The sequence below is a fragment of the Lepus europaeus genome, chromosome 7, assembly GCF_033115175.1.
Source record: "Lepus europaeus isolate LE1 chromosome 7, mLepTim1.pri, whole genome shotgun sequence".
NCBI classification, from domain to species: domain Eukaryota; kingdom Metazoa; phylum Chordata; class Mammalia; order Lagomorpha; family Leporidae; genus Lepus; species Lepus europaeus.
This window is the reverse complement of record NC_084833.1, coordinates 7,658,218-7,725,606: the sequence shown is the minus strand read 5'-3', so window position 1 is coordinate 7,725,606 and position 67,389 is coordinate 7,658,218. Positions and strand designations below refer to the sequence as shown.

The 67,389-nt window shown below is 49.6% G+C and overlaps 2 protein-coding genes across 4 annotated transcripts; one reads left to right on the top strand and one right to left on the bottom strand.

The window, feature by feature from the left end:
- Positions 1-23,291: 23,291 nt before the first annotated feature.
- Positions 23,292-41,923, bottom strand: PLAAT5 (phospholipase A and acyltransferase 5). The gene is made up of 6 exons (XM_062197812.1): positions 41,776-41,923; positions 41,216-41,303; positions 39,597-39,705; positions 28,440-28,548; positions 25,234-25,496; positions 23,292-23,384 (listed from the first exon to the last, which is right to left on the bottom strand). Exons 1-6 carry the CDS (start codon positions 41,921-41,923, stop codon positions 23,292-23,294), a joined length of 810 nt encoding a protein of 269 aa, XP_062053796.1.
- A 14,566-nt stretch (positions 41,924-56,489) lies between these two features.
- Positions 56,490-63,001, top strand: LGALS12 (galectin 12). Of its 3 annotated transcripts, none has more exons than XM_062197808.1 (9): positions 56,490-56,882; positions 58,171-58,259; positions 58,350-58,563; positions 59,142-59,261; positions 59,673-59,711; positions 60,373-60,399; positions 60,890-60,978; positions 62,286-62,436; positions 62,823-63,001. In XM_062197808.1, exons 1-9 carry the CDS (start codon positions 56,814-56,816, stop codon positions 62,967-62,969), a joined length of 945 nt encoding a protein of 314 aa, XP_062053792.1. In that variant the 5' UTR covers positions 56,490-56,813; the 3' UTR covers positions 62,970-63,001. The 3 variants fall into 3 exon arrangements, with proteins under 3 accessions (XP_062053792.1, XP_062053793.1, XP_062053795.1); XM_062197811.1 differs by having other exon boundaries at positions 56,613-56,685; XM_062197809.1 differs by lacking the exon at positions 59,673-59,711.
- The last annotated feature ends 4,388 nt before the right edge of the window (positions 63,002-67,389 follow it).

The following is a 67,389-nucleotide window of genomic DNA, read 5'->3' as shown; positions in this document are numbered from 1 at the left end:
GGTGCCAGCATCCCATATGGACACTGGGTTCTAGTCCCGGTTGCTCCTCTTCCAGTCCAGCTCTCTGCTGTGGCCCGGGAGTGCAGTGGAGGATGGCCCAGGTGCTTGGGCCCCTGCACCCGCATGGGAAACCAGGAGGAAACACCTGGCTCCTGGTTTTGGATCGGTGCGATGCCAGCCGTAGCAGCCATTTGGGGAGTGAATCAACGGAAGGAAGATCTCTGTCTCTCTCTCTCTCTCTCTCATTGTCTATGACTCTAACTGTCAAATAAAAAAAAAAAAAAAGCTAGGATTGGAAGCAGAGCAGAGACTCAAACCCAGGCATTCCTATAGGAAATGTGGGCATCCCAAGCAATGTCTCAGCCACTGTGACAAATACCCACCCCAACAGGCCCATTCTTTATTGATTATAATTGGGCCAGAGATTCACTTTTCTGGTTCTTGGATACAGTTGTATAAAAGTTTAGAACAAATGAGAGAGAGACAGAGACAGAGAATGAGAATAAAATGAGGACTAATGAACAAGATATTGTTTATTTTGTTCACACACAAATGCTAAATGAATTCTGATTAGCATTATGGTGGAGTAATGGGGATGGTATTAGTAGCTGACTGATTTTGTTAAATGGGCATTCCAAATATATTTATAGTGCTCTTAAATTTAAAAAGACTCTAATTACTTATTTTCTCCTTTAAGATTGTCGTTTGGACTTCAGCTTGATCCATGAGGTAATGGACTGAGCCATTTTATGATCTCAGTATTCCTGGTAACAGCAGCTAAGCCAGAAAGCAAATGAAAACCTCATGTAGCCAGACTTTCACCTCCAACCTGAATCTCAACACCAAACTGAGTACTTCCAAGCTATTTCAAATTTTTACCTTAAGAATAAAAGAAGCATTTACTGTCTCATAGTTTTTGCAGGTTTGAAAACTGGGCACACTTAGCTGAGTGCTTCTTGCTCAAGGTCTTTCATGAGGTCACAGGAGAGTTGTCACCCGGAGCCACTACAGTCCCACCTGAAGGCTCACCTGAGCAAGGATAATCCCTTTCTAATGTTGGGCGTGGGGAGCTTGGCAAGACGAGGTCTCTTTCCAGGTGATTGTCTCCTCGGGGCTGCATCGGAACATTTGTCTTTTACAGATAATCACAGAAATGAAATCCCATATGGAGTGCTTTTCATCCTCTTCAAGAGGTTTTTTTTTATAAAACCAAATGCAAAAAAAAAAGTTTTCCCTGTTAATGTTTCCTTCAAGGTGTTTAAGAGCTTTAGATCTTTCACATAGGTACCTGATTCAGTTTAAGTTTTGCATACAGTGTGACGTAAGAGTCAAAGATACCCAGTTGTTCTAACACCACTTATTGATAGAACAATAGCTCTTCCTTGAATGCCTCTGTCAACCTCATTTTTAAAAGAATGTCACTTGGTCATGTGGGTATGAGTCTCTTTCAGGATGATCTATTTTGTTCAATCAGTCTACACATGTCTTCTAATGCCCATACCACTCACTCGTAATTCCTGTACCTTTATCTGTCTGAGGTGGTAAGTCACCATATTTGTTTTTCTTTTTCAAAATTGCTTGATCAGTTCTACTTATTTTTTTTTTATTTTTTTTGACAGGCAGAGTGGACAGTGAGAGAGAGACAGAGAGAAAGGTCTTCCTTTTGCCATTGGTTCACCCTTCAATGGCCGCTGCGGCCGGCATATCGCGCTGATCCGAAGCCAGGAGCCAGGTGCTTCTCCCGGTCTCCCATGTGGGTGCAGGGCCCAAGCACTTGGGCCATCCTCCACTGCACTCCTGGGCCACAGCAGAGAGCTGGACTGGAAGAGGAGCAACCAAGACAGAATCCGGCGCCCAGACCGGGACTAGAACCCGGGGTGCCAGCGCCGCAGGCAGAGGATTAGCCTACTGAGCTGCAGTGCCAGCCAATCAGTTCTACTTATTCCAAGTAAAATTTATTTTCAGCTTGTCATTTTCAGTAAAACATATCATGTTTGTGATTGAGGTTGCAATGAAACTCTAAGTCAATTGAGAGAAGCTTCCCATCGTAATGATTGAATTGTGTGATTCATAAACCTGCTATAATTGCTTCACGTTATTTGTGTTTTATCTGCTGTAGAAATTTTTTCATCTTCTTCATTTATAAATGACAATCCGGCCGGTGCTGTGGCTCAATAGGCTAATCCTCCACCTGCGGCGCCGGCACACCAGGTTCTAGTCCCGTTCGGGGCGCCGGATTCTGTCCTGGTTGCCCCTCTTCCAGGCCAGCTCTCTGCTGTGGCCCGGGAAGGTAGTGGAGGATGGTCCAAGTCCTTGGGCCCTGTACCCCATGGGAGACCAGGAGAAGCACCTGGCTTCTGCCTTCGGATCAGCATGGTGTGCCGGCTCAGCATGCCAGCCGCAGCGGCCATTGAAGGGTGAGCCAATGGCAAAGGAAGACCTTTCTCTCTGTCTCTCTCTCACTCTCACTGTCCACTCTGCCTGTCAAAAAAAAAAAAAGACAATCCAATCATATCTTCATTATGTTTACTCCTGAGTATTTTAGTTTTCTGATGCTACTGTGAATGCAGTAGTTCCTTTTTATGTCTAATGATTCCTTACTAGCGCATAGAAATACAGTCTTCTTTTTATATTTGCCTTATGCCAGGTAACATTACCAAATTATTTTTCTGTCTACTAATATTAATATAGATTCCTTAGGCTTTCCTACCATGTGAATTTGACAACTGCAGGTGAGAAGCATTTGAATAACTGCTTTCCAAGCTTTTCGCCTATTTATTTTTCCTGCAGAGATAGGAAATCAAAAGTGGGGCACTTTATGTTTATTCTGTGGAAAGAATAGAAAGCAATAATTTAGTCTGTTTAGTACTGATTTTTATTCCAAATTTTAATCTGAACAATCCTACTTGTAATTAAGGCAGAGTAGAAAGTGGCACGATCACTGTGTTTTGTTTCCTGATGATCCACTCTGGTTCAGATAATACCAGGAACTCACAGCGATTTTCAGTTCTCAGAAGTGGGAGGATCCAGACAGAGACCGATGATCAGTCTGGATGTCAGTGATGTCATCCTTAGAAATGAGCCTTCGAGGAGGCAGAGGTTGTGCCACAACCACAGGCCTTCTTCCACAAAGCCCCACCAAGCACGTAAATCATCCCAGAACAGAGAGTTAAAATTACCCAAGTAACACACGAAGAGAATAGGAATGACTGTTCTTTGTAGGAAACCATAACACAACACACTTTACAAGAAGGAGAAACGATGTGGAGCTACAGAGGAAACACCATCAACGACGCAGTAAAGACAGTGAGCACTGATGTGCTCAGGAGCTGAGCTAGGATCCTTAGACACCACTTGCTTGCCCTGTGCTGCTCCCAACAACGCTATGGTGTAGGTAATGTTTGTTCTCCATTTTGTAGGAAAGATGCAGTGTTCACAGGCAGACAGGGCCAGTGAGCTATAAGCTATGTGGACAGTGTGAAATGCAAAGGTGCTTAGGCAGTGGAAGATAAGGCAGTAGGCAAGGGTAGATAAAGAAGTCGAGACTGAATCTGCTTCTTAAACACCCACCTGTACAACTAATTATGGAAGAAAAAAATGTACAAGTAGTTCCAATGACACGAACAGGATGCAAGAACTCCCTCTCTCAGTCCAGGAGAGTAGATGGAGCAGATATTTGCTTTCTCATCGTGACTAATTTCCTGCCAGGTTCTGGTGCCCCAATCTCTCTAGATTCTAGGAATGTTGGCTCCAGTTCTGATCCGGTAATCAGCTTTCTTCACGCTCCATCTAACATTACTGGCTGTTTCTGCAGCTTGGTTGAGGGTTCAGTAACCAGTGTTTTGTTTGGATTTATTGGCAGAGCCCGAACTTCCCTTTGCTCCCATTGATAGCCTTTACTAACGAGAGGGATAAAGCTGAGTTTCCAACAGAGACTGATCAGTAATGACAGCGTCTGGGCCCTGAACGACACCAAAAAGCTCCTTCAAGTTCAAGTCTGGCCTGGAAAACCGAGGCCCCGAGCCAGCACTCTGGTAAGGCGCCTAATTCTTCAGTCCCACAAGCCTTCCCCAGTCTCAATGCGTGCATGCACCATTTCAACACTTGGACAAGAAGGAAACCCGAGCAGAGGCACAAGGGATCTGTCACAGAAATAAGCTCTATCCCAGAAGCATCAAACATCAGAATGCACAAAAAAGTCTCCCACGTCGAAACAAAAACCTCGGATCATCCAATCTTCTTGGGTGCTGCCCCTCTACCCGCCACCCTCCTGGCGAACGACGTATCTCACCTCTGGATTCTTTTTTTTTTTTTTTTTTTTTTGACAGGCAGAGTGGACAGTGAGAGAGAGAGACAGAGAGAAAGGTCTTCCTTTTGCCGTTGGTTCACCCTCCAATGGCCGCCGCAGCCAGCGCGCTGCGGCCGGCGCACCACGCTGATCCGATGGCAGGAGCCAGGTGCTTCTCCTGGTCTCCCATGGGGTGCAGCGCCCAAGCACTTGGGCCATCCTCCACTGCACTCCCTGGCCACAGCAGAGAGCTGGCCTGGAAGAGGGGCAACCGGGACTAGAACCCGGTGTGCCGGTGCCGCTAGGCGGAGGATTAGCCTATTGAGCCAAGGCACTGGCTCAATACAATGTGGTTTTTTTGATACAGACTTTCTTAGCATAATGTTTTGGAATTTCATCCATATTATATCATTCCCTTTTTATTTCCAAATGCCATTCCCATGTTTGCATAAGCCACATTTTGTTTATCCATTCATCTGCTGATGGACAGTTAAGTCTGCCTTTGGCTGCTATGGATGTTTGTGATTTTCCTGTGAAGTCAACCTGTCAGTTCTCTTGGACATAAACCTACAAGTAGAGTGGCCAGACCGTACGCTAACTGTGTGTGGAACTTTTTAGGGAATTGTCGAACAGTTTGTCCTGGTAGCTGTTGCATTGCAATCCCACCAGGAACATATGTGGCAGAATTGGGCTTCTGTCCTCCAAACACATGCTATCTGTGTTTGGATTGTAGTCACGCTAGGATGGGGGAGGTGTTACCAATTGTGTTTGGATTTGCATTTCTCTAATAACTAATGATATGGAGCATTTGGTTCATGTGCACCATGCCCATTTGTATGTCATCTTTGAAGCAAAGTACATTCAAATCCTTTGACCATTGTTTACATGCTGATATTTGTCTTTTAATTGTTGTGTTACAAGGACTCTTTATAGGTCCTGGGCACAAGACCCTTAAGAAAGATATGATCTGGAAATATTTTCTCCCATTCTCTAGGTTGCCATTTCACTATTTTTATTAACTATTTTTAAGCACAGCATTTTAAAATTTGAAGAAATTAATCTTTTCTGCTTATGGTTTTGATGCTTGCCTTTTGGGGAACATATCCAAGAACCCACTTCTGAACCTTGGATCAAAAAGTTTTATCGGGCTGGCGCCATGGCTCAACAGGCTAATCCTCCGCCTAGCGGTGCTGGCACACCGGGTTCTAGTCCCGGTTGGGGCGCCGGATTCTGTCCTGGTTGCCCCTCTTCCAGGCCAGCTCTCTGCTATGGCCTGGGAGTGCAGTGGAGGATGGCCCAAGTGCTTGGGCCCTGCACCCCATGGGAGACCAGGAGAAGCACCTGGCTTCTGCCTTCGGATCAGCGCAGTGCGCAGGCCGCAACGGCCATTGGAGAGTGAACCAACGGCAAAGGAAGACCTTTCTCTCTGTCTCTCTCTCTCACTGTCCACTCTGCCTGTCAAAAATTACAAAAAAAAAAGTTTTATCACAACTTTTCTTTGAGGAATTGTATGACTTCATGCTTATTCAGATCTGTTTTTCATTTTATGATGGCCCCTCTAAAAGTTCATGGAAAATGAAGATTATGAAAAAATGCATGAATTTCAAAAGCTTTTGGCACCAAAATAAATACATCTTTCAGTTCCATTTATCCATGAACTTTTTGAAGTACCCTTGCAAGTTAATTATCATCCATGGTGTGAGGCACAGTTTAAGTTGGTTCTTTTATATGTGAATATTCTCTTGCCCCTGGATCACTTGGGGAAAAGACCATTCTTTGCCCCCAGTGAACTGTCTTGATCTCCTTGTTAAAATCAACACACCATAAAAGTATGAATTTATTTTTGGACTTTCAGTTTTATTTCAAAAACTCCTATGATCCTACATCCTCTAACAGTTACTGTCTTAAATTCCCAATCCACTACCAAGGGCTGTCCCTCTCCAGTTTCTAAGAGTCTGTCCCACACCATGAGGCATTCAAATTCACCAAAATTGTTCTTTTCAAGGTCACCAATGGCTTACACATCATCAGGTCAGGTTTTTTATCTGACCTGTGCCTTCTCCTAGAAACACTACCTGCAATTCCTCCCTCCTGGTCCCAGGCTATTCTCTCTCCTGCTTCCACACAAGTTCATCTTCCTGGTGCTTTTCTGACACCTTCTCAAATACTGTGAAGGCTCCAGGGCTCAATACTCAAACCTCCTCTTTTTCTATCTACTCTTACCTCCTAGGAGATCTTATCCAACTCCACAAACTTTAAATATAATGTCTTCCATAAGAAATTATAGAGGCTGGCATTGTGACACAGCAGGTTAAGCCACCACCTAGGACGCCAGCATCCCATGAGCACTGGTTCGAGTCCCAGTAGTTCCACTTCTGATCCAGCTCCCTGTTAATGCACCTGGAAAAGCAGCTGAGGATGACTCAAGAACCTAGGTCCCCAACACCCACATGGGAGACCGGGACGATGGAATTCCTGGTTCCTTTGTCCTGGCCCAGCCCTTCTCCAACCACTGCAGTCATCTGGGGAGTGAACCAGCAGATGGAAGATTCTCTCTCTCTCTCTCTCTCTCTCTCTCTCTCCCATGCCTCCCTCCCTCTGTCCTTTTCTGTGACTCTACCTTCCAAATAAATCTCTTTTAAAAAACAAAGCATTATATATAGCAATTTCCAGACCAAAGTTTTCAAATCTAGAGTTTCATATTCAACTGCTTAAAATGTCCACTCATCTGGAGACAGCTTCTCATGTTGTTCTCTGACTACCTCTTCATCTCATGAGGGTGGCCTGGACTTGTGAATTGGCTTCTAAGATATACAACAAAGCACAAAATATGCTATAACACGTCTGGGATAACATTATAAAAACTAGCATTTATCTTATGACTCTCTCTCTCTCTCCCTCCCTCCCTCCCCAGTTTCTACCTCTACCTCTTATACCGTTCACTGTGGGAGAAGCTAGCTGCTGTGTCATCAAGCAGTCCTCTGAGAGATGTCTCTGGCCAAAGACCGAAGCCAGTCAAAAGATCACGTGTGTGATGACTGAAACGACCACGACCTCACAGATCAGCAATAAGATGACTCTGCAGATCTGGTGGCCACTTGACTGAAACCTGAGGAAGACCTTGAGCCATAAGCAACCGGTTAAGTCATGGGCTGTTTCCCGAATGATGGAGGCAGTGTAATAAATATTTAGTGTTTCTAGCTGCTGTGTCAGAGCAGCAATGTAGTCAATGTAGTAATGGATAACTAACACAGATTTTAAAACCTGGACTTTGAGTGCTTTCGTAACAAGGGCCTAAAATGTGTGAGTGATTTGGCAACCATGCATGGGGCATGAGAACACATTTTTTTTTTTTTGTACCTTTTTTTTTTTTTTTGACAGGCAGAGTGGACAGTGAGAGAGAGAGAGACAGAGAGAAAGGTCTTCCTTTGCCGTTGGTTCACCCTCCAATGGCCGCCGCGGTTGGCACGCTGCGGCCGGCGCACCGCGCTGATCCGATGGCAGGAGCCAGGTGCTTAACCTGGTCTCCCATGAACACATTTTAAATGCTAAAAGGCCTCGGACACACTCTCAGTAGCGTTTTGATTTTGTGGAGATTGCCAGGGATGACCTCAAGGAGACTGAGAATATTGTATTTGCAAACAGGAAGGGAAACTCTTGTTATGCAAGGCATAATTTCGACAGCACTGTTTCTTGTGGTTATGTAGAAATTAGAAAATGTGACTAAAGGGGCTGGCACTGTGGCTCACTTGGTTAATCCTCTGCCTGCAGTGCTGGCATCCCATATAGGCGCCGGGTTCTAGTCCCAGTTGCTCCTCTTCCAGTCCAGCTCTCTGCTGTGGCCCGGGAGGGCAGTGGAGGATGGCCCAAGTCCTTGGGCCCTGCACCCGCATGGGAGTCCAGGAAGAAGCACCTGGCTCCTGGCTTCAGATCGGCGCAGCACAGTGCCGGCCATAGCAGCCATCTGGGGAGTGAACCAACGGAAGGAAGACCTTTCTCTCTGTCTCTCTCTCTCTACCTGTCAAAAAAAGAAAAAAGAAAATGTGACTAAACAACATGGTGTTGTGGCCAAAGATATTTCTAAGAAATACGAAGTGGCCACATTGTGGTGCAGTGAATTAAGTTGCTGCTTACAACACTGGTATACCATATTGGAGCACCCGTTCGAGGCCTGGCTGCTCCACTTCTGATCCAGCTCCCTGCTAATGCACCTGGGAAAGCAGTGGAAGATGGCCCAAGTGCTTAGGTCCCTGCATCCATGTGTGAGACCCGGAAGTAGCTACTGGTTTCTGGCTTTGGTCTGGCCAAACCCTGGCCATTGTGGCCACTGGGGGAGTGAACCAGCAAATGGAAGAGTCTCTCTCTCTCTCTCTCTCTCTCTCTCTCCCTCTCTCTCTCTCTTTCTCTCTCTTTCTCACTCTCGCTCTCGCTCTCGCTCTCGCTCTTGCTCTCTCTCACTCTCACTCTTGCTCTCGCTCTCTAACTCTGCTTTTCAAATAAATAAAATAAAATTTTTTAAAAAATTGTTGTCCATGCAGAAACATCATTACTTTCTACTGAGAAGATAGCTAAGAGTCTAGAAAGAGTCTGGAGTGAGGAAATGCCCAAAAATCTAGAATCAGGAAGCAGGATGAGAGGTTTTTCAGATAAAAACACATGCTAACTCTCATGCAGAAAATATGATTTGGAGTGAAAAACACCTCCAACCAAACATTCAAAAACTAAGAACAGAAGAGGCGAGAAATAAAAGCGTGAAAACTAAAGTGAGAGTAGCCAATCGACAATCTAAGGAAAGAAATTTTTTAAAAAACAAACAATTTTATAATAAAAATCTGAATTTAAAGTTTCCATGGAAGAATATACTCACATGAAACATAATACGGGACATCTGTAAAGAGCAGTGAAACATCGAAGGGAATGAGAACCGGACAAAGAAAGAAGTTCAAGCAAGCCAAGGGAAAGTGGCTGAAATGGAAGAGCGTCAAATGGGATCCAATTTATATGTAACTGGGTCAGGAATAATGTTTATAAACTTACCAGAGGCAGGCATTTGGCACAGCAGTTAAGACACCACTTGGGGGGCCGACGCTGTGATATAGTAAGTTTAACCTCTGCCTGTGGGGCTGGCATCCCATATGGGTGCAAGTTCTAGTCCCAGCTGCTCCACTTCCGAGCCAGCTCCCTGCTAATGCACCTGGAAAAGCAGTGGAAGATGGCCCCAAGTGCTTGGGCCCCTGCACCCACATAGGAGACACAAAAGAAGCTCCTGGTTCCTGGCTTTGGTCTAGCCCAGCCCTATCTGTTGTGGCTATTTGAGGAGTGAACCAGTGGATGGAAGAACTCTCTCTCTCTCTCTCTGTCTCTCCCTCTCTCTGTCTGTAACTCAGCCTCTCAAATAATAAAATAAAAATAAATCTTTTTTTTTTTAAAGTACCACTTGGGAGGCCTACATCCCATTTTGGAATGCCTGGGTTCAAGTCTGGCTCTGCTAATAATTTCATTTTCCTGCTAATATGCACTACAGGAAGCAGCAGAAGATGGCATAAGGATTTGGGTACCAGTCACCCACAACAGAGATCTTTTTGAGTTCCCAAATCCTGGCTTTGGGTTGGCTCACCGTGGCTGTTAGGGGCATTTGGAATGGCAACCAGAGGATGGGAGATTGATCTCTTCCCCTCCTCTTTTAAATAAATTGTAATTATTAGAAATAAGTTTAAAATTATAACTCAGATAAACTTTCTAGAAGCATCCCTAAGTCATGAGCCTACATATGAAAGGACCCCTTGAATATCAGGGTAAAGCAACTTTGAATGGTTGATTCATGATTGTGTTAGTGATCGGCTCCAGAATAAAGCACCCACAACTAACCAGCTTCCAACAGCACATTTATTATCACAGAGTTTGTGAATATCAGAAATCTTTGCATGGCTTGGTTGGTCCTCTGGCTCAGTACTCAAGAAGTTGGCCAGGGCAGCCTGTTGGCTGTTCTTATGCCATAACAAATCACTATCCTCTTAGCAGATTGGAACAGCGAACATTAATTATGTCACACTTTCTGCGGACCAGGAATCCAGCATGGCTGCGTTCTGTGTTTCTAGGTCTCTCCTGAGGCTGCAGACAAAGTGCTGGTGTGGGCTGGCGTCTCCTCGGGAATCCTGACTGGGTGAAGGTCTGCTTCCAGGCTTGCAGGGTGTAGGCAACATCTCACCGCCGGTGGCTGCTGTGTTGAAGGCCTTGGGATCCCTGCTGGCTGAGGCCACTCTCGGTCATTGCCGTTCAGTGCTTTAGTTCATCGAAGTCTGCCAGAAAGAGATTTTCCTGCCAAAATGGAAGTCCAATCTTATCAGGAAAGACAAATCCATTACACTGACCCGTCGTCTGTCCATTAAAAAGAAATCATACGTCCCATTAGCACTCAGATCCTCAAGGATTTGTAACCTCCCACATGCAAAATGCACTCTCCTCCTCCCAAGCCCTCCAGTCCCATCTCCCCATCATGGCGTCCTCTCAGAACCCGAATCTCGTCATCTAAATCAGGAGGTGGACAAGGCTGCTCTCCTAATCCCTAACGTGCTGCTGGAGCACAGCTCCTCCAGTCTCTAAACCTGTGACCCTACAGAGGGACACATTTGCATTTCAAATACACAACACATATTGGTGACACAGAATGCAACAACTGATACAGAAATTCCTGACCCCGAAGGGAAAAATGTGAGAGGCACCACAGACTCAGGGGATGCCATCAGTTCTGAAAAACAAGCTGCAAACGTTGGAAGCTCATTAAGTCCAACTTCTTGGAGGCTTTTTGCTCTGCCCTCTGGGATCTTGTTTCTAGCCTTGGCCAATCTCCCTTAGTCATGAAATTTAGCCAGTGTTTGGCAGCTGAGGGAATATCCTCTTCCGAATTCCTGCCCCTAGGAATCCGGACATCAGCCTTTATCACTGTACCGTCTGCGTCACTTTCAGTCTGAGTTTGAAGGGGTTTTGAGATTTTGAATTCTATCAAATTTTGTGGGCCTGCCGTGAGTTACCTTGTGTTACATTCCATTTGGAAAAAAAAAAAAAAAAACCCACCCTCATGAAACGCTTCAAGATTATTATGGTGCTACTAAGACGGCCGGACACAACGCCCCGATCTTTATTGTGTAGGAGCATCTGTGGGATACAATACTAATCTCTTTAAAATTTCCTTTGGGCCATTGAATAACATTTCGAGGTGCCACCGCTGACCTTCCTGTACTGTGAACTGCTACTTGACAACCCCACTTCCCACTTTGTCTTTACAGCACATTACCTAGGCAATGCCCTCCATTATTAATCGGCAGCCATTTTCTAACTTTTTCATCTTTTATCACTTGGAGAGGCTTCTAACCTTCCAAGACACTGAACTTTCGCTTTATCAGTCCTTCTCATTTTACCACGAGAGGCAAGAAGAAAGCAAGTGACACCCTTAGGAATCTCCCTGGCTGGATCACCAAGTTCATTATGTACATTTGCTGCTTTCCACGTCACCACAGAAATCACTGTTGCTAAGTGTTCTGCAGCTGGGTGCCAAGGATCCCCTACCCTCCAATTTTCTATTTCATTTTCTGATTTCCTCGTGAGCCCTCATGGACAGAATCCTCAATGTCCAGATGCTCTTGGGAAGCTTGAAATTGACAAACGTTTAGCTATACTAACTAAGAAAGTGAGACAAAACAAAAATAAAACCAGAAGTGGATGTCTCAGAGATGTGAGACATGTCTCGGAAATGAGAAGGATCATAAGGAACTAGTAGGAGCAATTACTGGATATTGGATATATAGCCAACAAATTGGATAATATATAAGAAATGGATAAACTCTGGGAGCATACAGGCTCAAAAAATTGAATCAAGAAGAAATAGAGAGCCTGAGCTTACTTTTGGTTTCAATAATAGACAAGAAAATCAGATCAGTAATTCTTCCTAAACTCTCCAAGCCAGGATCCCAGAACTCCATCAGGGTCTCTGCCATGGGTGGCAGAGATCCGACTCCTTGGACAATCACCTGCTGCCTCCCAGAGTGCACACCAGTGAGGGAATGGGCATAGTGTAGCCAGCACTGATATTCCTATGCAAAGAGTTGATGCAAACCAAAGAGAAGTCGCTGATTGATAACAGTCCTGAAATCCAGCTGGGTAAGGTTCCGTGATTGCGACTAAACAATATCCTCCCCAGATGACTACACCCTCTGGGCTCTTTGTTCTGCCTCCTAAGTCATTCTTCCACTTTTAGGGACAGAGAGGTATGGTTTTCTCAGTCTGACCCTTACCTATAATATTTGGAGAGCCAATGAAGTGTCTCATTTGTTACTGTCTCTACCACCTTCTGTCCAAGCTTGTGGTGCTTCTGCTGGTACAATTCTATTAAAAAGTTTCTGAATCTCCTGTGAATCTTATTGGCATGCCACTGATTGGACAAAAGACAACCAAAAATCTCCTCAGGGAACCTCATCTCTTTCCTGTACTTCTATCAAGGGGAGAAAAATGTGTCCTTAAGCTTGTATCTGTAGGGGAATCTTTAAAAATCAAAATCACAGTGATAGGGCTCCCTCACTAGGAAATGGTTGTCTTTCTCCTGCCCCATCTTCCTGGTCCCTGGGCTTTTTGGGAGAAACCCCAAGGTTTGGGTGGGTTTGTGGTCATTTAAAAACCCGGCTCTGAGCCGGCGCCGCGGCTCACTAGGCTAATCCTCCGCCTTGCGGCGCCGGCACACCGGGTTCTAGTCCCGGTCGGGGCACCGATCCTGTCCCGGTTGCCCTTCTTCCAGGCCAGCTCTCTGCTGTGGCCAGGGAGTGCAGTGGAGGATGGCCCAAGTGCTTGGGCCCTGCACCCCATGGGAGACCAGGAGAAGCACCTGGCTCCTGCCATCGGAACAGCGCGGTGCGCTGGCCGCAGCGCGCTACCGCGGCGGCCATTGGAGGGTGAACCAACGGCAAAAGGAAGACCTTTCTCTCTGTCTCTCTCTCTCACTATCCACTCTGCCTGTCAAAAAAAAAAAAAAAAAAAAAAAAACCCGGCTCTGAAGAAGCCAACCTGGTGCACAACACTAAGATGTCTTCCCTTCATTTATCTCATGGTAATTGAGACTGTTCAGTGAGATCATACAATGGCCCTGCATTTGGTTTTAAGCCACCAGCTCATGTCAAGTTTGCCCCTGTTGCTCTCTTATTTTAAATTGCGAAGAGCAAAGCCGGCGCCGTGGCTCAACAGGCTAATCCTCCACCTTGTGGCGCCGGCACACCAGGTTCTAGTCCCGGTAGGGGCGCCAGATTCTGTCCCGGTTACCCCCTTCCAGGTCAGCTCTCTGCTGTGGTCCAGGAGTGCAGAGGAGAATGGCCCAAGTCCTTGGGCCCTGCACCCCATGGGAGACCAGGATAAACACCTGGCTCCTGCCTTCAGATCAGCGAGATGCGCCGGCCGCGGCGGCCATTGGAGGGTGAACCAAAGGAAGACCTTTCTCTCTGTCTCTCTCTCACTGTCCACTCTGCCTGTCAAAAATAAAAAAAAAAAAGTGCGAAGAGCAGTTGGAAGGCACTGACCTCCCCTTGAATCTCTTATGCTTCATTAGCTGTACCTTGGACAGCGACATCACCTGCTTTCTCTCTGAGGAAACAGGACAACCACAGACTGATTTGCTACATAATGAATGAGGAAGGGGAATCTCACTGATGGCTGAAACATCACAGCAAAAATAAACAATTCCTGAAAATCAAATAGGATCCAAAATTGTTTGGAATCTGCTGGCTGCAAACAGCAGAACCAGCTGGCTTGGGCACAAAAAGAAGTGTTTTGTGAGAAGAGATTGCAGAACCTTAGAACATCAGACGAGTACCTGATGGATTAGGTCTCGGGAAGTCAGGGATAAGAGCCTCCCTAGGTCCTGGACAGCAGGCATCTAGAACCTTCTCTCTGAAGCCATTAAAATGACTCAGCCACCATTTCTCCTTTTATGCATCTCTTCTGCTGAGATTTGGATTCTCAGGAAAAAAACCTATTTCTGTTTTGTGTTCAGAATGATTCTCTAATGACCGTATATGTGTTTCACATTCTTGCCTCCCTCACCATGAATGATTAATCCAGTGACAGATATTCTTCATTTAGGGCAGGTCAGCTTAGCTCGAGTTTATTTAGGCTCCACCAGGGGCAAATGGAGCATTTTTTTTTTTATGTAACTTACCCTTTGCTCACTTCCTACCTGTTGGAAGATTAATATATTCTAGGGTAGACATTATAATGCTACTTAGATGAGGGAAGGGAGCAGACTTGAGTTTCATTTATCTGAACCTTCATGTATTAGTTCACTGATGCCCCAAATCACCTTTTTCTAAAGATTTATTTATTCATTTGAAAGGCAGAGTTACAGAGAGAGAGAGAAGGAGAGACAAAGACAGATATTCCATCCACTAGTTCACTCCCCAAATGGCCACAACAACTAGGTTGGGTCAGACCGAAGCCAGAGCAAGGAGTTTCTTCCAGGTCCCCCGCATGGGTGCAGGGGCCCAAGGGCTTGGGCCATCCTCCACTGCCTTTCCAGGCACATCAGCAGGGATCTGTATTGGAAGTGAAACAGCCAGGACTCGAACCAGCACCCAGATAGGATGCAGGTACTGCAGAACATGGCTTTAACCCACTGCACTTCTGCACGACAGTGCCCACCACCCAACCACCCCCCCATATCACCTTTCACATGTTCATACATGAATGGATTCTTTGAGCTACCTGACAATTGTTAGACAAACACCAGACTAACAATTCCACTTTGGTGGCACCGCTTTTGACTAGACAATGAAGTTTGTGTACTTAGATTGTACATTTTTTATAGTTTACTCATATCTATTTAAATAACCATTACCTTCTCTCTGTATACTACAATATCACACAAAACTAATGGAGTGTGACTTGGGGGATGAACTGACCTAAAACATTAGGCCATTCATAGACATAAAAAATTTTTAAAGATTTATTTATTTATTTGAAAGGTAGTCAGAGTTACAGAGATTGGGGGAAGAATCAGAGACTTTGTTTCACTCCCCAAGTGACTGCAAGAACCAGGACTAGGCCAGGTCAAAGCCAGGAACCTGGAACTCCATCGTGATGTCCCACATGTGTAGCAGGAGACCAAGCACGTGGGCCATCTTCCACTGCTCTCTCAGGAGTATTTGCAGGGAGCTGGGCCAAAAGTGGAGCAATTGGAACTCAAACTAGCACCTATATGGAATGCCAGCGTCCCAGGTGGCAGCTTAACCCACTGCACCGCCACACTGGCCCCAGCCATAAAAATTCTTAGAAGTATCTCCAAGGCAAAGGTACTACTCTGTAGAACTGCAGGATCTGAAGCCCAAAAGGAAGCCAAAGACAGGTAAAGCATTGTGATTTAAAGATGTTAGGGTGCAGGGAAGGATTGGGATCCTTGGGTACACCATTACAGTTGAACCTTAGGAACAAGTTCTGATGTTCTATCCCGAGTAGGGTGACTGTTGTCAATAATAGCATATCATACATTCCAAAATGTCTGAAGAGAGAATTTTGAATGCTTCATCACAAAGAAATGATACATGTTGGAGCCCAAAGTTACACTTATGATTTGATCATTCCATAATGTATGCATGGATCAAAGCATCATATTGTACATCATAAATTTAAGCAATTATTACATTACATGTCAATTTAAAATACAAGTAAAAAGGGCCAGCACTGTGGCACAGTGGGTTAAGTCAACACTTGTGATGCCAGAGTCCCTTATCAGAACACTGGTTCAAATCCCAGGTGCTCTGCTTCTGATACAGATCCCTGCTGATACACCTGGGACGCAGAGGATGATAGCCCAAGTCCTTGGGCCCTTGCCACCCATGTGGGAGACTCAGATTGGATTAGCTCCTGGCTTCAGTCTGGCCCAGTCCCAGCTGTTGCAGCCATTTAAGGAATGAACCAGTGGATGGAAGATCTCACCATCTGTCTCTCTCTCCCTATGTGTCTATCACTCTGCCTTTCAAATAAATCAAGTAGTCTTTTTAAATAAATAAATAAACAAAAGTTTTTAAAAATGGGGAAAAGCATAACAAATCAAAGGGCTCAGAAACACTTGTTCTGAATGACAGGAGTTGGAATTCGGACTCCAGCTGCTTTTCCCAAGGGCAACTCTTTAGAACGTGTCTGGATTGGGGAGCAGACTTATTCAGCATGGATGATGAGTTCCCCGAGCAACATTCAGAAAGCCAGCAGATGACTCTACAAAAGTGAGTGAAAAACATAAAATTAAAAGTGCTGATGGAGGGGCTGGCACTGTGGCGTAGCAGGTAAAGCCACCCCTTGCAATGCCAGCATCCCATATGGGCGCCAGTTCAAGTCCAGGCTGCTCCACTTCCGATCCAGCTCTCTGCTATGGCCTGGGAAAACAGTAGAAGATGGCCCAAGTGCTTGGGCCCCTGCACCCGCGTGGGAGACCTGGAAGAAGCTCCCGGCTCCTGGTTTTGGATCTGCCCAACTCCAGTTATTGTGGCCATTTGGGGAGTGAACCAGTGGATGGAGGATCTTCTCTGTCTCTCCCTCTCTCTGTAACTCTGCCTTTCAAATAAATCTTAAAAAAAAAAAAAAAACTTCTGGTGAAACACAGGGTCTCAGGAAAGTGTTGCTGAGGAAATGAAGAAAATTATCCACCATTCATGAACACTAGAAATTAGGTGATATTTTGGCTTAGGCCAACAGATTCTGAATTTAATACAAAGAGAAAAAGCATAATTCAAAATGATATATAGCATGCTAGAACTATACCAAGAATGTGTCTAAAAGACATGAAGTAATTAGCAGTGTTGTATGTTCTAACTTTGTGCAGAACAAGATAATATTTTGGGGCCAGCACTGTGGCGTAGCAGGTAAAGCCGCCATCTTGCGGTGCCGGCATCCCATATGGGCCCCGGTTCAAGACCCAGCTGATCCACTTCTGATCCAGCTCTCTGCTATGGCCTGGGAAAGCACTAGAAGATGGCCCAAATCCATGGACTCCTGCACCCATGTGGGAGACCCAGAGGAGGCTCCTGGCTCCTGGCTTCGGATCAGCACAGCACCGGCCGTTGCAACCATTTGGGGAGTGAACCAGCGGATGGAAGACATCTCCCTCTCTCTCTCTGTCTCTCTCTGTCTCTCTCTCTCTCTCCCACTCCTCTCTCTGTGTAACTGTGACTTTCAAGTAAAATAAGTAAATCTTTTTAAAAAGATAATATTTTAAGCATTAACTTATATGTTTTTTTCTCCACCCTCAAACACACCACACAGACACATACACACACACACACACATCCCTCTTTATTTAATTTCTTCAGTTATGCACTCGGGAGATTATCCGGACATCCTGCTTGGGCCAGGATGGGCCCAGCTTACACCTGTTATCTAGGCATAATTATACTTTAACTATCAAAAATGTCTCCATTTAGTTTTAATGATGTTCCTACCAAAGCCTTTCTTTGCAGGCCAGGAAGCTAAAAGTGAATAATTAACCCGAGACTGGCATCAGACATCATAGGAGGGAAAGAATTGAAGTGAGACAAGCAAATATTTGACTCTGAGTTACAAAATATTTGCCCAAGGATCAGAAAGGTTTATTAAGACATTGCACATAGTCCATCTTCTGGGCTGAGGCAGGAGAGACAATGGAGGCTGGTGAAGAATCTGGGTGTGTGCCCCCACCTCCAAAATGGAGGGAAGGAACTCTTCCACTCCGTGGGAAACCAAGGGTGTGCGGGGTGTTTATGTGGAGAATGTAGAACTAAAAGTTGAGCTCCATTTTATTATCACCGTCCATCGGTAACTTTAATACTTCAAGGGGCAAAATCGTCCTACCAGAAAAAAATATTTTATCTAAATTCTAAACAATTGTGACCACCACTAACTGCAAACATTGCATGTGTGGGCTTCAAACTAGCACACTTTCATTAGCACTTAATAAATGTCACACTCCACTTGGATGCTGATTTCTAAAACTCCCAGTGACCCAGTTGGCCCCAGTTACCTCTACACTCAACACACTCATTTGTTCATGAAAAAGTTCACAGGATTCAGAATCGTATCAGCCTACTTCAAGCACTATTATGCTTTCAATCCCAGTGGTACCACGTGTTCTTGTCTTTGGTGGGTTCAAGAAACAATGCAAGCACAGTGATGGGAAAGATTTTTTTTAAAACATGAATTACTTGGCCGGCGCCGTGGCTTAACAGGCTAATCCTCCGCCTTGCGGTGCCGGCACACCAGGTTCTAGTCCCGGTTGGGGCGCCGGATTCTATCCCGGTTGCCCCTCTTCCAGGCCAGCTCTCTGCTATGGCCCGGGAAGGCAGTGGAGGATGGCCCAAGTGCTTGGGCCCTGCACCCGCATGGGGGACCAGGAGAAGCGCCTGGCTCCTGGCTTCAGATCAGCGAGGTGCGCCAGCCGCAGCGGCCATTGGAGGGTGAACCAATGGCAAAAAGGAAGACCTTTCTCTCTGTCTCTCTCTCTCACTATCCACTCTGCCTGTCAAAAAAAAAAAAAAAACATGAATTACTTTACTTATGTTATTTTGTGTGACCTCATGGAGTTTTATCCATATGTAAAATGAAAACCAGTACAACAGAATGCAAACTGTAAGCTGGATCATATTTGTATGGAAAGTGAAAAAAATATCTTGATGTATACAGGAAATAGTTTCCTGAATTTCAATAACATTAACTTGGAAATGTATTGTTTTTAAACTATTAGCTCTGGTCAGATCAAAGAATAAATTAAGGAAGCCAAATGCTGTATCCAGTTGCCTCTACTGGATTTTTGGCAGATATTCTTGTACCTGTAAATTCACTCACTAGACAATTATGCACATAAAATATTATTATGTCAAGCTGTTTGTTCCCAAATGACCAAAGTTCAAACTGTGAAGTAGAATAAAAACTATAAATAGTTGTGCCTTGTAACATTCCATTATGCCTCCTCCACTGCTCCCATAAACTTCCTACCCACAATCTCAGGCCCAGAATCCGTTTCCCAGTGAGCCTGAACTGCAACAGTAGCCTCTCTCCAATGCTGGATGGAACTGAAACCACAGAAACTGTACACCCCAAAACACATTCTTTCCTATGGAAGAACCCAAAGGGATAAGTGGTGTACAAGGGCTACGCATGTGCTTCGCCAACCAGGAAGCTGCTCCAGAGGAATCCCAGTCTTGAGCGTGGACAAAGGATCAACTTCTGTGCCATCAGAACATGTTCTGGATCTGCTGAGCTCAGGTGCATTCGAACCCACTCGACTCCTCCCCTTGCTTCTCCACAATGATCACGTGGCTCTGGAGAACTGAGCCCTCAGGTTGTTCGAAGCCAATGTCATGTGTTCTAAATCCCCTCTACCGTATTCTGCTGCAGGATTTGGCTGCCACTTAATCCAGTAAGTTCCTCACTGTTTACGGTGCTTAGTTCCGCTTTCTGTCCCTTGCAACTGAGAGTCCTAACACAGGTCTTCTTGTAGCTTGGGTATACCTAGAGAGATGAGACCGATGGAGTCTCCAATGGGTTCTTCTTCCATATTTAGAGACTGACAGGTCAACAATGCCATACACGCCTTTCCTTTCTACACTTCTCTTAATATTGTGTATCTGCCAGACTCCTTGTGCTTGGAGTCTGGGCATATGTTCACAATGATCACACACACACACACACACACACACACACCCTTCCTGAGCCCTGCCTGGCATAGTTGTGTTCCTGAGAGTGAGCGAGCCCCAAGGACTCCTTTGCCAGTGACCTATAGGCAGTTATTAGAGCATCGTTTGCCCATTGCCCCGTGAAGTCCCAGAGTTTGGGGGAAGGAGCTTCTGGGCTGCCCTGGATGCCCATCCCTGGGGTAAAAGACTTGGAGGAACCAAGCCCTCAGCATCTGCATTTGAGTGACACAGATACAAACTCTTAGCCACCTCCCCTGGAGATGACGCTTGCTCCTGCCACATCTGAGACAGACTGGTGTCCACTGGACACCAGAGCTGCCCTCCTGATAAGGCTTTGCGTCAATGCAAGCTCTGCCATGGTCACAAGGTGGTGGTCTCTGTGCTGATTAGCCCTGAAGAGGTCCTGAGGTTCCACAGCTCCCCTCCTCCTCTGTGGACTGAGTTCTGACCCCACCTCACCCTCAATACAGAGGTTACACATTGGCATAGGTATTTGGTGCAGTGGTTAAGATACCACATGCAATGTCCACATGCCATATTAGAGCGCCCAGGTTCAAGTCCAACTTCACTTCCCATTCCGTATCCCTGAGAAAGTGCACTCCAAAAGGCAGCAGGTGATGGCTCAAGTTCTTGGTTCTCTGCCACCACATAGCTCCCAGCTCCTGGCTTCAGCCTGGCCCAGCCCCAGCTGTTTCACACATTTGCTCTCTCTCATAAATACAATATAAATTTTGAAAAAAAAATTTAAAGAGGATACACCTTTTCAACATTTGTCTAATACCCACATTCAGTGTCTGTATCCTTTTTTCAACTCAGAATTCAGCACAGCCAGCCCATACCACACGCTGCTCACAGGTTCAGGCAAAAGCGAGGTAGCCACCTTTCATTTAAAAAAAGAAAACACACAGACACACACACACACACACAATTGGGAGTTCATGGCCTCCATGGACTTTTCTCAAGTCTTTTAAAGTGAAACTGTACGGCTGTACCAAAAATTAATCAACTACAAATCACTTCCCACATTGCTATAAACTCAGAAACGCCTTAACTTCAAGAGTTTTTTTTTAAAAGCAAATGTAAAAAATTTTTTGTGTTTAACCTAGCGAACTGGATCGTCTGATTCATCGAAAATATTTTTAGAGCAAATTCCACCATGATCAAACAAAAGAGCAAAACAAAAGTCACTTGCTCATTCCCTGGCAGCAACCTGGAGATCTTCAACACCTGGCTTCTCTCAACAGATTCTGCCTGGTTGAAAGTTGGCTTTGAAAGCACTGGGGACAGAAGTTTTGAGAGATCAGAACTTTGAGCATCTCACAAAGCCCTTTTAGAGTCTGTGTGGCTGCTCATTGTCCTGTTAAAGTGACGAAAGTTTTCACAGGAACAGTGTGGGCACCAAAAAGGTCTGTGAGCACCGGAAGGCTGTGTATCCAACTCCAACGCCCCCTGTGCTGTGCTTGTCTGCGTGTGATGTGAGCGTCCATGCCCTGCAGGTTCAGAAACGACCCTTCCTTTGTTGGCCAAGCTCTCCTCCTGCGTTACTGCAGGAAACCCTGTTCTCTCTCTGAGTATCCCATGCAGGCTGCTTCTGTCCTAAGCCATCGCGGAACCCCTGCGCTCCGCCCACATCAGGCAGCCCCTGAAACCCTTCTCTCCAGAAGAGCAACCTTCTCGGGTTCTAACAAACCCCGGACAATGGCTCCTCCCCTTACTCTCCAAGCACAGCTTACTCTCCAAGCAAAGCTTAAAGAGAACAAAAGGTGACTTTGAGACCAAAATTTAAAACTGGGAACCAGAGAGCAGCTTCTCTCTCCTGCTGGCTTCACAGGGGCTCCCCTCTGGCCCTTTCCCTGCAGTCTCTGGCCCACTCCCCAAGTAGCAGGGTCCTTTCTCCCTCTTACAGGTGGCAACCCTGACTGATACTTTCCCCACCCCCATCGCCCCTCTCAGATCACTTTGCAGCCTTAATAATCTCTGCCGGGGTGCTTTCCAAAGTCAGCTTTGTATCACGGAACAAAACATCTGGATTCATGCACCTGCTAGCTCATGTAACACTAACTCACCATGAAGAAGCACAGCAAGTTCAAGTTCTCTGAGTCTCCATGGGACACTAAGCAAACCAACGCCACCACTGCCTGACATGCCCACCTCACCAAAAGTGAAAAAAGAAAACACATGAACAAAACACCCGTGTTCGACTAATCTCAGAAACACTCATGTCAAATCACTTCCCCCTTGGAATGTCCTCCCTCCCCAATGCCCACCCCACATCTGTCCTGGCCATGAGCCTTGTATCCCACAAGATGAAAAAGGCTCATCCAGGGGCTGGTGCTGTGGCTTAGCGGGTAAAGCCGCCGCCTGCAGTGCCGGCATCCCCTATGAACGTCGGTTCAAGTCCCACCTGTTCTACTTCCGATCCAGCTCCCTGCTAATGCACCTGAGAAAGCAGCAGAAAATGGGTCAGGTGCTTGGGCCTTTGCTACCCATGTGGGAGATCTAGATGGAGCTCCAGACTCCTGGCTTCAGCCTGGCCCAGCCTCAGCTGTTGCGACCATTTAGGGAGTGAACCAGTAGATGGAAGATCTCCCTCTCCCTCTATTACTCTTTCAAAGAAGTAAATAAATCTCTAAAGCCAGTGAGAATGGAAACATCAAATTTTCCGGCAATCCTAAGATAGAAAAGCAATAAAGAATAAAATTGATGTATAGTTTTAAAAAAAATATTTCTTGGAAAATGCGTACCTAGATTAAGGTACAGGTGGCCCTGAGTGGCAAGTCACCAGCATTCCTGGAAGTCCTCCTCCCCTGGACTACACCGTGGGTTGGAAGGGGCAGGACTAAGGGGAGTGGAAGGAAGCAGGAGACATCTTCATGCAAGACAAAGAACTTCTGGAAAGGGGTCTTCATTATGGGAAAGGCTTTGGTGGAGGCTCCCAGGATATTTCAGGGGGTGTTGAAGCATCGCAGACTACCGTCAGCCTAGAAACACGCAAGGCCCCTCCCTACAAAGAACGTAAAACCAAACAAGCACATACAAGGCCTTATTGATGGGTGGCAGAGCACCGTGCCTGGCACGTAATACGTACACAGTAGACAGCTGTCCTGGCCATCCTGAGAGTCCACCGGTCTCTGGTCACATATATTGGATGTATTTCTGGAGGGGTAATCGGATACATTCTAGATTCTTCCAGAAGCTCACAATTCTCTTAAGGTCATGGAGAGAGGAAGGCAAGGGGAGGGAAAGAGGCATGTTCTCTCTGCGAGGGTCAGGAGCCCTTCCTCTGCTCCGAGTTCCCGGCATGTTCAGGCGGTCACTGCTTTGGGCCTCATGCTATCCACCACGGCTGAGATCACCGCACCTGCAGCCTTCGCTCCTTCCATCAGCGCGTGTTCAACCTGCAACGCACATCGGCCGCAGAACAGTCAGAACCAACCCTAGCGTGCACCCTCCTCCCCCACCTCGACCTCCACATCCCCCTTCAGGGAACAGCCTGCCCGGAGTGTTTTCCTAGGGAAAAAGATCAACCATGCTATTCTGTATTTTCAAAAATCCTGGAACTGCTAAAGACCAGGAGAAGCCAGGACTGCTGGCGATGGACACCCAAGGCGCCCAGCCTCCTGGCTCCCTTGCTCCCTCAGAGCCATTCCACCCAGGGTCTGTCTCTAGGGAGCCTAGAAGCAAAGGATCCCAGCACGCCACAGCATTCTACAAATGGGGAGCCGAGAGCCAGGAAGAGAAGTCGTGAGACACAGCCACACAGGGAGACGCTGTCCAGGCTACCAGCCTCCGGTCTCAAGACTCCAGGGCCTAGGCCTTTTCCAAGGGCCTCCTCTCCTGCCCTCGGTCCGTGGAGGTCTTCTCTTCACGCTCCTGGGAGCCCTCACAGCAGAGCCTGCCAAGCTCCTGGCACTGGAGCCAGAATGGAATACAGGCCAGGGGCCAACGGAGAGTGCAGAGAAGGGATATGGACAGCGACAGCTGGGAGGCGCGCTGCCAGTGCTGGCTGCTGGGTGGGAGAGCCACGGCAAGAGACCCCCGCTGGCATTTCAGAGAACTCAGCAAACATTAGGGCAGGGGATGACATGGAAAAATTATGCTCCACCATTGACTCTTGACTTTTAATTAATGATTCATTTATTTATTTGACAGAGTTACACAGAGAGAGAAGGAGAGGCACAAAGAGAGAGGTCTCCCATATGCTGGTTCACTCCCCCAAATGGCCACAACAGCCAGAGCTGTGCCGATCTGAAGCCAGGAGCCAGGAGCTTCCTCCGGGTCTTCCCATGTGGGTGCAGGGGCCCCAGGACTTGGGCCATCCTCCGCTGCCCTCCCAGGCCAGAGCAGAGAGCTGGATCGGAAGTGGAGTAGCCAGGACTGGAACCAGCACCCATATGGGATGGCGGCACTGCAGGCAACGGTTTTACCTGCTATGCCACAGTGCTGGCCCCTTTTTTCATCTATTTTAAAGGAAACAGTAACACAATAACTACTTCCCCTGTTCATCTCATGGAGTTGTAGTCAAGAACCAGCTATTGGGGCACAGCTCAGCCGGGCACAGGGCTGGCAGGACACCAACCCTGGGTGTGGCCTGGGAACTGATTGCTCAAGAGAAGCTGGGAAACCACACCCTCTCATATAAAATTTCTATATTTTCACATATTGGCAAGTGATTCAAATTTGTTTACAGAATAATAATAATAATATAGTCATACATCCAAGATGTGGCCCTCAGGGTGCTATAAGCAATAAAGGGAAGTTCAGAAAGTTCGTGGGAAATGGAATGGAAAGGTCAGTTTATTTGGGTGCAGAAAAAAACAAAAGTTGAAATTCATACACACGAGAAGAAGTCCATGGAAAATGCGTCTCAGTGAGGAGCTATGCACGGATTTCAAAACGTGTTGCACCGAAGTGGACTGAGCTCTTCGCCCCATCTTGCAAAACTGTTCTGAGACACTCTCCTTTCTAGCTCCATCCGCCCCATTGTGTAAAAGGAAGAAACAGGCTCAGCCATCATGGGACCTGGCCCAGGAGACCGGCTGAGTTCATGGCCAAGCTGGGGCTCCAACCAGGCGGCCATCACAGGGCCTTTCTCCTCCTCCCAGGGACAGGAGGCGTGGAAATCCCTCCTGAACTACAGGGAGGCCCCGCTGGTCCAGCAGACTCTGGGATGGAGCCAGCACCCGCTGCTCTGGTCACCGAGGCAGCGACAAAGCCCCAGGAAGCTGCATGAGAGGGCGGCCGCACCTGCTGGCTCCTGGGCACGCCGTAGCGGAGGTCGTTGACGAAGTGCTCGCAGTTGCCCTCGATCAGGCTGTACTGCACTATCTTGTTGACCATCTTCTTCGTGCGCTGGATGATCTTGTCCACGGGCAGGGGCAGGTACGTCCCGTCCAGCTTGTTGTTGATCTTCCAGGAGCAGCCGTGCAGCACGTCCTCCAGACGACTGTATTTCACCACGGCCCGGTTGCTGAACACAGAGGTGATGCTGCCGGCCTCAAACTCCTCACCTGGAGATCAAGGAGCAGCACAAGTTGGAGGGCTGGAAGGCCAGGGAGGGGAGTGGTGGGGGCACTGGTGCGATCTCAGACTTCGGGTTCGTAGCTTCCCTTGGGGGCCCAGATTTCACCAACCATCAAAGGCAAAGCACAGGAAGGGGAGTTGGATCAGACACACTGCACAGCGGCCACTTCCCGAGAAGCCTTTTGCCCTGCCCTGACCTCCCTGCTTTCAACCTACGGAAGAGTTTCTTATTATTAACCCTACAAGTATGGTTCAGTGTGGGCCCAGACTGGGTTTACTGGCCTAAGAACATTCTGTGCTGTGTTGGCCTGAAGGAGTCCCAGAACTTGCGCCTTGTTTCCTAACCAAACATTCAGTGAGCACCCCCTAGGCCAGGGCCAGCTCCCGGAGCACAGGTGTCATGGACAGAGTCAAGGGGACCCTGAGACACGCCTCCCTCTGTGGCCACAGCAGGGGCACAGGCAAGGACAAGTTCACGAGGCCCTGAAGGTGCCCACTTCCACCTGCTTCCTCCCAGAACCTTTGGCCCTTATCTCTACTCAAATTCGAGGATTCAACAACTTCGAAGAAAGAAACCTTTGGGCCAGCGCCGTGGCTCACTTGGTTAATCCTCTGCCTGCCCACCAGCATCCCATATGGGTGCCAGTTTCTAGTCCCGGTTGTTCCTCTTCCAGTCCAGCTCTCTGTTGTGGCCTGGGAGGGCAGTGGAGGATGGCCCAAGTGTTCGGACTCCTGCACCCACATGGGAGACCAGGAGAAGCACCTGGCTCCTGGCTTCAAATCGGCACAGAGCCAGCCGTGGCAGCCATTTGGAGGGTGAACCAATGGAAGGAAAACCTTTCTCTCTGTCTCTCTCTCTCTCTCACTGTCTAACTCTGTCAACTAAATTTAAAAAAAAAAAAAAAAAAAAAAAAAAAAAAAAAAAACTTTGAAAGCTGCTACATCGCCCTATTCAGTCCTGGGAGGTGACAGACACTCAGAGAGGGTGAGGAACCCACCAAGGGCCAGGGGTGGCATAGAAAACCAGCTAGACGAGAGAGGATTTTGGGTGCTCTCATCACAAAGAAATGACAAATGCTAAGAAATGTGGTAATTTCTCTAACTTGAGCTTGACACATTTTATACACACATCAAAACATCACAGTGCACCCCGTAAACACCTACAATTATTATGTGTCAATCAAAGACAACAGTGATTTTTCTACTTCCTACTTGTTGAATTCTTCATTTAGTGGAAGGGTAAGCTTGTGATAATAAGGAAACTGAAAGTATGCCTTATAAAAATTTTTTAAAAAATAAGGAAAGGAGGCGGGAGGGTGGGAATGAGGGAGGAAGGAAGGTACAGTGGGAAGTATCATTACTCTCTTAAAACTGTATATATGAAATAGATGAAATGTGTTCCCTTTATATGAATAAAAAAGGAAAAAACAAAGTTCACTGTAACAAAATAATAATAATAATATCAATAATAACAAAGTTGGCTGTTTGGCACAGCAGTTAAGACACCTGCATCCCACATTGGAGTGCCTAGCTGGGCTGAGTCCTGCCTCTTCTCTCCATTCTCACTTCCTGCACCTGCTCACCCTGGAAGACAGCACGTGATGGCTCAAGTGGCTGGGTCCTTGCCACTCAGGTGGAAGACAAAGATTCAGATCCAGGTTCCTGACTTCAGCCTGGCCCTGCCCAGGTTGTTGCAAGCATTCAGGAGTGAGTCAATGCATGTAAGATTCTCTCTCTCTCTCTCTCTCTCTCCCCCCTCTCTGCCTCTCTCTCTCTCTCTCTCTTCCTCCCTCCCTTCTTCCCTCCCTCTCTCCCCTGCCCCTTTCAACTAAAACCAGACTTTAAAAAAGGATTTCTTCTACTACAACCAAATCTGAGTGCCCTCCCCCTTTGTAAGTTGTCTGCAAGCAAGATTCTACAGAAGTTGGAGCAGGCAGCAGCAGACAGCAGAACTCTGTTGTTCAAGAAAGACCTGATTGAGGGGTTCCTCATCTCTAGGGTTACACAAGAGGGGAGTCCCCGGACCTGGCCTGGGAAGGAACGGGGGAGATGAATGTGTACCTTCTTCAAACACACCCCAAGGCAGCAAGGAAGGAAGGGTGTGAGGGGTGGAGGAGGGAAGAGAGGCAATGAAGAAGAGACTCTGCTCTGTGGAAAGAGCCCAGCAAGGTGAGAAACTGGGACTAGGGCACAGAAATGAGAGATGCAAGCAAGTTGTGGTCAAAGGGTTTTCCCTGGCACAGCATCGCATGCACAGGATACACAAATCAAAAGCATCACTAGTGTGTCATGGAGCCACCCCTGACCCTGCCTCCTCTTCAGGTCCCATCTCCTGAGGCAGCCAGCGTGACCACTGGTCCTTCCCATCCTGTTGTGGTCTTCCTCTGTTACTGCCACCTCCCCCCATCAGGCTCCACTGCAACTCAGCGAACCACAAGTTCAATGTCAGCCTTGTGTCAACGCTGCCTTGAGCACTGCAGGCCACGTAGAGGGAAGTGGCCTGGAACGGACTGGAACAGCAGGAGACAGGTGAGGAGAAAGGTGCCGGAGGTGATCGGGAGGCTGGGAGCAGCACTGCGGGACAAGAGGAAGCAAGTGCCCCGTGGGCACCTGCACCCTTCCCAGGCCACCCCCAAAACTGGAGGAGGAGGCTGACCTGTTACCAACACACACTGGAGGCCCTCGGTCTTCAATGTGTATTTTCAAAGACAGGATGTCATGGGAGGCCAGGGCACCTGGGGACACTCCTTAGTGACTCGTGTCACTTGTAGGGCTAGACAGAGGGCAAGCTCTGTCACACAGTTAAAAAAAAAATGCCCAGGATGCTTCGGGTGTTTTGCTGCTACCAAAGGCAGCCAGCAAGAGGAACACAGGCATTGACTGCCCTGCCCACTTCAATACCAGTATTTCAATGGAGTATCCACCCTTACTCGGGGGGGCCAGATGGACCACACAGTCATTCTCCACGTAGATGGCCCAGTGCTCGTAGCCAATTCGGAAAATCTCAATCAGGTCTCCAGGTCTGGGTCTTGCTTTGCCCTACAATAGGGGAAAAAAATAAAAACACAGATGAAATTGCCACCTGCCCAAGGAACTCTGAAAACCCTGTTCGGGGACCAGCTACAGCTCAACCCCAAAGATCCCTTCACTGTGGTTTGTCACTGGAGAAAGCTCTCATCACACAGAGAACCAAAGGACTCCCCACGTCCTGCTGCCACCCCCACTACCACAGCTACCAGGGCCATCAGGGCCAGGTTCCGGTATACGGCCTCTCAGCTGGGAATGCACCTGTGGCAGACGCCTGTGAAGAAGCCCAGCACTTCCAGTAGAGGGCGCTGGACGGGCACGGCAGGAGGAAGGGCTCCCCAGCAGCTTCTGCCTGGCAGTGGGCAGAATGCCTGTCAGTAGTGTGGGGTAAGAAGACCTGGCAGAGCTGCCTCGGCCCCAGCGACCTTGCAGCCATGGCCTGGCCGTCCCTAGGGCCCACCTAACAAGGAAACCAACGCCCAACACTCTGCTGTCCTTGCTGGAACCCTGGGTCCCTCTGCAGCTCTCCCGCCTATAGCCCGGGGGTACTCTATCCATCCTCTGTCCACCCACCCCACTCGCTGCTGGTGTTAACTCTAGTCCTGCTTCCAGGATACAGACCAGCTCCAGCCCGGCCAAACCAGTGAAGCTCACCCGTCAACCAGGCAGCTGAACCACACTTCCCCAGTGAGGTCTCGTCCCTTACAAGCGTGGCCTCTAACCATATCTCTTGGTCACTCTTCTACCACCCGTTAGTAATTCTGCAGGGTTTCTGTAGGTGACCCATTTCAGGGTGAGAAGCTTTCTTAGATTCATAGTGTAAAACAAGTTTTAGGCCGGTGCCACGGCTCACTAGGCTAATCCTCCGCCTGTGGCGCCAGCACACCGGGTTCTAGTCCCGATTAGGTCACCGATTCTGTGCCGGTTGCTCCTCTTTCAGTCCAGCTCTCTGCTGTGGCCCGGGAAGGCAGTGGAGGATGGCCCAAGTGCTTGGGCCCTGCACCTGTGTGGGAGACCAGGAGGAAGCCTGGCCCCTGGCTTCAGATCGACACAGCGCGCCGACCGTAGCGGCCATTTGGGGGTGAACCAAAGGAAGGAAGACCTCTGTCTCTCTCTCTCACTAACTAACTCTGCCTGTCAAAAAAAAAAAAATAAGCTTTATCCCGAATGGCAGTTAGATTCAGTCAAATGCTTTTCCCAGGGATACTGAAAACAATCATATGGTTTTTGTCCTCTATTAACATAGTAGATTACATTCATTGATTTAAGGGTGTTACATCAAATTATTGTGTTTAAAACCTTTTCTATGTTGCCAGATTCAATTTGCTGGTATTTTTCCAAGGATTTTCACATAAATATTCATAAGTTTTCTTTTCGGCTTGGATGATCTCTATCGATCCAACTTCAAGTTGCTGATTTTTTTTTTTTTTTGGCAGTTCAAAATTGCTTTTGAAGCTGAAAATAGATCTACCGTATGACCCAGCCTTCCCACGCCTGCAACTTTACCCAAGGGAAGTGAAATCAGCACATGAAAGAGTGATCTGCACCCCCATGTTTATTGAAGCTCAATTCACAATCCTTAGATAAGGAATCAACCCAGATGCTCATCAACCTAGGAGACTGTGATACATATACAATATGGACTATTACTCATTTGTAAAAAAGAATGAAATCCGGCGCGGCTCACTAGGCTAATCCTCCGCCTTGCGGCGCCGGCACACCGGGTTCTAGTCCCAGTCGGGGCACCGGATTCTGTCCCGGTTGCCCCTCTTCCAGGCCAGCTCTCTGCTGTGGCCAGGGAGTGCAGTGGAGGATGGCCAAGTGCTTGGGCCCTGCACCCCTTGGGAGACCAGGAGAAGCACCTGGCTCCTGCCATCGGATCAGCGCGGTGCGCCGGCCGCAGCACGCCAGCCACGGCGGCCATTGGAGGGTGAACCAACGGCAAAAGGAAGACTTTTCTCTCTGTCTCTCTCTCTCACTGTCCACTCTGCCTGTCAAAAAAAAAAAAAAAATGAAATCCTGCCTTTTTCAACAAAATAGATACAACTGGAAACCATTTTACTTAGTGAAATAAACCAGTCCTAAAAAGACAAATACCATGTTCTCCCTCATCTGTGGTAACTAATCGAGTTCAAAAAAAGATGCAGAATTATTTGCACTGCAATGTGCATAAATTTATTCCTGCATATCAACTGCTGACAGGAAATGGCTTAAAGTCTAAGTGAACTTAACTATTCCCTAGTAACCATACAGGAAATATTTAGAGGTTACACTGTCATTGGTTCTGTTTCATTGAAAGGAATTATGAATGACTAATTGACAAAAAAAAAACCTATATATGGGTGAAATGGTCATTTTTCCATCCAATTACTGTTTATCGCTGTTGTCTTTATTCCCATTAAACTTGGGCATTTTTGCTTTTTACTTGTTAAACTTCCTATTGGTGAAGTATTAATCCTTGTTACTGTAATATATATTAAAAATTTGTTATCTCAAAGACTAAAAAGAAGAACGAAAGGTGGAAGGAGGGAGGGAGGAGAGGAGTATCATTACATTCTTTAATTTGTATCTCTATCATGTTGAACCTGGTTAAAAAAATAATTAAAATGAAAATTTTAAAAAGATCGCTTCTCAGCTTTTTGGTTAATATCAATTGTAAAATTAAAATAAAAAAATTTTAAAATGGTTTTGAACCCCTCTAGTGAATTTTTTTTTACCATTGTACTATTCAATCCCAGGATGTGCACTGGTGCTTTTTATAATTTCTACCTCCTTATGGATATTACCTATATGTTCAGTCATTTTCATCCTACTTTCCTCTTATTCCTTCAACATGATTTCATTTACTTCTTTAAACGTGTTCATAATAGCTAGTAAGAAATACAAAGGTTACTTCAAGGTTCTGAAAAAAGTGGAATTAAAAGGTAAGCTTATTTTGATGCAAAAAAATTGAAATCCATACATAGTTTTTCACAATATGCATTTTCTTGATTTTTTTAAAGATCCTTCATGTGGATACATTTCCATTTTTGCACCAAAAGAGAGTTATCTTTTAATTTCAATTTCCATAAACTCGTGAGACAGGAAACAGTGACCTACACACAAGAAGAAAACCATAGAGCAAGTAGAGACTGTTTCCTCGTGGCTCCAGATACTGGCCTAGCCGTGAAGATGCCCACTCGATTCCTGATTCCAGTTTCCTGCTGGTGCAGACCCTGGGAGGCAGTACCGACGGCTCCAGTAACGGGGTTCCAGCTGCCGGACACTGAATTGTGTTCCCGGCTCCTGGCTCAATGCATTGGCATTGGGGCATGAGCCAGCACACCCATCTTTCTGCCTCTCAAAACTTTGGTTTTAAAAGGGGAAAAGTGCAATGGCAAGCAAGTCCCCACTAGAGGGCCCCCCAAACTAGGTTTCTCACTCAAAAGGCAGAACTACCGCCTGGGAGATTTCAAACTGGACCTCATTTTCTTTCCTCATAGGACCAGGCAGAGATGTAGACACGCCTCTCCCTAGAACCTGGGAGGTGGTCGTACACTGGGCTTTATATTAGCGTTGTACGTGAGGGCCACGGGCTGTGAGAAACACACTTGGAGGTTGGCACAGAGCAGAAAGGATGGTAGTGGTGACCGGGTCCTGGAAGACTAGGAAGAACAGTGGATGGGAGAAGGCAAGAGAGCCAGCGGCAAGGAGGGAGAAGCTCTTTCTCTACTCTGAAAATTAAAAAGGAACAATGAGCCAATCAAGGGCTTCCCTGTGTGATTCAGCTCCTCCTAAGAATCCATCATTTCACACAATGCCCATGCTGATCAATGGCAAGGGGAGGAGAAAGCACCTTCCCAGATGTCCACAAAGACATCTGAACTGCAAACGCTCTGAAATTCACTGTTAAAAGTTCACTCGGGTCCAGCCTCTGTGTGTGCTGACACAGGTGGACGGTTAAATCACCTTTCAGTTACAGTTTAGGTATACACACAGATCTTTGGCTCACAAACTTTCTAATTATCTTTGCCTTCTGCACACAAGTGAACATGAGAGGAAGCAACCTCATGGAGTCGAATGTCTTCCCACGCGCACACACACACTGAGCCAAGGCCATTTCTGCTGCTAGCGTATTCGTGACACATGAAAGCCTGCAGGCCCGTTCTCACGGATGCAGTGGCCTGAGTGCTGACCATGCAAGGACCATGATGACATCTCACACTACCCCATTCTGTCCTGCCCAGGACACGAATTATCCCTGGATGCAGTGTATCCACGCAGTAAACGCTACCCACCTGTTAATCACAGTGTAGACAGGGTTTGATACTATCTGCATTTTCAGACATCCACTGAGGGGATTTTTTTTATGGGGCCATGTTGCTTATCACATTATTGAATAAGTTCTTATCTTCTTCCTGTTTCCCCAAATAGTCCTTGAAAACAAGGACAGGAATGTTTCTCCAGACCTTTGCTGGATTAAAAAAAAAAAAAAAAAAAAAAAAAAAAGCAAAACTGCTATATACTCTTGTTGAGTAAAATCCTATTCAACCCTTACTCCATATTTGCTAATGCCTTGTGCTAATTAATGCCTTGTGCTGACTTGAATAGAGCCACCAAATGAAATTCCAGAGCTGAACCTTAAACACAAGTCATCATCCAGTTTTTAAAAGGAGCCTCATGAAGTGTGGAAGGCAGTGGTCACCTCGCATGTGCAGGGGCAGGAAGAACTTTCTGTGTTATCAGGCCCGGGAAGAAGCTGACCCCATGCGGTGTTGTTACACTGCAAACATTTACGGGGATATTGACCTTGCTATCTTGGGCAATACAGAGACTTCATGAGTATTCACAACAGTTCCGTTCTTAATATAAATCAGGCCTTGAAAGTATAATTTGAACACATGCTCCTGAAAGAGTCTGGAAATTGCCATAGTGTCCTGAGAAAATGCCCTTCCAGGAGCATCTGCAATTGTTGGTTATTGGGCTTGGTGATTCGTCGATCTGGGAATAATGCTGTAATCAGATGTGTCTATAATCCTGAACAATGCAGTTAATGTGCAGAAGCAATTGGCACTTTTCTCCCCCATCATTTAATGAGAAGCAGAAACCTAGGACTCTTAGAATTATGATTATACTGAAGAGATGAAGAGTCTCACCCTATTCCAGTAAAGACAGTGCACAGAGCCATGGCAACCCCAGCACAGCTGTGGTAGTCCTGTTCTCCAGCAGACTCAGCACCCAGAACCACACCGTTTTAAGATTTATTTTTATTTATTTGAAAGGCAGAGTTACGGGGGTGGGGAGGTAGACAGAGAGAGATCCTCCACCCGCTGGACCACTCCCCACAAGGCCACAGCAGCTGGAGCTGGGCCAATCCAAAAACAAGAGCCAGGAGCTTCTTCCAGGTCTCCCATGTGGATACAGGGGCCCAACCACTTGGGCCATCCTCTACTGTTTTCCTAGACCATTAGCAGGGAACTGGGAAGTGGAGCAGCCGGGACTCAAACCAGCACCCATGTGGGATGACAGCGTCACAGGCGGTGGCTTTACCTGCTATACCTCAGCTCTGCGCTGAGAATCATACCATTTTCAAAGCACTTCTAGAGAGGCAGGCACTGTGGTTCAGTGGGTTAAGGCATCACCTGTGACGCTGGCATTCCTTATCAGAGCACCAGGTCAAGCCCTGCCACTCTGCTTTCAACCCAGCTCTCTGTTAATGCACCTGCTTAGGCAGCAGATGATGGATCAAGTGCTTGGGCTCCTTCTACCCAAGTGTGAGACCCAGCAGGAGCTCCAGGCTCCTGGCTTCGGCTTGGTCCAACCTTGGCTGGTGCAGCCATTTGGAGAATGAACCAGTGGATGGAAGCTTTCTGCTTCTCTCCATCTCTCCTTCCCTGCCTTTCAACTAAATAACTAAATCTTTCCAAAATTAAAAAAAAAAAGCACTGCTAGAGGATCCCAAAACAAACATTAGGCCCAACCTCCATTTTTTCCTATAATTTCAAATCTCTTAAAAGACAACTAAGTGACCGAATACAACCAAGAGGATTGAAAACTCATACCCACTTAAGACTCGTGCATAAATGCTCATAGCAGCATCATTCCTAATTGTCTAAAGTGGTAAACAAAACAACCCAGACACCCATCCACTGATGAATGGATAAAACAAACATGGTCTATCTATACGATGGCATATTGTTTGCCGATAAAAATAAATGAAGTACTGATACACGCTGCAGCACAGCCGAGCCCTGTCATCATCAGGCTACAGGAAAGAAGCCAGTCTCAAAAGACCACAGGTTGCAGGAGTCCATTTATATAAAAGTCCCGGGCAGGAATATTCATACAGAAAGCTGGTGAGCGCTTTCCGGGAACTGGGTGAAAGAGAGAGTGAAGCAACTACTAACAGAGTTTCTTTGTAGGGTGGTGAAAGGGTCCTAAAATTAGATAGTGATGACCCTTGGACAGCATGTAAATATACTGAAAGCTGCCACGTGGAGCACTTCCAAAGGATGAATTTTATGTGGGTGAATCATAACTCCTTAAAGTATTTTTAAACAGTTTAAACAGAAATAACAATGCGTAGCAGATGTGTACATACACAGCAACAATACAATAAAGGCAGAAATGGAGAAATGGAGGCATGCTTGCTATTATAAGATTCTTATGCTTTATAAAAGTGGCATAGTAGCCCTCGAGGGCAGCCTGTTATCAGTTTAAAATGCATGGTTTAAGGACAGGCATCTGACCCGCTGGCTAGGACACTGCTTGGGATGCCACAGCCAACATCCGAGTGCCTGGGGCGGTGCCCCAGGTCCACTTCCCACTCCAACTTCCTGCTAATGCACAGGGAAGCAGCGGTGCTGGCTCAAGCACTAGGGCTCCCCCCACTCATGCGGGAGACCTGACTGAGTTCCCAGCTCCTGGCCCAACCCAGCCCTGACTACTGCAGGAATCTGGGGAGTGGATCAGCAAACGACAGTTCTCTCTCCCTGTCTCTCTCTGTCTTGCTGCCTCTCAACTTTCAAAAAAAAAAAAAAAAGTTCATATGAAATGGAATTAAAGGATAAGATTATTTCTAAAATAATAAAAACTAAAATAATGAAAGTGTACAATATAAAATTCCTAACAAAGATTAAAACACATTAAGCCACAAATACAGTAAAACAATATTATAAAAACTATTCAATATGATAGAAGTCAGGAAAGAGAGGAAAAAGCAAACAAAGAACAATAAAATGGAAAATAAAGAGTGAAATGACAGAGTTAAATCTAACCCTATCAGTAATCACATTGAAGTACATGGATTAAATACCCCCAATTAAAAGGCAGAAATGGATTGGATTTAAAAATCAAAGCCCAACTCTATGGTCAGAAGCACATTTTATATAAATGCATAAGTAAGTTAAAATAAAAAGAAAGGAAAAATCATATACTACACTAACACTAATTGAAAAAAAGCAGAATATGTTAATATCAGGCCAAGTAGATTTCAAAGCAATGAATACTACCAAAGATGAAGAAGATAATTTTGCAATGAAAAGGAGTAAGTTGATCAAGAATAAGAATATTGAATGTTTACATATTTAATGTGAGAATAAATAGATAAAATTGCAAGGAGAGGGGCCGGTGCTGTGGTGTAGCGGGTAAAGCTGCCACCCGCAGTGCTGGCATCCCACATGGGCGCCGGTTTGAGTCCCAGCTGCTCCACTTCCCATCCAGCTCTCTGCTAAGGCCTGGAAAAGCAGTAGAAGATTGTCCAAGTGCTTGGGCCCCTGCACCCATGTGGAGAACTGGAAGAAGCTCCTGGATCCTGGCCGGCCTCCGATTGGCCCAGCTCCAGCCATTGTGGCCATTTGGGGTGTGAACCAGCGGATAGAAGACCTCTCTCTCTCTCTCTCTCTCTTTCTCTCTCTGCCTCTGCCTCTCTGTAACTCTGATTTTCAAATAAATAAATCTTTAAAAAAAAATTACAAGGAGAAATGAATGAACCCACAAGTACAGTCAGAAATTTTAATACTCTTCTATATGAAGGGACTCAGAAAATTCATGGAAAATGAAACTAAAATATGTTTATTTTGGTGCAAAAAAATTGAAATTCTTGCATAATTTTTTTTTAAAGTTTCATTTATTGGGGCCAGCACTGTGGCGTAGCAGGTTAATGCCCTGGCCTGAAGTGCTGGCATCCCATATGGGTGCTGATTTTAGTCCCAGTGTTCCACTTCCGATCCAGCTCTCTGCTATGGCCTGGGAAAGCCTGGGTCTCCTATGCGGGTGCAGGGGCCCAAGGACTTGGGCCATCTTCCACTGCTTTTCCGGGGCATAGCAGAGAGCTGGTTTGGAAGTGGAGCAGCCGAGACTCAAGCTGTCACCCATATGGGATGCTGGCACCACAGGCAGCAGCTTTACCCACTACACCACAGTGCCGGCCCCACTCGGCTTTTCTTAATAAGCATTTTCCATGAACTTTTTGGAAAGCCCTTGTGTAACTGATAGAAAAATATAAACAGAAGACCTGGACAACACCATGAGTCAACTTGACCTGTATTTCTAGAACATTCTACTCAACAGCAGCAGAATTCACCTTCTTCCAAGAGCTAACAGAACATTAGCCAAGCGGGGCTCTATTTGCACCCATAAAACAATTCTCATAAGTTTAAATGGATTCAAGTCATTGAAAATATATTCTCTAACCACAACAGAAGAAACATGAATTAACAACAGAAATATATGTTGAAAACCTTCAAGCACTTGAAAATTAAATAACAGTGTTTTCCTTTTCCATGGGTCAAAGAATAAATCAAAAGAGAACAAAAAGAATTTGGAATTAAAAATGAAAACACAACGTGCCCAGATGTGTGACATGCCACTAAAGCACACTTAGGGGAAAGTTTACAGCAGTAGATGCCTACAACTGGAAAAGAAGAAAGATCTGAAGTCACTTACCTCTACTTCCCCCTCTAGACAGCAGAAAAGGAAGTGCAGATATGGATCCCAAATAAACACATGAAAAGATGCATCCTTACTCATTCCCAGGGACATGCATGTTAAAACCACAGTGAGGGGCCAGCGCTGTGGCGTAGCAGGCAAAGCCACTGCCTGCAGTGCCGGCAGCGGAAGATGGCCCAACTCCATGGGAGACCCAGAAGAAGCTCCTGGCTTTGGATCGGTGCAGCCATCTGGGAGTGAACCAGCAGATGGAAGATCTCTCTCTCTCTCTCTCTCTCTCTCTCTCTCTCTGCCTCGGTTTCTCTGTAACTCTGCCTTTCATACAAATAAACAAATCTTTAAAACACACACACACACAGATGCATACACAGCTATTAAGATTCAAGATTGACCATACCAAATGTTGATGAGATGTGGAGGAACTGGAACTCTCATATACTCCTGGTAAGAATTTAAGATGAAAGGCAGAGTGACAGAGGGGGGAGAGGAAGTGAGAGAAAGAGAGGGAGAGGAAGAGAAAGAAGGAGAGAGAGAGAGAGAGATCTAGTATCTGCTAGTTCACTCCCCAAATGACTGCAACAGACAAGCCAGGCCAGAGCCAGGAGCCCCATCTGGGTCTCCCACACGGGTGGTAAGAGTCCAAGAACTGGTCAGTCGTCTGCTTCATTCTGTTAGGTAGGAAGTTAGATATGAGCTTATGTGTGTGTGACAGGCCTAAAGGCCTAAGAGAAGTCTATGCCCAGCATATGCATCTGAATCTCAAAGTCATCCCATAAAAGTTTCTGGGGCAGCCCGGTGTTCGCATCCTGCCCTGCCCCCTTCTACCCAATAACCTGCCAGGTGGGTTCCCCGCCCCTTCTGCCTGACAAATCCTCCACAATCTCCCAGATGAGCCCAGTACCTGCATTTCAAACACCCTGCTCCGGATCCCCATTCTCTAGGGGGTCCTGCTCACCCTTCCTCTGAACCCAGGATGGCGCCAGCTAGGCTTCCTCCTGTCTGATATCTTCAAGGGAAAACTCAGATAGGAGCTTCCTAATATTTACATCCATAAAATCCTTTGTTTCGGGAGGAGATGTGTGAAGACAAAGACCCATCTCCTTAAAAACCCCCGGCCTCAACCGGACTGCGCGCTCAGCCCTCTGCCTCTCTGCTGAGCCGCCCGCCTGCCTGGCCAGGTGTACTCTCCACTCAACCATATAACCTTGCTCCTTCCCCCCATACAAGCTACGGCATTCTCTCTCAGGTCCTGTCTGGAGAGGTGCCCATCCGTTCTTACGGATGTCCCTTTCCCTAATAAACTTTGCTACTTCTACTTTCCACTACTCTGTCTCACGCCTGAATTCTTTCTTGCACGAAGACAAGAACCCTGCCATTCTCCGCTAACAATTCCAGGCACATAGCAGGTAGCTGGATAGGAAGTAGAACAGCCTGGACTCAAACAAGTACTCAGATACCAGATGTGCGTGTCCCAAGCAGTGGCACCAAAACGCCAGCCCCTATGCTTCGGAAAACTCTAAGTCAAACAAACATCTGCCATATGATCTAACCGCTTCATTCCTAGGTATTCACCCAAGAGAAAAGAAAACACATGTGGTATAAAGCCTTGTGCACAAATGCTCACAGCAGCTTTGTTCATAACAGCCAAAGTCCAGAACACCTGGCCTGAAGCACCGGCATCCCATATGGGCGCCAGTTCTAGTCCCAGCATCTGAATGGGGAAACAACTCGAGATACAGCCCTACAATGAAACCGTATGTAAGAGTTCATTTGAATAAATCTCTAGAAGATGCAAGCTAATCTATGGAGACATGAAGCAGAGCAGTTGATGTCTGGGGATGAGGCAGAAAGAGGAAGAGATTCAAAGAGGCACAAAAGAACTTTTGCACCTGGGGGAGGTGTTGGTTGTGCCATGGTGTCACTGGTATACACCTATGTCACGACGTACCAAATTGGACATTTTAAATATGTGGAATTTACCATGTGTCAGTTATACCTTGACATGATTTAACGGTGTAACCAGCAGCCCAAACCAGTGTGGATGTTTTGAGATAGTCAAAATAAAATTCGGTATCAAGAGACATCGGCGACCTGTCCAAGACACACCCACCGAGCCTTCTTGGTTTACCTACCTCAGCTGCTTGCTTGGTTAACCTGCCCTCACTCTCGGTTTTGGATGTTGGATTCAGCTCTGCTCTCTTCTGGCTGGGTGTGGTCTCCAAGCTGACTGCAGGCTTCTCCCTAAGTGATTTTGCAATCATAGTTAACAACATAACGCTGGTTCACAGTTATTGGAAAATCGGTATCACAGATCAGAGGTTGATCTTCAGCTATCATTCCCATTTCAGACTACAGGAAACCTGGCTCCTGAGCCTGTTTCTGAGAAGACATGAGCTTTCACACAAAATACTTGCTGTTCACTGGTTTTCTGATGGTTGTTTAAAATGCTAATAACAGGGGGGCGGCATTGTGGCAAAGCAGGTAAAGCTGCCACCTGCAGTTCTGCATCCCAAATGGGTGCCAATTCCTGTCCTGGCTGTTCCACTTCCAATCCTGCTCCCTGCTGATGGGAAAGCAGCAGAGGATAGCCCAAGTGCTTAGGCCCCTGCCCCATCCTGGGAGAGTGAAGCCCCTGGCTCCTGGCTTCGGCCTGGCCACTCCAAGCTGTTGTAGCCATTTGAGGAATGAACCAGCAGATGGGAGATATCTCTTTTTCTCCCTCTCCCTCTCTCTGTAACTCTATCAAAATAAATTTAAAAATCCTTAAGATAAATAAAAAGAATGTCAATGACAGCAACAAATAGCTTTCATAAGAGCTTTGTTTTGCTTTGTTTGCTAACAATCTTTTTCAAACGTATCTCAGAGTGGTGGTTGTGCACAGATTTTAAAAATAAACAGTCCCTAAGTGCTTGGGGCCTCTGCCCCACTTCTGCTACCCAGAGGCAACTCTCAACCCTGAGCTGTTTCTCCCAGTAACTAGAATTCGCTCCATATTTCTGAGAAATCTTGTCAAGCCCCCACTCTGTAACGCAAAGCACTATGAAGGCAATCAGTACATTCCGTCCCAAGGGACATATCAGACCGCGCTGACACAGAGGAGAGTGGCATATTTTGGAGCCAAAAAGTCCTGGATTTGAATCCTAGCTCTGATACTGCCTGCCAACCTTGAGCTAGTAAATAAATGTCTGAAGCTCAAATTGAGTAATTTTTTTAAACAGAGACAGTAATAGGAGGGGACTTCAAAAAAGTTCATGGAGAACAGAACTGGAAAATAAGCTTCTTTCAGTGCACAAAAAATTGAAATTCACACATACAAATTTGTCTTTCAGACTTGTCGAAGGTTAAACACAAAAGCTGGTGTCCACGTCTGGTGTGGCACCAACCCAGAAAATGGCTTTTTCTTTCAATTTCTCCACGCTTCAGCTCTTCTAAAAGGGCAAGGTCTGGCAAGACGGGGGGAAACCCTCGTTTTCAATCCAGTCCTGCTCCAAAGGTTCAACAACTCAGAAAGGTTCAAGAAAGTTCTTGTAAGTCAGCCATCCTGTCCTTGGGGAAAGCGCATTGAGGAAATGCGCTGGGGGCGCACACGCAAGCAGCCCCCACCTAAAGGGGGCAGGGGCTAGAGCCTGGCCCCAGGCCCGCCTGCAGCCAGGGGCGCCCAGGCGCCCAGCCAGGAGCTGTAACCAGCTGCTCTCTGGTTAGCGCCGTCTAAGTCCACCCAAAAGCCCAGTCCTGGGGAACAGACTCTTACCCCTGCTGGACTCTCGTCTCTTCCAAGGTGTCCTGCTGGGGCTGCCTGGGCAGGAGCTGGACCAACGCCTCGCATCCCACGGATTCTTCTAATTCAAGGATGGGAGGGGGGTGCTATTTAAATCCTGGGCGGGGTTGGGGATGAGGGGGGATCTCTAAGAGGAGAATTCCAGGGAGCACTTGGATGACCATGCAAAGGTGGGGACCCCTACCTGGCTCCCCGGGTCGCCCTCAAGTGATTTTTGAAGGAATGAAGGGGATTTTGTGGGGTTCGGTGCTGCAGAGGGCTCGGGTCCGCTGCCAAACCGAGACCCGGGAATTCCCTGTCGCTTCTGTCCCAAGCCCCTGCGGAGCCACAGCCGCCACCACAGTCCCACCTCGGCCTCTGCCTGGCTCGCTTGGATTAAATTAGAAACAAACGGCCATTCTGAAGTACTCGTTCATTCTGCTTAACGGGCCTTTAACACAATAACCAAACCACGAGAAAACCCTGGAGGGCTTCCAGGCCACGGCGCAGCGGCCCCATGGGGGTGCCCAGGGAGGCCCTATTCCGGGGCGGACCTGACTGGGGCTGGGCTGAACGTCCAGGAGCAGGCTGGTGGTCATCGGGCTCCGAACTGCAGGTTCTGGAGACGGGCTTGGGGCGGGGCGCTGGGACCCTGTGCAAGGGGAGCCCGTACTCGGCCCTGGCGGCGGGGCTCAGGCCCATCCCGCTGCTGCGGCCCCACCGTGCCCCGGGGCCTCGCAAGGGACGACGCGCCCGGCGAGGGGTCCGTGGGCGCGGCCCCTGGACGGCGGAGTCGCGGGCGTGGGCGCGCGGCAAACGGTGGCGGGGGCGCGCGGGCGCAGGGGGCGCGTCCCGGCTCGGCGAGGGGCGCTCCAAGGCCAGGGTATCTGGTGGGGGGGTAGGGGGTCTTTAATGGCAAGAGCAGGGCGAGGGGCCGTCGAAGACTCTTGGTGGGGTGCGAGATGGAGCCGAGGCCAACGAGAGGCGCTTGAGACCACAGAGGAGGCGCGCGCGCTCCGGGGTTGAAATGCCGAGGGCTGCGGAGTGTTTTATTTAAAAGTAGAACTATACCCAGTGTCATCATCCATCTAACACCTGAGCACCTGTGGTTACGAACCATGGTGAGTCAAATGTCACCGGAGCATCCCCGGATAGGGCGCTGCACCTGTGCCGTCTCCCTTACCGCTCCTGAATTTTGCACCTGTCCTGTCCTTGATTTTTTTTTAATCTTTTCTTTTAAAAAAAAATGGCTTCTTCGCACCTTTGATGCTTTGGGTTGTTTTTGTTTGGTGTCAGTTATGTTTTGCTTACGTGAAACCGCATAAAATGGCACTAGTTTTTAAAATATGGTAATTGTGGTGTGGGTATTTATGTGCACCTCAAACCCGATCCTGAAATCCTAACCCCCAAGGCGGAAGGCGGTGGGAGGCGGGGCCTTTGTGTGAGCAGGGTCAGAGGGTGGAGCCGGCATGGATGGGGATTCAGTTTCTATAAAGAAATTCTAGAGAGCTGGTCGACACCCACCCCTGGGAAAACAGCAGTTACCATTCCCACTGGCGTTTTGCACGTAGCAACCCAAATGGACAAAGACAAATGGAGTCGTGAGGGTACTTCAGAAGGGCCATGGAGGGCTGGGGTTTGGCCAAGCTCCAGGCCCAATTCCAGAATTCCCACTAATGCAGACTGGGAGGCAGAAGATGTTAGCTCAAGCAGGTTGTCTTCCTGCCACCCACGAGAGAGGGCGTGCTTGAGTTCCAGGCTCCCAGCTTCCTCCTGGCCCCGTCCCGGGCTGTTGTGGGCATTTGGGGGAATGAACCAGCAGATGACGGCTCTTGCACCTGTGTCTGTATCAGCCTCTCAGATACATAAATTAAAGCATATTTGTGGGGAAACTAGTTACATGATGGAGCCCAGGGGAAGTAAGGTGGGCGGAATCCAAAGTTGTTTACCACCAAAACTAATTGGCTACGCAACATCAGGGGAGGTAACAAAACTAGTAACAAGTGTATAGACATAGGGCTAGTCCTATAGAAAGCCCCCCGTAAGGTGAATTTTTAAGTGATTGGCTGGTCCTTAGCCCTGCCCCAATGACTCTGCAGTTTTGTGCTATAAAAGGTTCTGTTTCTCAGGAAGTAAATGAGTCCTTGCTAGACTTGGCTCCCCGCTGCGTCTGACTGTCTCCGGGATCGGGAGGCTGGGGAACGGGCGAGCGGCGCACTCACCTTTCCTCGGACCCAGTCCATCCTTGTACGGGTGGACTAAGACCCAGCATCTGGCGCCCAACGTGGGGCTCAAGCAGTAACTTTTCGGCCGAGGCCAAGCGGTCTCTCAGGGTAAGTGAAACCCTAGTATGGGTAATGCAGTTTCGTCCATTATGGACTGGGCCTTAAAGGCCTTACAGGACTTGGGAGAGCCCAGAGACTCAGAGGAAGATGGCAGGGAAAGAGAATGGGCTAAGTTTGATCAGGAATGCAGAGAGCCTGTTGAGGCACGAACTGTTGAGGTAAAAACGAAAGTAAAAGTCGTCACGCCTAGCCCATCCACCCTAGAAGGGCCGGGACCACCCCCACACCTCCTGGGGGCAGAGGCAGCCTCCCCCTATGTAGAGCCAGGGAGGGAGCTTTGTGATCTGGGCACTTATGATTGCCCAGGAGGGGAGAGGAGAAATGAGGCGACCTTTGCGGAAGCTTATCCTGTGGACATAAAGCAGCATAGGGAAGTGAACTCTGGGCCAGGGAACCTGCTGCCTCAGGCCTACCCTGTTAATTTAGCTCCAGGCAGCAACAGAGCTCTGGAGTGGTATCCCTGGGAAGCGAAGGACTTAAAGGAGCTTCGCAAGGCAGTGGCAGAAGACGGGCCAAATTCCCCCTGGGCCCAAACTCTGCTACAACACATAGCTTATCACCCATGTGTCCCCGAGGGCTGGTTGGACATGGCCAAGGCAGTCCCCGCGAGTTTCCAGTTCATAAAGTGGTGCACCTTCTTTAAGGAGGAGTGCCGGGTGAGAGCCGAAGCTAACGAAACAGCCCAGCCAGCTATCCCTATTACATATGCTATGCTGGCTGGGATGGGGGAAGGGTTCTCTACGGGGATCCAGCAAGCTGTGCTACCTGCTCCGTACCGTGAACAAGTGAGGCAGGCAGGACTTAATGCTTGGTACAAGCTGGATGAGGGGCCCACGGAATCTCCCATCACGGGGGTGCGACAAAAGCTGGGAGAGTCATTGCCAAATTTTGTAGTTAGGGTCGAACACAGTCTCCGTTGTAAGTTGCTGGCTGGGGACCTTCGGGGTCAGTTTGTTAAAATGCTTGTTTGGGAAGGAATGAATGCTGATCATTGGAAGGCCTGCACTGGCCTGAGGGAGGCTCATAAATCCCCAGAGGCAGTTAAAACTAAGGTGGAGCTTTCAGGTGTGGCGGCAACCCCTAAAAGCCCAACACTGCCTCAACGCACTGCGCCTCCAATTCCGCCCACGTGGCCACCCCTTTATGGTTATTCCCCTCCCTTGAATCGCCCGCCGCCATCTTGTAAACAGCGTGCCTACTCAACCCCACAGCCAGTCCTGCTAGGCCCCGACGTGCACAGTCTTCCCTGTAAATGGGGGACCACGGCTTTTCTCTGCACTCTCTTCCAGTCAGTGTAGCCTGTTGCACCCGTGCAGGCCACAGCCAGATACTCTAGGGAGACTAGTCCTTGGGCTGCTTTTTTCCTCCCCATTTACAATTCAATGCTGTCCTCACTAGGAGGGAGAAGAAAAAATGCCTGTGGCTACCACTGGCCTTACCTAAAGGAACAAAAACCTTCATCCATTAACCCTTTCCAACCTAATGAGTCTTTATTTGCAGTTAATAAGACTTTTTCTCCAGCACTACGGAAGTCTCTCATTCCCTGCCGCTTTGTTTCAGATGTGTTTCCCTGTCCTAAGCAATGGGCTCCTATGCTGATGACCAGCTCTTTTCTGTGCAGCTGTAGTTAACTTATCTAAGAGTTTGCACGTGTCTTGAAGGTTTCGTGTTTTATTGGATTTGTCTGTCTTTAATGCTTAAGTGATTACCTAACTCTGATCAGATCTACCCCACAGCTTTGATTAAAATACTCAGGTTATACGTGCTAGTTTTTGGCTGAGTGGTTTGACTCTCTAACAGTTTAAATTCTCAAATGGAGTCTAACAACTTTGGGACTTCCAGTAGGATCCCTGGAACTCTCAAAGGATGGGGCTCTAAATTTGTTAAAGTAACAACTGTTTGAGTCAATTCAAATTATGCAAGGTATATTAAAATGTTGTGAATAACGTCAGACCTGTACTGTATTCATGTTCTTGCTTTCCAGCTAGAGTGGCCTTACAAAAATGAGTAAATTCTGTGTATACAAGCCCTTATATTGTTAACTAAAGTAAGCCAATACAGATTGGTTCAGAGAATTAAGTTAATGCCAAAGCCCTTCGGTTTGCTTGGTAGCTCACTTGCTCGGTTTTATGCTTTAAATTTGTTTCTCTTAACGAAATTTGTTTCTCTTAACGATGAAGATCTTTTCAAAGTTGTAAACATGTACTAGTGTCCATGTTTGCTGTCCAGGAGGAGTTAGTGGTGTGGTATTCATTAATAACTCAGTGTCTTATAAGAGAGACTGTTTGAGTTTGTTAGCATGTATTCTCATAGCTTGTCCATACATGACAATTCAAGACTATGTAAAAGTAACTACAGGTATAAAGTTTCAGAAGGTGTGAGCAAGTCATGAAAGGTTTTAAAAGGTTTACAACTTTAAAATTGTTTACAGAGTTTTCTTTAAGTTACGTGCTAATGCCAAAATTACATTGACCTAAAGCTGAAGTAAAAAATGTGCACTAATGTTAGTAAATATCTGGAAATGGTCTAAGTCGTAAATCTTGGAATCTGTTTTTGCAAAAACTGTAACGTCTATTTTAACAGTGTCTGATTAATGGGTTACTCTGCCATTTCTAAAGTTAGGTCCTTTTTAGCTCTGCTAAATAGTTCTGAGTTATGTGCGGATTTTGTGTACTAACTCTTATGTTCAAGGTGTTTATTTCTGGTTTATTCAATAACAAAAAACATAAAATTCATGTTCTGTCAAGGTAATCTATTGTGTACTCTACTGTCTCTGTTAAGTTCAAATTGATGAAAAGCATTGCTAAATACCTTTATGATTAGATCTGGTCTAAAAGTGTTAAGATCATCCTGTCTAATAAAGGGCTATCATTTCAGGATGTTAAAAAATTCTATTCTAACCAGATACTCTAAGTTCTCTTGGCACCTTTAACAAACTTTCTAAAAATCAAAGTTCTAAATTCTCTAAACTTTTGGTATCTTCAAAAGGGCCCCTGGAGATATCAAAAGATATACAGAGATAATAACCAATTGGGATGTTTAAAAGTGCTGCCAAGATGTAAAATGATTCAGCACTCTACTAAAATTCCTCACAACCCACAGGAACAGGCTATGGTGAAAAAAAAAAAAAAAAAACCATCAATGCCTCAAAAAACAGTTATTAAAACAAAAAGGGGGAGTGGCTACCCCCCATCTACAGTTACATAAGGCCTTGTTTACTATCAATATTTTAGATTTTTCGAAAGGGTCAAGGGAGTCAAGGTTCCAAAAACATTGGGGACATTTAACCGCTAAACCTCAGATGCTCGTTAGATGGAGAGACCCTCTCACCCGACTCTGGAGAGGGCCTGACCCGCTGATTCAGTTGGGAAGAGGATTTGGCTGTGTGTTCCCCATAGGGGAGTTGACTCCAATTTGAATACCGGCCAGAAATATCAGGCCTATGCCCGATGCAAGTAACAACCCACCCAGGGAGCAGTTTGCCCCCGAGGGAGATCCCCTTGTCTTTCCTCTTCCAGAAACGGACAGAGATCCAGAGGAGGTGATGATGCTACTCTTCGCTGTGATCCTGAAGTGCCCAGCCCAGTGACGGGGGATTTGATGACCCAAACGTGATCATCAAAACACTTCAGGAAGACCTGAAAAAGATGAAGAGAACTCCAAGAAAGCCCCCTTTGGACGGGCCTTAATGGACTCTTTCCCTACCTCTTCCCTCTTCTTGGACTGCTTCTCACCCTGCTTTTAATCCTTGCTATTGGCCCATGCATAATGAATAGCCTTATACAGTTTATACAACAGCACATAGAGGCAACAAGGGTAAGACAGGTTGAGGTTCATTACTAGAGGCTGCTAGCCACAGAGGGCTATGATCCCCTGAACTGGAGAAGTGTCCCCGGTGCTCTCCACATTGCCAACGACGGGTAAGATTCCGGATGGATCGGAACAACCTAAGACAGGCGGTGGAGAAAGCTCACCACGCTCCCATAATAACAAGTCACGCGACACCCCAAGACGGGTAAAGCACCCAGCGTCCTGCACCAACCTAAGACAGGGCTCATGGCCAAGCTGCCTGGGTTACCAATGACGGGTAAGGGCAAGGACGGCCAGGGGCAACCTAAGACAGGGACCACGTGCTAAAACAAAAAAGGGGGAATATGTGGGGAAATTAGTTACATGATGGAGCCCAGGGGAAGTAAGGTGGGCGGAATCCAAAGTTGTTTACCACCAAAACTAATTGGCTACGCAACATCAGGGGAGGTAACAAAACTAGTAACAAGTGTATAGACATAGGGCTAGTCCTATAGAAAGCCCCCCGTAAGGTGAATTTTTAAGTGATTGGTTGGTCCTTAGCCCTGCCCCAATGACTCTGCAGTTTTGTGTTATAAAAGGTTCTGTTTCTCAGGAAGTAAATGAGTCCTTGCTAGACTTGGCTCCCCGCTGCGTCTGATTGTCTCCGGGATCGGGAGGCTGGGGAACGGGCGAGCGGCGCACTTACCTTTCCTCGGACCCAGTCCATCCTTGTACGGGTGGACTAAGACCCAGCACATATTGAAAAAAGTTCATGGAAAATGGAATTAAAAGAGAATGCACATTTTCTGTAATCTTCAAGTCTTCTGCAACTTGCTCTTTTCAGAATTCTGTATGCATCTGTGTGGCTGTGTAGACCTGAAATGCATTTTCACTGCTGTAAAATACTCCACGCTATCACTGTACCACAATTTATTGATGCAGTGATAAAGCCACCTGGGTTCTTCTCCAGGTTGGGATTGGAAACTGTCAAAAAGAACACAGTTGTGCCCCAGCCTACGGATGAGAAAGAGGCTGCAGGATTCACTGCCCAGAAGGAGGGTTAGGCAAGTGTTCCACGCTACAGTAAACACTAGCACCTCTTCCCAGCAACATCCAGGAATTCTCCTTGGTTTACATGCTCACCAACAAGTCTTCATTTTTCCAGGTGAGTAGATGCAAACCAGTACTCACCTAAGTGTTCATTTGCATCCTCCATCGCTAATGTAGCTGGGACATTGACGTATATCAATCATTTAGATTTCTTGTTTTAAAAAAATGCTCGTTCTCTCGCCCATTTGTCTTTGCAGTTTTCTTATTGGTTTATGTAGGAGCTCTCTGGGTATCTGACATTCATCTTGAGTCACGGACGTGTTTGTACCAAGTTGGCCCTCCACATCCCACCCACAGATTCAACCAACCCCGAATTAAAAAAAAAAAAAAAAAAACTTTTGGAAAAAAGAATTTACATCGAGAGCCGGCACTGTGGCACAGCAGGTTAAGCCCCAGCCTGCAGCACCCACATGCCATATGGGTACCTGTTTGAGTCCCAGCTGCTCCACTTCTGATCCAGCGCCCTGCTAATGCACCTGGGAAAGCAGCAGAGGATGGCCCAAGTGCTTGAGCCCCTGCACCCACGTGGGTGACTCTGGAAGATGCTCCTGGCTTCAGCCTTGCCCAGCCCTGTTCATTGCAACCCTTTGGGGAGTGAACCAAGCGGATAGAAGATCTCTCTCTGTCTCTCCTCCTCTCTCTGTAACTCTGCCTTTCAAATAAATAAATAAATCTTTTTTTTTTTTTTGACAGGCAGAGTGGACAGTGAGAGAGAGAGACAGAGAGAAAGATCTTCCTTTGCGTTGGTTCACCCTCCGATGGCCACCGCGGCCGGCGCACCGCGCTGATCCGAAGGCAGGAGCCAGGTGCTTATCCTGATCTCCCATGGGGTGCAGGGCCCAAACACTTGGGCCATCCTCCACTGCACTCCCAGGCCATAGCAGAGAGCTGGCCTGGAAGAGGGGCAACCGGGACAGAATCCGGCGCCCCAACCGGGACTAGAACCCAGTGTGCTGGAGCCGCAAGGTGAAGGATTAGCCTGTTGAGCTGCGGCACCGGCAAATAAATAAATCTTTTAAAAAATTACTTCTGCACTGAACATGTAGACTTTCTTTTCTTATCAATATTCCCTAAACAACACCACCTAACAAGGTTTACGTAACATTTACATTGTATTAGGTATTATAAGTAATCTACAGATTATTGTAAATGTCTAGGAGGGGGCAGGCATTTGGTGCAGCCATCAATCCAGCACATTCCATGTCTGAGTGCCTGGAGTAGCCCTACTCGCCACTCCAGCTTCCTGCACATACACACCCTGGGGGGCAGCAGGTGATGGCTCAGGTCCCCGCCACCCATGTGGGAGACCAGATGGAGTTCCTGCCTCCTGGCTTTGGCCAGGCACAGCTCTGGCTGTGGAGGCATTTGGGGGGTGAACCAGTGGATGGGAGATTTCTCTCTCTCTTTCTTTCTCTCTCTCTCTCTCTTTCAAATAAATAATAATGAATAAATCTTTAAAAATTAAAATATATGAGCAGATGTGCAGGTTATGTGCAAATAAGTGCACCATCTCATATAATGAACTTGAACATCTGCAGATTTGGGTATCTACAAGGGATCTTGGGAGCAAACTCCATGGATATGGAGGAGCAGCTGTGCTTTCCACCTTCTTGGCTTGTCTTTCTTTTGGTGGAAAGAAATCATTAACTTTAATGGAGTAAAATGTATCAGTCTCTGGTGGTCAGCTCCCTGTGTCTTTTCATGAAATGCTTCCTTGACCCGAAGTCAGAAAAAATATTCTGTATTTTCTTGAAAACATTTTTAAATTTTACGCTTTTCACTTAATCCATCTGGAATTGATTTCGGGGATGTGGCAGAAACCATTCAAGTCCTCTCCCTGTGTGGACGATCGCTGATCTCAGCATCACTGCCCACGAGCTTCTCCCTCCCAGCGGTGAGCACAGCCACCTCTGTCCCGGCTGAGGCTTTCACAAGCCAGCAGGAATATTTTTGCTGTATTCTGTCTCCCCAGTAATCACACCTGTCTTTGTGCTACTCTCATGTGATCACAATCATGGCATCTTTGTGCTAAATCTTTTTTAAAGATTTATTTATTTGAAAGACTTATAGAGAGGCAGAGGCAGAGAGAGAGAGAGAGAGAGAGAGAGAGAGGTCTTCCATCAGCTGCTTCACTCCCCAAATGATCATAATGGCCAGAGCTGAGTCGATCCAAAGCCAGGAGCCTGGAGCTTCTTCTGGGTCTCCCACATGGGTGCAGGGGCCCAAGGACTTGGGCCATCTTCCACTGCTTTCCCAGGCCATAGCAGAGAGCTGGATGGGAAGTGGAGCAGCCGGGACTCAAACCAGCACCCATATGGGATGTCGCCATTGCAGGTGGCAGCTTTATCCACTATGCCACAGTGCCGGCCCCTGTGCTAAATCTTAATGTATGGATATTATGAGATTAAAGCAACACCCTGACAGTAGGGACACCATTTTAAGGCACTCAAGACTCCATCTTGAGAAAGCACCCCCCACCATGAGATTCTGGTCTGAAACTCTGAGCTAAAACTCAGACAATAGCAGTCCACTTCATCCCACGTGGCAGAGCATAGAAACCCCCTAGCACGATCGCTCAAGCTTAAAACAGATAGGCTGCACCTGGATTAATGATAAGATTGTAATGTCGGCCGGCGCCGTGGCTTAACAGGCTACTCCTCCACCTTGCAGCGCTGGCACACCAGGTTCTAGTCCCGGTCGGGGCGCCGGATTCTATCCCGGTTGCCCCTCTTCCAGGCCAGCTCTCTGCTATGGCCCGGGAAGGCAGTGGAGGATGGCCCAAGTGCTTGGGCCCTGCACTCGCATGGGAGACCAGGAGAAGCACCTGGCTCCTGGCTTCGGATCAGCGAGATGCGCCGGCCGCAGTGGCCACTGGAGGGTGAACCAGCAGCAAAAAGGAAGACCTTTCTCTCTGTCTCTCTCTCTCTCACTATCCACTCTGCCTGTCAAAAAAAAAAAAAGATTGTAATGTCAAGATTGTAACTGATAGTGGTTTCACATAAGCCTTAGGTCAGCCTGACCCTAGCAACCATGTATTCCCTGTCCCCTCCTTGTGGGTTTCGCCTTTATAAAGCCTGTTGCATCAAGCTTGGGGTGGAGAGTTCTTTAGGGCAGGAGCCCATTCTCCACCACAGGCACTTATCAGTGTGTGGTGCTCCTCAGACACAAGACCCTCCCTTTTTATTCTTCCTCTAAGCTTCCCAACTATTCCTAGGCCTTTACATTCCCATAGAAATTTCAGAATTACCTTATTGATTGGCTCTCCAAATGCTGCTTCGGTATTTGGATTGGCATAATATTGAATCAATAAATCAGCTTGGCGATTCTGACGTATTTGCAAAATTGAGTCTTCCAATTCATTAAATATATCTCTGTTTATTGAGTCTTTAACATCTTTCAATGAAGTCTTCTAATATTGTTAGGACCCAATCTACATTTTCTCTCTACTTGTTTGGAAATTTACTCTCTATTCTTTTACTTATTGCCCTTGAAATTTTAACATTCACCCTTAAAATCTAAAATTAATATCCAACAGGGATGGGTGTTGTGGCCCAGCAGGTTCAGCCATTGCTTAAGACACCAGCATCCCATATTGGATGCCTGATTCAAGTGCAGGCTACTCCACACTCCTGACCCAGCTCCCTGCTAATACACTGGGAGGCAGCAGAAGATGGCCCAAGTGGGTCCTTACCACCCACGTGGGAGACCCGGATGGAGTCCCTGTTTCCTGACTCCGGCTGTTGCAGACGTTTGGTGAATGAACCAATATATGGAAGATCTCTCTCCTCCTCCTCCTCCTCCTCCTCCTCCTCCTCCTCCTCCTCCTCCTCCTCCTCCTCCTCCCTCTTTCCTTCTCTGTCACTCTGCTTTTCAAAGAAATCTTTTAAAAAAAATCCACGTCTTGAGCACCACTTTGAAACAACGCAAGGTCCTTAGAACTCCACCACCCGCATCTTTGCCTGCTGCCGCCACTCTGCCCTTTTTCAATCCCAAGTTCACGTCATTACCATCATCCTGCTGTGCAGACGTCCTGTTAGAGCCGCCGGTGCGTTTGCACCACCTCTGTTCAGCCTCCCTCCTTGCATCTCAAGCCTTGCCCTCTGAGACTCCTGTCTTCTCCCTGGAATACAGAGAGCCCTCAAGCTCCCACGGTGAGGGTCCGTTGCTATCACCCCCTGGCCCTCAAGCTCCCACGGTGAGGGTCCGTTGCTATCACCCCCCCGGCCCTCAAACTCCCACGGTGAGGGTCCGTTGCTATCACCCCCCGGCCCTCAAGCTCCCACGGTGAGGGTCCGTTGCTATCACCCCCCGGCCCTCAAGCTCCCACGGTGAGGGTCCGTTGCTATCACCCCCCGGCCCTCAAGCTCCCACGGTGAGGGTCCGTTGCTATCACCCCCCGGCCCTCAAGCTCCCACGGTGAGGGTCCGTTGCTATCACCCCCCCGGCCCTCAAGCTCCCACGGTGAGGGTCCGTTGCTATCACCCCCCGGCCCTCAAGCTCCCACGGTGAGGGTCCGTTGCTATCACCCCCCGGCCCTCAAGCTCCCACGGTGAGGGTCCGTTGCTATCACCCCCCGGCCCTCAAGCTCCCACGGTGAGGGTCCGTTGCTATCACCCCCCGGCCCTCAAGCTCCCACGGTGAGGGTCCGTTGCTATCACCCCCCGGCCCTCAAGCTCCCACGGTGAGGGTCCGTTGCTATCACCCCCCCGGCCCTCAAGCTCCCACGGTGAGGGTCCGTTGCTATCACCCCCCGGCCCTCAAGCTCCCACGGTGAGGGTCCGTTGCTATCACCCCCCGGCCCTCAAGCTCCCACGGTGAGGGTCCGTTGCTATCACCCCCCGGCCCTCAAGCTCCCACGGTGAGGGTCCGTTGCTATCACCCCCCGGCCCTCAAGCTCCCACGGTGAGGGTCCGTTGCTATCACCCCCCCGGCCCTCAAGCTCCCACGGTGAGGGTCCGTTGCTATCACCCCCCGGCCCTCAAGCTCCCACGGTGAGGGTCCGTTGCTATCACCCCCCGGCCCTCAAGCTCCCACGGTGAGGGTCCGTTGCTATCACCCCCCGGCCCTCAAGCTCCCACGGTGAGGGTCCGTTGCTATCACCCCCCGGCCCTCAAGCTCCCACGGTGAGGGTCCGTTGCTATCACCCCCCGGCCCTCAAGCTCCCACGGTGAGGGTCCGTTGCTATCACCCCCCGGCCCTCAAGCTCCCACGGTGAGGGTCCGTTGCTATCACCCCCCGGCCCTCAAGCTCCCACGGTGAGGGTCCGTTGCTATCACCCCCCGGCCCTCAAGCTCCCACGGTGAGGGTCCGTTGCTATCACCCCCCGGCCCTCAAGCTCCCACGGTGAGGGTCCGTTGCTATCACCCCCCGGCCCTCAAGCTCCCACGGTGAGGGTCCGTTGCTATCACCCCCCGGCCCTCAAGCTCCCACGGTGAGGGTCCGTTGCTATCACCCCCCGGCCCTCAAGCTCCCACGGTGAGGGTCCGTTGCTATCACCCCCCGGCCCTCAAGCTCCCACGGTGAGGGTCCGTTGCTATCACCCCCCGGCCCTCAAGCTCCCACGGTGAGGGTCCGTTGCTATCACCCCCCGGCCCTCAAGCTCCCACGGTGAGGGTCCGTTGCTATCACCCCCCGGCCCTCAAGCTCCCACGGTGAGGGTCCGTTGCTATCACCCCCCGGCCCTCAAGCTCCCACGGTGAGGGTCCGTTGCTATCACCCCCCGGCCCTCAAGCTCCCACGGTGAGGGTCCGTTGCTATCACCCCCCGGCCCTCAAGCTCCCACGGTGAGGGTCCGTTGCTATCACCCCCCGGCCCTCAAGCTCCCACGGTGAGGGTCCGTTGCTATCACCCCCCGGCCCTCAAGCTCCCACGGTGAGGGTCCGTTGCTATCACCCCCCGGCCCTCAAGCTCCCACGGTGAGGGTCCGTTGCTATCACCCCCCGGCCCTCAAGCTCCCACGGTGAGGGTCCGTTGCTATCACCCCCCGGCCCTCAAGCTCCCACGGTGAGGGTCCGTTGCTATCACCCCCCGGCCCTCAAACTCCCACGGTGAGGGTCCGTTGCTATCACCCCCCGGCCCTCAAACTCCCACGGTGAGGGTCCGTTGCTATCACCCCCCCGGCCCTCAAACTCCCACGGTGAGGGTCCGTTGCTATCACCCCCTGGCTCTCAAGGTGCCCACGTGAGGGCCTCGGAGCTTCCTGTGGCATGCTGCGGAGGTGCCACGGCCATGGGGGCTGCTCAGGCAGCGAGGCCGGGCCAGAGGTGGGAGGAGGGAGGGCCCTGAGGGAGACCCAGGTGCCTCTCTGAGGGGATCCTGGGCAGCAGAAAGGGTCCTACGCTTCCCCCACTGCAGGCCCTGTCACCCTCAACTCTGACGGCTTCGGGGTTCCCGGATGAGCAGTTCTGCTCAACCTCCGATGCCCTGCACGGGGACCCTCTGGAAGTCCTAGGTTGAATCCCTCCCCCCCACCCCACCCCAACAGCTCAGAATGAGACTGAATGTGGGGATAGGGCCCTCGAAGCAGAACAGTGAGGCCGTGTGGGTGGGCCCACTGCAATGCGACTGGGTCCTTGTAAGGGGAGGAGATCCGGACACGGGCTCAGGGGCCGCGGTGAGAAGGTGGCCGCCTGCAAGCCCAGGAGACGGGCCGACGCCGTGACCCCAGCCTTCTGGACTCAGAGCCGTGAGAAAACGGATTTCTGCTATGGAAGGCACCTCCGTGGGGGTCTGCAGCAGCAGCAAACACACATTACCTCCAAAAGTGTGTGAGCGGAGAAGTTTATCTCACTGAAAAGATTTAAACTTGCATATGATGCACATGATGGATTTTCAGAGTTCATGGATTTCAGGGTTTGGGGGGTTTTGCATGTGTGTGTGTGTGTGTGCACCAAACTTATCTTTTAGCTCCATTTCCCATGAACTTGTTTGAAAGAGGAACCGAGGTGAGTGAGGGGCAGGGCACCACTGGCCTCAGACCACAGCTCCGAGCCCCGGGCAGGGCTCTGGGTGCCCACAGGACCGGTCTCTCCACCGTTAGCTCCTCTGCCCCACCACTCTTCCCAGCACACCCAAGATCAAATTTCCCCACAAAAGCAAGGTCTACCTGCCCAGCAAGATCTGAATAAATTCCTGGCTCGGTCCCTACAGCCCTGGCTTCTCAAATACAGGCTTGTGCCAGAAGCACCTGGGAAGGGGGACGGGGCGGGGAGGGGGGGCGTTGAAATGCAGAGCCCTGGGCCTTGCTCCCAGAGAGCCCTCTTCAGCAGTTCTGGGGCAGAGCCCCCAAGTCTGCCTTTCTAACGAGCGTCGAGAGAGCACAGCGTGAGCCACCTGGCTGGGATACTGTGGGCCAGGATCCCCGAGCCCTGTGGCCTGCAATCGGCAGCCGCTCACTCTTCCCCCAGCGCCCCGTGCACTTGACCCTGTGCCCAGCCTGTCCTGCCAGGCATTCCTTGCTGCTCAGTTCCCACGAGTTCCCACTCGGGCTAAAGTTGAGAGGCTGCAGTGTCTCTAGAGGGAGAAATCTTAGGGGAATCTGAACCAAAACTGGAAAGATTATGGTAAGAAACAGCTATCTGGGTGCACCGCCAGGGGCCCACCTCCCTGTGCAAGACACACTGATGTGGGGCCCTCTCACGGTGCAGATGAACACAGGAAGGCTCAGAGAGGGGAGGCAGCTTTCCCAGGGGCACACAGCAGAGGCTGAGTGGAAACCAGGTCCCCTTCCCCTGCAGCTGTGGGCTCCCTGCTGGGCTCCCCCTGCCTATATCCGCCCCCTCCCTGCCTTCTCTGCTTTCTTGTGATCCCAGCTGTGCCCAGGCGTTTCCAGCCAAAGCTGAAATGGAGCCTCAGGGGACTGTGAAACTTGGAAAAGAAGAAAAGTGGGGAAAGAGGGGAGGAGCGAATGGGAGGCCGCTGGCTCGGGCTGTCCAGGCGCTGGGGGCGGGGCTTCTCCGGGAACCTGCACACGTGTACCACCACCCGGTCCTCCAGCCCTCCGAGGGCTCAGCTGACACCGGAAACCACAAGCCCAGGGCTTCCCTCTGCCGTGACCGTGAGCTTCCTGCCCGCGGGCGCAGTTTGGGCAGCCAGCCACAGTCCGGCCAAAGCTACCAGCTGCACTGTGCAACACAGGAGCTGTGGCCACTGCGGGGCTGGGAGGGGCTCTCTGCCCTCCCTGGACTGCCTCTGGAGGTGTGAGGATCCTGCAGGGTGCAGGTGAGACCAGAGCTGGGGGAGCTGCCCCAGATCCTGAGGACCCTGGCTGGGGCAGGTGAGTGTGTGTGGAGGTGGCAGGGCTCCTGGAACCAGGATCTGCAGCCCTGCTCTGAGTTGCCACACCCACTATGTCACCCGGAGAAAAACTGGACCCAATCCCTGACAGCTTCATCCTGCAGCCACCAGTCTTCCACCCGGTGAGCAGGCGCTTTTGCCCGGGACTTTGTAGGTCTCAGGGCTCCTCCCTCCCAGCTGGGCCCAGACACCCGAGGGCTGGGGTACAGAGGACTTCAACCTCGGGCCCTGCTTTCCCAGGTACCTGCCCAGGCTTCAGCAAGGCCCTCCTGAGCTTAGCAAAGTGACCGGTCAGCTAATTCTCACTTGAGTGTGAGTGACTGCTGGGCTCCCAGGGTCCTTGCATTTTAAAAGTGGTGCAGCCTGGAGCCGGTGCTGTGCCCTCACTGGGGTGGGTGGCAGAGAGGATGGGGGAGTGGGTCGGATCATTGAAGGGGTCAGTGATTACCAGGAAGGGCGGGTCAGTGGACAGGGTCCTTTTTTCCTTTTCCTTTTCAGTCCCGGGAGGGTTCCTGGTGCCAGGCAATGTTTCACGTAATTACAGGCCAGGAGCCTGGGGAATAGAAGGGACTGACCCGCTGAGCCTGGCTGAGCTGCCCACAGGCTCCGACAGGTGGGGCTAGGCACCCAGGTGCCTGAGTGAAGGCATGAGGCAGCTGCCCAGGTTACCGTGGGCTTTCCAGAGGGTGGAGCCAGCTGGTGGGTGGGGTCTCTGCTCTTTCTCGGGTGTTTCCGGCTGCTGAAGCCTGCTGGGAGCTGGAGGGCAACACAGGAAGAAGGCTCAGCCTGTGGTACCACCCTGAGCATACCTGCTGCCCATCCCACAGACATCCACACACAGCCCAGGGAAAACAGCCAGCCCCCCAGCCCCTGGCAGCCAGGGACCAGGGGCCACACCAGCCATGGGAACAAAGCATTCTGGGGTCCCAGGGGAGGAAGGAAGAAGGGAGGCACCCAGCCAGACAATGCCCTAGAAATGGCTGGGAGCTGCAGAATTGCAGGGTGGTGTTAGACAAGCCCACGGAGGGAGCTGGAGCTGAGCCACCCAAATTGTCCCTCCGGGCATGTCCATCAGGGTCACCTCCAGGCCCCCAGCTGAGTCACTCCTCCTGCCTCCCGGTTCACCTCTCTGGGGACACAGCAGTGCATTGTGGGCCCCAGGAGCTAGGGGCAGCTAGCTGGCTGGTGCTGCATGGGCAGGTGGTGCCGAGTGTGGCTTCCCCCCGGTGCGACGTGGCCTTGGCCTTGACATATGAAGTCTCAGAAAGGCAAAGAAGCAGAAGAGCACTTTCCAGAGCAGACAGATTCGTCCTGTGTGAGGAGGGAAAGCTGCATTTCCTCCTGCTCTCTGCACTGCCTGGACGTGGTGGTCCCCCAGCCCGTTCCTCACCCGTGTCTCCCCTCACTCAGGTGGTTCCGTATGTCACCACAATCTTTGGTGGTCTGCATGCAGGCAAAATGGTCATGCTGCAGGGCGTGGTCCCTCTGAAGGCTCACAGGTAAGGGGGCAGCCCACCATGGGCTCCCCTCTGCCCCTGGGGTCTCCAGGGGTGTCAGGCTGCCACCGTGAGAGCCTCACCTCCGGCCAGGTTTCAGGTGGACTTCCAGTGTGGCTGCAGCCTGTGCCCCCGGCCAGACATCGCCATCCACTTCAACCCTCGCTTCCACACCACGCAGCCCCACGTCATCTGCAACACCCTGCATCGTGGCTGCTGGGGCGTGGAGGCACGGTGGCCCCGCCTGTCCCTGCAGAGAGGAGCCGCCTTCCTCCTCCTCTTCCTCTTTGGTAATGAGGAGGTGAAGGTGAGCACGAGGGACAGCCGTGGGTGGCCTAGAGTTTGTGTCCGTCTACCCTTCCTTCCCTAGTCAGTTCCCCAGGCCATGGTGCTGAGCAGCATTTGGGGGGTGGGGGGGTGGGGGTCAGGCACAGAGAGAACCAAGGAGTTCCAGGCTGTCCTGGGGCAGAAGAGTGGAGAAGGCTCCACTGCTGTTGTCATAACAAGCACTTAAAGAGCCCTTGCTGTATACCCAGACTCTTAGCCTTTGACCTATAATCTCCCCCATGGGTGGACACTTTCCTTATCCCTGGCTCACAGCTGAGCGCCCCCTGGAGGGTGGGAGGGATTTGGGGGTCCTCAGCCAGTTTCCTCCACTTTGATTCATGATGATGTCACGGGTCTGAGCTTCGTCAGGGCAGAAGGGGCCTTGGAAGGGGCCTTGGGCCCCAGGCCAGCTCTGGAGCCTTGGCAAGGTCCCTGAAGCTCCGCAGACTGGAGCTCCTTCTCCTCTTGAAAACGCTGCTAGCTCAGGGGCCGGGCCAACGGTTAGGCGAGGATGGCGCTTCCCGAGAGTGGACCCTCAGCCTCTGCCTGTGCCCCTAGGTGAGTGTGAACGGACAGCACTTCCTCCACTACCGCTACCGGCTCCCGCTGTCTCGCGTGGACACGCTGGGCATATTCGGTGACATCTTGGTGAAGGCCGTTGGATTCCTGAACATCAACGTAAGAGCCCCTGGGGCTGACCTCCCCTGACTGGACCTCGCCCCTAGCCCAGCCCAACAGACAGAGGAGGCCCCTTGTCCCCTTGTAGAAGCCACGGGGGGGGAGGAAGAGAAAGTGATGACAGAAGGGGCCTGGTAGCCGTGGGCGGGAGTCTGTGCTGGCTGTGGTCACACTGGCTAACACTGAGAAGCAACAGCCGATTGGGCACAGCTGTGGCTGGCTGCGGCACTTCCAAATGCCCAGTCTGGGAAGCACAACCAAGCCACGTGGGAGACAGCGGGAGCCTCAAAGGCCAAAGCCCGGCCTCTGCCCACCTGCCATGCCCCGGCAGGGGAGGTGGGGGCCAAAGAAATGGCCTCAGGGCTTGCATGGTCCTGAGTGCTGCTGGCTCTGTTTTCTCCTCCTGAACAGCCATTTGCGGAGGGCAGCCAAGAGTACCCCGTTGGGCACGTGAGTCTCTTGGGTTGGGAGCAAGGCTGGACCTTGTGGTCGGACAAGCTGGCCACTAGCGGAGCCAGCTGCTTCCCCCCTCCCCAGGTGACCCGCCCACTGCATAAGGCCCAGCTGTCCCTTGCCTCTCTGCTGTGGTCACCACGGATACAGGGGCTCCCGTCAGTCCCTGGAGAGCCTGTGTTGGGGAAGATGGATGGGGTGGGGTGGGGGGAGGACTCCGGCTCTGCTGCCAATTCTCAGAGCAACCCCGCCAGGGCGCTGGGGCTGGCCTCCTGGGACACAGGGGAGACGGGGCCCGGGTTCCAGGGTGCTTCAGAAAGTTCACGGACAAATGGAACTTCGGTTTACTTTGGTACAGAAATATGTGAAACCCATGCTTTTTTTTTCATAACCTGCATTTCCTGTGAACTTGTTGAAGGGCCTGCCTCCTGGGCCCAGGCTGCACAGTGAGTGGACAGTACATCCGCCATCCGGGTCTGCCCCAGTGTCACAGAGCTGGTGAGCTTTGGGATTCCAGAGGACCCCAGTGGGGCTCCAGCAACTCCCATGCCACCATGAGAGACAAACCCGGTGACCCCCACTTTGTAAGACTCATACGAGCAGTCCCTTTCCCTGAGCAAACACCGACGGCTTCCTCATGCCCCCTCTTTCCCGACAGCCCTTCCTGCTGACGAGCCGCAGGCTGGTGAGTGACGCCCACCCCTCTAGTCTCCCAGGAGATCTGGTGCCTGGTCCGCTTCCTCGGGGCTGGGGGGCAGCTGGGTGGGAGGCTGGAAACTCCATCGATCTCGGGGTTCCCCTTCCTTGCAGGCTGGGGGAGCGCCGGGCAGCCTCAGGCTGAATCCCCAGCTCCACACTGCCTTCTAGCCATTTCTGCAAACAGCGATTTCATGCTCTCCTGGGCCGGGCCCAGTGCCAGGCGCCAGGGTAGCAGGAGGCGCCGGTCCTCCAGTTGCTCGCAGGCTGGGAGGGGTACAGGCCTCCCAAGGGCCGCTAGGGTCCAGGGAGTGGCAGTGGGAGAGGTGAGGACACAGGGGAGAAACACGGGTGGCCAGGCCTGAGGAGATGAGCCTCCTGGCCTCGAGTCCGGGTACCTAAAGGGGCCTGCCCACTCCTGGGTGCAGCCCCTCCCTGAGCACTCTCCAGTGTCACCTTTGTTTCCTGTGTCCCTCCAGGAGGTGCCCTGCTCACGTGCTCTTCCCCGGGGCCTCTGGCCTGGCCAGGTTATCATAGTGCGGGGACTGGTCCTGCAGGAGCCCAAGGAGTGAGTACCCGGCCCCACTCAGGCTTTGTAAACGTCACCTCTTTTCCTCGCCCAGCACCAGTATCCAATCCCCGAGGTACCAGTGAGGACTTCCCCAGAGAGGGGACGCCTTTACCAAGTGGATGCTGTGCCTTAACATATCCCACAGGGGGCGCTCAAAATACATCTGCAGGCCAAATCCATTAGCCAGGGTGGACCTGCCCAGCTGCCCGCCTTGAGGAAAGGCTTTGGGTTTTATGACTTTTCCGGGCCACGCTTAGAGCTGTTACTCTTCCTCTCTGTGCCACCACGGACAGCGCCCCACGGATGTGGGTGGTGGCAGAATGGCCTCAGTAGAAGCAGTGAGCGAGCCACGCTCTGTTCTCCTTGCTCTGTGTGTGTGTCTGTTTGTGACTAAAGCCTGTCCAGCGAGCTCCCAGCCAGGCCTGTGAATTCTACACACAGGTGGGAGCCCAACATGGCTGGCATTGGGCCTCCAAGGCCAGGCAGGACGGGATTGGGTTCCTGGTTGTTGCCTTTTATGAACTGCGTGGTCTTGGGCCACTCACTATACCTCTCTGAGCCTGGGTGTCCCAACCTGGTAGAGAAAATGGAAAGTTGCTCTGTGATCAGAAGCGCACTTCTGCCTCGCAAAATCTGGAGGCGAGAGTCCAGGTTCGTGTGCTAATCCAAAGTTGCCAGGGCATTAGTGACCTGGCAGGCAACTTAACTGCCCTCTCTAGGGGTAGGGAATGGGTTGGGGGCTGCCGTATGGTCCCCTCCCCAGGGTCCCTGCCTTCATCCCTTTCCCAGAGTGGAGCCCGCCACGTCCTTCCCAAAGCGGGAAGTTTGTGTAGCCTCATCCACCACAATTCCCAGGACCCCGACTCCGTCCCGCCCGCATCCTGTCTCTGCTTACCCACAGCTGCCTCCCGCTGGCCAGTCAGCCAGAGCTGTCTCAGGGGTGAAGACAGAACCAGCCTGCCCCTTCTGAGAGGCAGGTGCCGGGTGGCAGAACCGCTCCTCCCCACCCCCGCAAATCTGAATCACAACTCCTGGCTCATGCATCAAAGCGAGAGGCCCCAGAGCTGGATGCTTGAGCCAGGAGTTGTCACGACCAGGTGGGCACCCCGCCCCCCCCCCCCTGTGGTCCTCTAGTGGGTAGCTGGCAACTCAGGTCTCCCCACCCTCTGGGCTGTCACGTGCCCGAGCGTCCAGCCCTGAGCTCTGCTTTCTGGAGGAGGATCCTGCCCAGTGTTCCAGCCGCTCTCCACCTCCTGAGGGCCGTGGAAGCTGACCCCCTTCTCCCGCCCGCCCTCCCGCCACAGCTTCACTCTGAGCCTGAGGGACGAGGCTGCCCGCGTGCCTGTGACGCTTAGGGCGTCCTTTGCGGACAGAAGCCTGGCCTGGATCTCCCCTTGGGGACGGAAGACGCCCATCTCAGCCCCCTTCCTCTTTTACCCCCAGCGGTTCTTCGAGGTGGGTCAGAGCCAGGATGGGTGCAGAGCTTGGGGGTGGGGCATACCTGGGGGAGGTGGGCAGGGCCAACACCGCGGGGCTGGGAAGCCAGAGACACCCACGTGGCAGCCTTCAACACTATGCTGGCGCCAGGGGTTCCACACCCAAGAACTCAGAAACAGTGAATACAGACAGAGACCCCAGCATCAGCTCTGCTCAATAGCTCCCCAGGAATCCCAGAAGTTGAGACCCAGGGCTGCTCAAAGTCCACCAAGGGCTGGCTGTGAGCTGGACCCCTCTGAGTCCCGCCTTTGTGTCCACTGCGAGGAGGAGGGTCTTCCGGGAAGAGCGCCAGGTGGGAAAGGAGGACTGGAAGCCCACCAACCACTCACGCCCCCCTCTCCCAGGTGCTGCTCCTGTGCCAGGAGGGAGGGCTGAAGCTGGCCCTCAATGGGCAGGGGCTGGGGGCCACCAGCCTGGGCCAGCAGACCCTGGAGCAGCTGCGGGAGCTCCGGATCAGCGGCAGCGTCCAGCTCTACTGTGTCCATTACTGAAGAGGACTCCAGGGAGACCCCAGGCAGAGGAGACTGGGAGCCAGCACTCGCCCAGGGCACCCCCCCCCCAGTGTGGCCCACCCTGCTCCCTTCATTAAACTCTGCACCTGTCACCGTTCTGTCAGGCCTGCTTCATCTGGCGTCACGGGCCTGGGTCTGCAGGACTTCGGGACCCTGGGCAGACTTCATGGAGGCAGGTTTCTGTAGCCTAGGATGCCATGAACACGGTGGCTTATAGAATGTAGACGTTTAGTCTCACACTCAGCAATTCTGAGAAAATGGCCCAGGCCAGTGGGGCTGCTCTATTCAGGGCATATCCTAGACCCAGTGGCCCCTGTCCCAGGGCACTGCCACTGTCTGCATTGGCAAATGTGGATGAGACGCCCCTGGTTCCATAAGCCCCAGGCCCAGGATCAACACGCACCATGTACACTGGCATTCTGAGTCCTGCTCAGAGGGCCACACCATCCGCAAGGGAGGCTGGCAATGTTCTCCAGCGGGAAAGCCACGTGCCTGGCCACAGTGCTGTCTCTGTGAAAGATGGAGAGTGATTCTGGTGGATAGCCAGGCTCTGAGACAAATAGATGCTGTTAACAGCCTCATTTTAAATATTTTTTAATGTTAAGATCAGCAACTTTAAAAAAAAACAGATTAATTAATTTGTTTATTTGAAAGTCAGAGTTAGAGAGAAAGAGAGAGAGAGGGAAAGACAAAGATATCTTCATCCACGGTTCACTCCCCTAATGGCCACAATGGCTGCAGCTGGTCTGGTCTGAAGCCAGGAGCTTCTTCTGGGCCTCCTTCATGGGTTCAGGGGCCCAAGAAATTATGTCACCTTCCTTTGCTTTCCCAAGCACATTAGCAGGGAGCTGGATCAGAAGTGCAGCAGCCAGGGCTTGAACTGGCACCCACATGGGATGCTGGTGCCGAGGGTGGAGGATTAGCCTACTACGCCAAAGCACCGGTCCCTAACAGCCTCATTTTGTAAAGTAGGACGCTGAGGCCCAGAAAGGCTAAATAATTTCCCAAGATCACCCAGTTAGAAAGTGGGGGTGGGCCGGCGCCGTGGCTCACTAGGTTAATCCTCCTCCTGCAGCCCCGGTACCCCGGGTTCTAGTCCTGGTCGGGGCGCCAGATTCTGTCCTGGTTGCTCCTCTTCCAATCCAGCTCTCTGCTGTGGCCCGGGAAGGCAGTGGAGGATGGTTCACGTGCTTGGGCCCTGCACCCACATGGGAGACCAGGAGAAGCACCTGGCTCCTGGCTTCGGATTGGCGCAGCACACCAGCCATAGCGGGCCATTTTAGGGGTGGACCAACAGAAGGAAGACCTTTCTCTCTGTCTCTCTCTCATTATCTAACTCCGCCTGTCAAAAAAAAAAAAAGAAAGTGGGGGTGCCAGGATTAGAACCCAGGGATTCTACCTGCAGAGTGTGCGGCCTGTAACCATTGCACTGTTGTGTACACACACACACACACACACAAAGAACTCCCCGATAAAGGTGATTCTGGGAGCTGCAGGCTTTGGAACAACAACTCACAGATTGAGAAGTCCGGATCTGGACAAGAAGGGAACACCATGGAGGAAACAGGAAAATAATACGATACGGAACAATATGACATGCATGTACTACACAGCATACATGATACAGTAACATATGCTCCAGAATGAAATTTTGTGTCCTCCACCCTCCGAATTGTATATTCAAATCCCAATGCCTAAGGAGCACTCCCGCCACGGCCGGATGCAGCAAAAAGAGGATCCTCGGCAAACTCGGAAGGTGCCAGCGCCTTGACCCGGGAGGCCCCAGCCCCCAGGACTGTGAGAGAGAAATTTCTGTTGCTTCTACATTACGCAGGCTAAGCAATGTCATCCTAGCAGCCTGAGTGGACTGAGACAATGGACTGCAATACCCAGCAGCATATTATATTATTACCATATAACATTATATACCATACCTGCATGTTTTATATCTATATATTATATTTAGACTCACAAGAATTGATAAACAGAAGATTAAAACCAAATATCTGGCTCCTCCCAGTAGAGGAAATTGAGTCCTGTCTCGCTAAGAAACAGAATCCGCCTGTGTGCGGCACACAGGAGCGCAGTGTTCTCCTGGGCACTCGGCCGCTTGGGCGGGTGTGTATTCAGTCGTTCTCTCGCGCGCTATCTGTGCGCTGCACACTAGGTTCCTCCACCACTGTAAAACACCTGGGAGCGGCCGGCGCCGCGGCTCACTAGGCTAATCCTCCACCTTGCGGCGCCAGCACACCAGGTTCTAGTCCCGGTCGGGGCACCGGATTCTGTCCCGGTTGCTCCTCTTCCAGGCCAGCTCTCTGCTGTGGCCCGGGAGTGCAGTGGAGGATGGCCCAAGTGCTTGGCACCCGCATTGAAGACCAGGAGAAGCACCTGGCTCCTGGCTTCGGATCAGCGCGGTGCTCCGGCGGTCATTGGAGGGTGAACCAACGGCAAAAAGAAGACCTTTCTCTCTGTCTCTCTCTCTCTCACTGTCCACTCTGCCTGTCAAAAAAAAAAAAAATTAAATTAAATTAAAAATTAAAAAACACCACCTGGGAGCAGCTAACTTGCAAAGGCAAAGGTTTCGTTTCCCTCACAGCTGTAGAGGTGCACAGTCCAAGATGAGGCAGCCACATGGACCTGGCATCAGATCGGGGTCGTGGGTGGTGGGCCACAGCAACCCAGGAGACAGAGAGAGCGCTTACTTCAACCTTATGTGACCAACCCTGTAGTAAGGACTGCCTCCCAAGCGCACTCTCAATGTCCTAAAGACCTCACTGTGTCCATCTACTAGACTCCATGATTGGATCAAGTCTCCAGCCTTAAGCCATTTACCGTTCGCAGTAATTGTCAACCATTGACATAAGACTGTGGGGACCACGCTTCCAGCACCCGTGCTTTTAGAAGACACCCAATTATCCAAATAGTAACAGGCACCTTATAGCTTTCTATGCTATCTGTCAACGCAGTCTTTTTAGAAATGACAGTTGCTTGACAGTGGTAGGAGAATGCACCAGATGTACACATCTTGGTCTTCTTTCCAGCACAGTTTATTTAATTAACAATTATTTAATTGTTCAAATAAGCAATCAGAACACATGCAAATAATAATCTGACTTCTGATTTCTTCCTTTCCAATCACTCTCTCTCTCTCTCCCTCCTCTCTCCAATGTGTTCCATTGGCCAGGAGTTCCTGTTGTACCAAAGCTGTTAACAGGCATCCTTGACTGTTTCTTGACACTGGGGAAATGCTACTACGTATTCATCTTCAAATATGATGAGAGAGGTAGGTTGAAGATAGACACCATTTCCAGGTAAGGAAATTTTTACTTTCTCTTAGCTTGCCAAGAGATTTCTTTTCTTTTTTTTTTTTTATAATGAATGTCAAGTTTTTCAGTGTCTTCATCATTTATTGATACCATTATATTTGTTTTTTCTTCTTTAATTTCTTAATGAGATAAATAATAGGCTTTCTAACATTATGCTTTCTTAAAATTTCCTGGGATAAAAGTTATTTCACAGCGATGAATTTTTAATGAAAATATTGCACATTTCATTCTCTGATATTACTATTTTTGTACCGTGTTCATAAATTAAGCTGGCTTCTAACTTTACTTCTGCCTATACCCATTCTACATTAGCCTGAAATTCTGGATTGTCTCTTTTTACTCAAGGTCATCCATTATGTGTGTGTGTGTGTGTGTGTATCATTTAGGCCTTTGCTAAATCTATAAGTTCTGTCCTCCCTCTCTTTTATTCTTGTAGTTTATTTGTTGCGAGGCTGGTGAGGGGTAGATGTCTTTATTCTCTTAGAGCTTCTGAGAGCCTGTATCTTGTTGACTAATCATTGGAGAATTGTCAAACATTCCTCCATCTCCTGAATTTCCTTAAGTATAGAGATTTGATCAGATTTGTTTCAATTTTTTAGCAAGAATACAAAAATTTTTTATCTTTTTCTCTGAATGCTCCTTTTTTTATGGCCCTCCGATTTTTTTAAGGATTTATTTATTTATTTAAAAGTCAGAGTTGCACAAAGAGAAAAGGAGAGGCAGAGAGGGAGAGGTCTTCTATCCGATGGTTCACTCCCCAGTTGGCCGCAACGGCCGGAGCTGCGCCGATCCAAAGCCAGGAGCCAGGGGCTTCTTCTGGGTCTCCCACGTGGGTGCAGGGGCCCAAGGACTTGAGCCATCTTCCACTGCTTTGTCAGGCCATAGCAGAGAGCTGGATCAGAAGTGGAGCTGCCGGGACTCAAACCAGTGCCCATATGGGATGCCGGCACTGCAGGTGGCAGCTTTACCCACTACGCCACAGCGCTGGCCCCTAGCCGCCTATTCTTGTTTCATGAATACATTTTCTCTTATCTTTTCAATGACATTTGTGTTTCTTCTGCTTCCCATATTCA

Coding starts and splice junctions, on each gene's coding strand:
- LGALS12 (XM_062197808.1), top strand. CDS start 56,814: ATGTCACCCGGAGAAAAACTGGACCCAATCCCTGACAGCTTCATCCTG. Junction 58,260..58,349: donor GTCCCTCTGAAGGCTCACAG/GTAAGGGGGCAG, acceptor ACCTCCGGCCAG/GTTTCAGGTGGACTTCCAGT. Junction 60,400..60,889: donor TGCTGACGAGCCGCAGGCTG/GTGAGTGACGCC, acceptor GTGTCCCTCCAG/GAGGTGCCCTGCTCACGTGC.
- PLAAT5 (XM_062197812.1), bottom strand. CDS start 41,923: ATGGGCCTGAGCCCCGCCGCCAGGGCCGAGTACGGGCTCCCCTTGCAC. Junction 28,549..39,596: donor TAACCAAGCAAGCAGCTGAG/GTAGGTAAACCA, acceptor CCCCTATTGTAG/GGCAAAGCAAGACCCAGACC. Junction 25,497..28,439: donor GGTCCATCTGGCCCCCCCGA/GTAAGGGTGGAT, acceptor CTTGATCTCCAG/GTGAGGAGTTTGAGGCCGGC.